The sequence below is a fragment of the Equus quagga genome, chromosome 5 (genome assembly GCF_021613505.1).
Source record: "Equus quagga isolate Etosha38 chromosome 5, UCLA_HA_Equagga_1.0, whole genome shotgun sequence".
Classification (NCBI taxonomy): Eukaryota; Metazoa; Chordata; class Mammalia; order Perissodactyla; family Equidae; genus Equus; species Equus quagga.
This window is the reverse complement of record NC_060271.1, coordinates 37362321-37424196: the sequence shown is the minus strand read 5'-3', so window position 1 is coordinate 37424196 and position 61876 is coordinate 37362321. Positions and strand designations below refer to the sequence as shown.

Below are 61876 nucleotides of genomic sequence, written 5' to 3'. Positions count from 1 at the left end.
CCCCGAGGCCCCGCCCCGCTCCAGGCTCCGCCCCCGCACCACTGCCCCGCCCCCAGGATGCACGCACACCCCCGCGGCTGCCGCCGCCAGCCCCTAGGCAGAATTCGCCACCGCTCCACTTTTACAAACTCGGAGCAGGTGACAGTGCTGGTAAGAGGGACAGCCATGCATGGAGCCATGGTCTGTCCCGCCCCATTCAACCTCTTCCCAAGTATGGCTGCCCCCTAGCCCCCTCCAGTGCCCACAAGAAAACCATAATTCTCCTGCCCCACTTCCGTGCCCAGATCTCGTAGTTTACTGTTCCAAACTCCGTGTCTCATCCAGAGAAGCCCATATTATAAGGTCTTCCATTCCCTTCTTCCCTCCCTCCCACCCTAACACCTCCCACAAAGAAAAAACACTGGCAGAAATCTAGTCCTCTCAACTCCCAGTTTGTAGGGCTCATTTCCACATTTCAAAAATGATTGCTCCTGTTTCTTGAGCATTTGCTAAGTCTCAGCCATTGTGTTAGCCATTTTATATTGAGTTATCTCATTTATTTCCTGACTACAATCCTACCAGGGAAGTACTATTCTTTTCCCCAACTTTACAGATGTGGACGCTGGGGCTCAAGGAAGTGGTCACCGTTCAAAGTCGCAGAAGTAGTACGTAGCAGAGGCAGGCAGGATTTAAACCCGAAGCTAACTCAAGTCCACTGTAGAATGTATTCTCTCGAGCAGCAAAACCTCAGCCTTATTCATTCATTTATTCCACAAATATTTATTGAGATTCTGTCTGTGCTGAGATCCGTGCAGGCACTGAGAATATATAGGGGAACAAAACAGACAAAAAGTCCCTGGGGCCGGACTGGTGGCGTGATGGTTAAGTTCAGTGTGCTGCGCTTCTGCGGCCCGGGGTTTGTGGGTTTGGATCCTGGGCATGGACCTACAGCACTCATCAAAGCCCTGCTGTGGTGGCGACCCACAAACGAAAAATAGAGGAAGACTGGCACAGATGTTAGCTCAGGGCGAATCTTCCTCAAGCAAAATGAGGAGGATTGGCAACAGGTGTTAGCTCAGGGCCAATCTTCCTCACCAAAGGAAAAAAAGAAAGCCCTGCCCTTACAAGCTTACATTCCAGTAGGAGGAGATAGACGATAAACAATATAAAGAAAAGATATATGTTACATGGTGATAAATGCAAAGGAGATTAAAAACAGGGCAGGTGGATATAAAATCTCTTTCTTTATATCCCCAAGGAAACTCATTTACCTCATTCACCTGTGACTCCCATGCCCCTCCACCCACACACAAAGCCCTTTCCCGTGCTAAGGGCAAGGCCTGGCCCATTCTGGGTGGAGCTTGCTTTTTGGTAAACGGGTTTAGGAGTCCTGGATTCTAGGCCGTGGGCGAGTCCCTGCCCTTCTCTGGGCCTTAGTCTCCAAATCAGCATATGGAAGAGTTAGACTAGAAAAGATCCCTAAGGCCCCTTCCAGCTCTGACGCTCTAGGATTCTATGAATAGGGTTAAAGAGAACAGGGACCAACGATTGCTTCCCCAACCTAGCAACTGTTGCTAGACGAGGGCCATCTCCTGGTAGGAGTGGAAACTCCTCCCCGGATCGGGGAGGTCTTTTGGGCATCCCATCATGCATCGCCACTTTGCCTCGCTAGCAGGCACGTTTTGGCCTCTTTGGTCACGACCGTCGCTTTCGATCCAGCCAAAGAGCGCGCCTCGTTCCTATGGCAACCGCGCCTGGCCCACGCGCAGACGGCGGGTGACAAGGGTCAAAACAGATTCTCAAAGTGGAAGCTTTCGACCCATTCAGTCCGCGCCTTCTGTGCGCCAAGCCTTTAAGTGTCACGTGACTCTCCTCCGGCTGGTCCCCTCCTCTTTCCCCTCCCCAGGCCCCGGCGAGCGCTCGTGTGGACCGGAGGCTCCCGGCTCGGCGGACTAACTGGAGCACCGACGCTGCAGCCCCTTAGGCCGGTGCCCTTTCCCGGTAACTCCTTCCCCGCGTGACGCGCGGAGCCGCAGATTCGGCAGGGCCGGGCAGGCTCGGGAATCTCCCGTCGGTTCCTCGCTCCTGGTCCCCGCTGGGCCCGAGGGGAACCGGGAGCCGACAGGGCACGGCCCAGGGCTCTCGCGGGGCAGCGGGGGAGGCAGCTGTCTCTTGAAGGGTTGCGACCTCCGGCGGGAGCTTGAGGCGGGGCCGAGACCTAGAGCGCGTCTCTGGGTGCAGCTGCCGGGTCCAGGGATACTGCCCGAGGGCGGTAGCCTACCTGTTGGGCAGGTTGTTTCCTGCCCTGGGGCCGGCACGGTCGAGCTGTCAGCCAAAGAACTTCACGGCTCCCCGCCCCTTGGGCCCTCTGACTGAAGGCGACTGACACAGTTGAATAAGGCAGTGATTGCACTGCGTGGTAGAAAAAATACTGTTAATAGGTACCACTTACTGACTGTTGGCCCTGTGCTCAGTAAATCCTTTACGCACGTTTAACTCTCGTGGTGATCCTTTCAAGGTGGTATTATTCACCCCCATTTTACGAATAAGGTCACTGAGGCTTAGCAAGTTTAAGTAACTCGCCCAAGGTCGTAAAGTGATGGATCCCAATCTTAGTCTCGTTCCAGAGCCCATGTACTAAACCAGCAGCCTTCCCGATTTTTAGCGCGCTATACGTGTTGTGAGGATGGAATAAGTCATAGGTGCCTTAACGAGGAAGAAATTCATTTGTTTTAGGATTTTATTCAGCATGCATGCAGTCCTGATTGGCCATTAGGTGAGTCAATTTCGTGAGGATTCCCATGCAGCATTTAGACTTCCACTTACCAACATCCACCGCTGTCAACAGCTTTGACTCCCTTAAGTAAGGTGTCACGTTAGACGCTTGAACCTTAAAACTTTCATAATTTATGGGAAGTCTGGATAAATATGGCCCTTGAAAAATCATTGTATGATGTCTCAAAGATTGTAATCCTGGAGTGTAAATGTCTGTGCAATACAGCACTACCTTATCCATTAACCAGCCAGGATTATTTCCAAAGCCAACACTGAATTCAGTCATTACACTCACCAGAGATGAAGCTTTAACATTTGAAGACAGTGCCTGGTCTACACCCTGCCATTAATCCCCCTTCACGTAGAAAACTAAATTTTTTCTTGCCACTTTTTCTCATCTGAGATCTCCATTTATAATGACCATGTTGCTCATGATTAAATTAAAGAGCAGCTTCTCATTTTCTTGTTCAACTGATGAAAAAGAACAGAATTGGAGCTTACCAAGTCATAATCGCACAGTTTTTTGAAAGTGTTTCACTTTCATATTTGTACTTGTTTAACCCGTGAGAACATCACAACTCGCTCGTTTTGTGGTTTTGCACACGGTAAATCTTATGATTTCATGAATTTATTTAGCATGCACTCAGTGAGGTGTTCTTAAGCCACGTATTTTAAATTTAAACTATTGTTGTCAGAATAAGTGAAATAGTGTTTGAGATGTAGTCACCTTGATTTTCCTATGTATGTTTTCCCACATTTGCTTATTATTTCTTCATCTCATTCATTTTCAGTCATTTCTAAAGCTTTTCTAATCCAAGGATTCTGGAGGGTTGCTGTTAATTCTTATTGCTCATCTTTTCATCTATAATAGTTCTTATTTGCGGTATTCGAAAATAGTAGTGAGATTTTGATTTTAAAAAATAGAGTCAAGCAGCTTGACACTTCTTGCAAAGTATCTTTTGTTTGTTTTGTTTTTCATCTATATATCTTCTATCTTTACGTAAAAAGCAAGATTGTCCAGGTTTCTACCACTGAAACTTACTGCCTCTTCAATCATTTCAGCTCTGGAAAGGAAGAGAAATGGAAGTGAAAAAGTTGAGCATTTCCTGGCAGTTCTTGCTAGTTCTGGTTCTGATCCTGCACATTCTCTCTGCGTTGGATTTTGACCCATACAGAGTCCTAGGGGTCAGCCGAACAGCCAGTCAGGCTGATATTAAAAAGGCTTATAAGAAGCTCGCCCGGGAATGGTAGGTGAAACAAAGAAATAGCAGTTTAATATAAGCTAAGCAGTTTTAGAGGGGAATGAAACCTAAAGTATGGTTAGCTTTTGTCTCTGTTTCTGTGTTCCATAAACATATAATATATACGTGTCTAAAATATTTTATTTGGGAGAACTAATGTTCGTGTTATTATATAATTTTTAGTGATGAGACCCCAAGCCTATATTACTATGAAACCCTTTTTTAGGAATTCTTTGACTTAAAGAATTGCCCTAGACACTGTTAGCATATTTAATGTTAAAAAGTAAAGTAGGAGGGAACTTTCATTTTAAAAGTGTGTATGTAGTCAGCAGTGGGTAAGCTACCCATCCCGTGGGGTTATTCATAAAGGAACTCTATGAGATGAGTGTCACTGCCAACGGGAGCACTATCCAATCCTGTTCTCTAATTTATTAATTTTTAAGCTTTCAAAAAAAATTTTAGAGTAAGAACTTTTGCCCTCAATTTAAAGAATATTCGGGAACTGAGTACATTACTTTTAAAAAATTATGCTATAGAAAAATCATAATTTTACCTGTAGATATTGTATGTGGCAGAGAATATACAAGTGTTTGTGAATTAGCAGAGTAGCAATAAATTTAAAACTTGTTTGGACAACATCATCAGTTTTTTCCACGCTTTGGCTGTGCTGAAGAAGTAGAAGTGTTGGATTATATAGCTGGAGGGGAGCTTCACGAGGAGGAAAGGCTGGAATGGACAGAGGTGACTACAAGCTGGGTGAACCAACCATAAGTAATGAGAGAGGGTTTGGATGGGAACCATCAGTGAGCGTCTGCTGCTGCTAGGTTCCAGGTTCTATGCTTTTTATCTCATTTAAACCTTATAATTACCCCATGAGGGAGGATATTGCTGTCTCTGTCTTATGGGTGAAGAAATCTAGGCTCAGAGTTGTTACGTCTGTGTTACCTCTGGGTTCCATACATAGTTTGACCTTCCGCACCAACAGGTTGTTTATTGCTTTTTGTTTTTTCCTCATTTACCTATCTGGGCAGAGGTATGAGTGAGTGGGTTAATGTCTGGGTCAGTAGGAAGGTATGCAGGAGCAAAGCTGACACATGCAAATGACATTGCAGGCTGTGTCATGACTCTGCCTGACACCATTATTCTTCAACAAAAGATGTATCTTAGTTTTAAACTGGTTGCAATAAAGGTAAAAGTTTTAGAATATAATGTTTTGAATCCATAAACTCTTTAGACTGTGTTCATATCACGAGGAATCCAGAACTGGATACTAAAAACACAATCTCTAATTATGCATGGCCTCTTTCCAGGGACTCTCTTTACAGCAAAGTTGCTTTCTGCATCATTTCAAACTCTTGCCTCTTTGTGTTTAAAGCGAATATATAAATCTTCAGTGAATTCATAAGGTAGCAGCATTCTTTTGGACAGGGTATGGCCTTTGACAACATTTTAAAAGCAGAAATGAGAGCTTTAGCATGTGGGACCTGTTAAAATGTACAGCTTTGACTTTTCTGTCTTCCAGAGCTGAAAAGGGTGTTAAGATATTAATTAAATGAGTCATATGCTTCTCTTCCTTAATTAGATTCTCTCTAGGAGTAATTCATCACCATAGAAATATAGAGTATCATCTAGTGAAAGTCTAAAATTTTGCTTTACCTTTGTGTTTTCACTGTACTATTATTTTCTGCTGTTTTGGCCATGGCAATGTTGTATCACTGAAATAGTTTGTTTCATTTCCTAGTGGTTTCGCATATACTGAAAATACGGGTGTTTCCCAGTTTGACTTTTCCGAAGGAGCTCCAGCAGGGGCATGGTTGACTGTTGAATTGGATTTGTAGCCTTTCTCTACCATGTTTTACTACTTTCTAGTGTTTCTTAAACGTCTCATGCGCTTTCCCCTTGCTTGGTGAAACCATTTAAATTTACTTTTTCTCTCAGGAAAGCTATGTTTCTCTCCCAGTGATTAAGTTTTATCAGAGGTGCTTCTCTTTTGTCATTTACGTTAGCAAAATAAACAACTACTCCTACCCCAAGAAAAACAGGTCATAAAATTTGATTTGAAGCAAATGCTTGTAACGTGGTCAGTCACCTGAACAGTAAATCTATTTGTCTAATATTTTGCTGTATTTCTTTTTCTCCCTTTGTTTTTATTCCCTTAGGGGTAGCTAGACAGCCAGTAGATACCAAGTATGGTATTTTCGTCACTTTGAAATTTAAAGGATGTGTATTATATTGTAGTCTGTGAAATGTTTCATGCACACTGGAAATAGCATTGGACAGTACTTTCCTAGAGCTGAATTTATCTTTTTCTAAATGTTTTCAACTTTGTGGTATCTTCCAGCGATTAGGAAAATACTCCTTATAAACTGAATCTGTCTTGTGGTTTCCTCCCTGTCCTTGGGCCTTGGCTTCCTCTGTTTCAGGATCTGTGGTTCTACCCCAGCTGCCCTCACAACTCTCTCTTTGGTTCAGTCTCCTTAGAAGCCCCTTCCTACCTTTCTCCTGTATGTTAAATCTTCATTTGTATGATTGCATAATTTTTTTCTTCTCAGCCTTTAGCCTAAGTTTGAATATTTAAAGCACCTTTTTTTTTTTGTCATCCAGAAGCATGCTTTGGAACCACCATCTTGTTTCCTTAAGTCATACTATTTTCATTATACCCAGCTGAAATTTTTTCCCACTAATATTCATAACAAGGATTAAGTAGTTGAGAGGAGTGATGTTTTAAATTCAGCAGCCAATCATTTGAAGTTTCTTCCTTTTTAGTGAAATCAGAATATGTGGCACAATGCATTCAAACATGTTCCTGCTAGAATAAGTTGGTCAAGTCATAAATTTTTTTATTCTGGTGTACTTGGCGCCGTTTTTAATAGTCATTTGCCTCCCAGTGGATTGTGTCTCTTTCCAGAACCTTTGCTAGAGGAAATTTATTAGAAGTTAGCAGAGGTGATTACATAGAGAATAAGCTCTGTAATAGAGTCTCTTAATAAGATGAACACTGAAAAATCAATCAGTGTAAAACACTGATTTAGATCTTAGGGAGTTCTAAGGAAGTAAAACCCAGCCCCTAATTTCCAGGACTTTAAAATCCCCAAAGCTAAAATTGGTATAAACACAAGCAGATTATAGAATAATATATGACCCCAGGATAGATACAGTTAATTGCCAGCTGTGTATGATGGCAAAAATTAGTTCTAATATTAGTTGCAACCACTTTGCGTAAGTTGTAGACTTTTCTCACATCTTGAAACATGTGTCCTTGAAATCATTACCCATTTGTAGGCAAAAGGCAATCACAGGCCACAGGCAGGATGGGATAACCAGAGTCCTGATGAAAACTGAAATGTTCTGATTTGAACATCAGCAGCAAGCTGCTATTTGGAGCATGGTTGTTACTAAACAAATTCACGGTGCATCCTAAAACCTCTTTCCTCTGTCTCCCTGAGTTGTCAGAAGAAATACTTTCATTGATATCATTCTCACATTGGGATGAAATGCTGCCATCCCGGGAAAAGAAGTCAGTTCACTTGTGCATAAGTGACTCTGCCCTTGAGCCAGCTTTAGCAGCCGCCTTTCCTGGGTGCAGTGCTGCTGTACTGTCTGGTGCTGTGAAATGTGCCCAGCTCAAGTGCTTTTGGAAGTTGCCTGTTTCAGAGTTTGGTTTACTATGTCAATGTGAAGCAAGTGATTGCTTCTGCCATTTATTTTTTAAGTAACTGTCCTAACAAAATGACCTTCGATTTGCCTCTGATGTAGTGAACTGTGTGTACAAGGATGTTAACTGACCATGTGTAGAACATTAAGTCCATTCTCACTGCCTGCCCATTTGTGTTTCAGGCATCCTGACAAAAACAAGGATCCTGGAGCAGAAGACAAGTTCATTCAAATTAGCAAGGCTTACGAGGTATTGTGGCAGACTTTGTGATGCATCCATTAGTTCTGATAAAATATGCCTTAGGTGATCAGTTTTGTGAAGTCCTCTCAGAAAGCAGTGTCTCCTGTGCCCTTGACCCAGTTTCTACATGTTGGTAGAGAGAACATATTTGGCCACATCCAATATGTTGAAACTAGTGCCCGAGCACTTCAGCTCTTGAAAAAAACTGGCCTATTTTAAAGGCTTTAATTGGAGTTGTAGAATTACCCTGAATGTATGTCTGTTTCCTTTTTAGAAACTTACATTACATGCTTGCTTCGGCAGCACATAGACTGGAAACATTAAAAAATCACAGACCAGGTTCCCATGTTTATTACAGTGACACAAGGTTACAAGTACATTTAAACACAAGATTTTCAACAGTTTTCCAGCATGTCAGCTTAAGTAGGTTGGTCCAGAACACGCATAAAGATAGGTCCATGGTTCCTGATTTGTGGCGGGTGATGCTCTTCAACAGGCAGTGCTTAGTTCATAGCATGACACGTCATCCTAAAACAGCTTCTGGAATTCTAGACTTCAGAGTTGTTTCTAAGTAAAACAAAGTCAGCTAACATACAGGACACTGAGCTCAATTCTGTGGCTACTTGTTGGTGTTCATAGCTTTTCATATCTTGATTTGAAGTATTCCAACTTACATGGTATGACCGAGTCAGCTTTCTTGTGGTTGAGCCCTGGTAATCAACATTACGTTTTTTCTTTATTTTACTGGTGTGTGACTGCATTTAGAACATCTAGCTATGCCATATCTTTCCATTTATTTTCTTCTTATGTCTTCCAAGCTGCTTACAGGAAAGCCCTCTGCGTGAACCTTTTTTTCCATTTTACAGATTTCTTATTTTTTTCCCTTTCTTCACAGATTCTTTCCAATGAAGAAAAGAGATCAAATTACGATCACTATGGAGATGCTGGAGAGAAGCAGGGCTACCAGAAGCAGCAGCAGCAGCGAGAGTACCGCTTCCGCCATTTCCACGAGAATTTTTATTTTGATGAGTCTTTTTTTCATTTCCCTTTTAATTCTGAGCGGCGGGACTCAATTGACGAAAAGTATTTATTGCACTTTTCACATTATGTCAATGAAGTGGTTCCAGATAGCTTCAAGAAACCCTACCTCATTAAGATCACCTCAGACTGGTGCTTTAGCTGCATCCATATCGAGCCTGTTTGGAAAGAAGTGGTTCAAGAACTGGAAGGATTGGGTAAGATAATTTTATTCATTGGAAGATGTTTGTATAGGAGATGGTGACTTTTGTGTCTCCTGAATTTTGTGGGATGTTGGGGAGAAGGAACAGTTAATGAGATGTCCCTTCACAAATTCACGGTGACTGCTGTTTTCCAGGGACCCATTTTCAGAGAGGGGACTTGTATAGCCACTTTCATTTTGCATTACTAATTTGCAGCTTTCTGTAGTCTCCTAACATCTAGTTGGGGGCCTAATAGATAGGAGAAGCTTAAAAACTATTAGTGGAACAAAGCAGCCCTCCAGCATCAATTTTAATGCCGGTAGGATTTGCAGATTATTCTGTCAGTATTTGCAGGTATTCTTATGGTGTTTCTCTGCGTACTGGTTTGCCAGGGCTGTCATAACAAAATAGCACAGACTGGATGGCTGCAACAACAGACATTTATTTTCTCATAGTTCTTGGGGTTGACGTTCAAGATCCAGGTTTCGACAGGTCTGCTTTCTTCCGAAGCCTCTCTCCGTGGCTGGCAGATGGCCGCCTTCTCCCCGTGTCCTCACACGGTCGTCTCTCTGTGTGTACTTGTGTCTGTGTCTCACTCTCTCTTTCTGTGTCCTAATCTCTTCCTATAAGGACACCAATCCTATTGGACCAGGACCCACTCTAACGACCCATTTTAATTTAATTACTACTTTAAAGGCCCTCTCTCCAAACTCAGTGGTTGGGGCTGAGGGGCCTGGATTTCTCTGGAGAGAGCATATAACTGAAAACCATCTGTTCATTTCTTCTAAAACAGTAATTTTCCACCTGTTGTTCAGAGGTACTTAGATTTGCCAGAGTGCTTTCCTGAGGTTGAATAAAGTTGTTCTCGGAAGATGAGGGAACAAGTTTAGCACCGTGTCTTCCCTGTGGTGGGCGGTCAGTAGATGCTCACTGCTGGTGCATGGCGAGTGAGTGAGAGGTTGAGATCAGGTGGGAGCCACTGGCTGAACCACTGCTTTATCACAAAGCGTAACTGCATTTTAAGCCAGGCGAGGTGCATGCTGAAGACTGTTGAAACTCTTCAGTCTTAGGAGCTGACGTTAAGACCCAATAGCAGAACACAAGCATGAAACCATTGCATAATTTAGGATGGTAGTGTGTTTACACCAGCGTCAGATCAGAGCCAACGTGCCAGGCAAACATATGTGACGTGAAGCAGCATAGCTCAGTGGCTACCACTGTGACCATAGGCTGCGGGGTCAGAGAGAACGGGCTTCAGATCTCACCTCTGTCGTTTACTATCTTTGCGTCTTTGGACAAATTATTTAACCCAAGTGTTTTCATCTCTATAATGGCTTTAATAGTCTCAAACCAACAGATTGTTACAAAGATTAAATGAGGAAAATGTATGTTAAGTGCCTGATACATAGTAAGTACTTAAGAAATGAACCTTAGAGAATTTCTGATTAATTGGGCTTTCTGCTTTACCAAAGTAAAATTTTTTAAAGCACCTATTTTATAAACTTCTTTTAAAAATCTTTCTTAAATGTATTAGTCTACTTTGTTCAACTCACTGACTATCAAGCACCAACTTTTGACTTATTTTTAGTTAATTCCTGAAAGGAGATTAGCAGTTGGCTGGGCAGGGAACAGAGGAGTAATGTTCCAGGCAGAGGAAAGAGCGCAGGCAGGGAAGCAAAGAGCACCCACAGAAGAGCCAAGAGTGGCGTGTGACTGGGGTGTGGGTGGGAGAGGAGCACACAGGGAGCATGCTGGGAGCCAGGCAGTGAGGAGGCTGAAAGTCCAGGCTGAGGAAGCTAGACCTTATTTATCATTGGCTTTGGAAATCCTGGACTTTAAAAAAAAAAAAAGACCTTTATTCTATTTCATCTACTTTGATAAAGACATCACTAAAGAAATATTCAAAGACTGTGGTTGGATCCTCTTCAGGTGCCTGGTTTTTGGACTTTATTTTATAGTATGTAATAAAGCCAGGAAAAGTATTTAAGTAGAGGAGTGATCTAATCGGAGCTACACTTTTCAAAGCTAGCTTAAAGCTGCATGCAGGACAGATTGAAGAAAGCGAGAATAGAGGTGGGGGGTGGGGGAGCAGTTACCAGCCCTGGCAAGACAGCAACCTTTGGCCTGAACTAGGGTGGTAGGAATAGAGAAGAGAGGACGGGTGTAGGATATTGCAAGGGTGGGATCATAGAGGTCTGGAGGAGCCTGGCTCCTGGAGAGCGTTTGAATGTGAGAAATGAGGAAAAGAGGAGAGAGAAGGTCAAGATTGACTCTGCATTCTGTCTTGAGCTACTGGATGGGCAGGGAATACGGGGAAGAGTTGCATTTGGGGAGAAGTGGTTCTCAACAATAACTACAGCTTGGACATACTGAGTATGCTGACGTGAAAATAACACAAGCATAATAATAATAATAGCCTGTGTTTATTGAGAGTATACCATATGCCAGGCACTGTTGTAAGTATCAACTCACATTAAACAACAACCCTTTGAGGCAGGTGCTGTTGTAATCCATCTTTTACAGATACTTAGCTCACTTTTGGTATCTTGTCAAGGTCCCACAGTTGGTATTTGGCAGAGCTGGGATTCAAACCCAGGTAGTCTGGCTCCACAGTCCACGCGTGGAACATGATGCTGTACGGCCTTTCTGTGCCCTTAAATCTTGGATGATTGAAGATCTTGCCAGTCTTTTGGGTTATTGCGCTATATAATCCTAATAGTCAGGACTCAAAATGACAAGGATAGAAGCAGCCAGATTTAGATCCATAGAAGTGATATTTACTGAATATTTAGTCCGTTCCTCCACTCCACCCCCCAAGTCCCCTGGAAGGCAGGTTTTGACTAAATGTGTTAGATTAGTTTGCTTTATAAACCATTTTCCTCTTTGGAACATTTGGATTCATTGAAGATTCCTAATGGGTTCCACTTGGTTACGGTTGGGAGGCGTTGAGATGTGATCCTTACAGTACCCGTGTCCGTTCCCCGTCCAGGTGAGGCAGCATTATCCTTTAGGACAGTTACTGCAGCAAATGTTTCTATTCTTAGTTGACAGAAGGAGCAGACAATCAAAGATGAGCTGAGAGGTCTGGGGAAGCCTGGACATTATCTCAGAATAACATAAACGCCTGAGTTGCAGTTGAAGGAGAGACAACAGTCCTACCCCAGGAGAAATGCTGCAGCCGTTCAGGTGGAATCTGTGTTCATGCAATTTGGTAATAACTAGCGTGCGAAAGCATCCAGTGTTTATAGACAGCCATGCTGTGGAGGAGGGCCCAGAAACGGTCAGCTGACCTGGAGGAGCTTACTGTTTAGTTGAAGAGAAAATCTGTACCCAGGGAATTCACACCACCCTCACATTTGCACATACAGAATAATACAGAACTGCAGGAGTAAGTAGAGGATGACAAGGAATTCCTTCCATCTTCTCATTTAAAACTTTTTTCTTGATGAACCAGGTACTATATTAGACATTAAAGTGTACATTGTAATAATAGTTTTTAGTGAGCATTTCAGTTGTTTTGCATTATGCTGAATGTTTTATATGGGTTGTCTTTATCCCCAGAGTAACCCAATGAGGGAGAGACTATTGTTATCCCTATTTTACAGATGAAGAAACTGAGGCCAGGAAGGTTCAGGAAATAGTGGAGGTCACACTGTTCATAAACAGCTGTGTTGGGATGTGGGCCCAGGAGTCTCACTCCCGGGTTCACTCTTTTAACCACTGTGCTGCCCTGCTTCAGAAATTAGTAAAACCTGGTCCTTGCACCCAGGAAACTCACATCGGAGATGCCCTGAATCGTACACCGCACCCAGTGCTTGCTGGGAGGTGCAGACAGAGCTCCCAGAGTGTGAGGGAGGGTGAATGTCTTGAAATCAGACATCATTTCAGGGAAACCCAATCTGGATGATCACGCAGCGATGATTCACCATGACTTCTTATTTAAAAGGAAGGAATAATTCCTCTCTTTCGAGGAACTGCTAAGTACAGACCAATTTCATACTCTCTAGGAAAAGGGGCTACCTAGATATTGGGGAAAAAAATTTTTTTTCTGCTTTAGCTCCATGTCCTTGATTTTGCTTTATGTCGCATGGTTTTGCGTCTTAGCAGTTTATTTACTAACAGGTTTGTAGTTAGCCAGGTCTGACAGTTGTGTATTCTTCTACCTGGCTCTGTAGCCTCCCTTAAGGCATATGCAGAAGTTGAAAGAAAAATGAATGTGTGTATGCTCCAGAGAGGAAACAGAATTTCCCTAAAGGATGTGATACACATGTAGGATTGCATAATGAAGGCAAATATAATTTGGCACCTCAAAATAGAGGCATGACACAGAGATGTTTAGTACTGTACAGAAAGAAGACCCTCCTACAAACTCAAAAAGAGAAGAAAATATTAGTATTTTTAATTCCCCAGGCTCTGCAGATTAGCCAGAAACATCCATCCATATAAAAATCAAATAATATTTCTGAAAGAGATCACATATGCTTTGTCTTTCTTTTAAATTTGCTGCTAAAGTTCCTTCGGATTCTGGGCACCTCCCTGTCATCTAGCCAGGCAGGTTATGCTGAATCTGGATAAGGACATGTGAATAATTGTACTTGCTGTTCGCCTAGCTGAGCTTGCTTTATGAACCCTGAGCTTTGGAGTGTAGAGAATTTGAAGGCAGAGGAGGAGGGGTGGAACTGTTGTTCACTGTGACTCAGAGACCCTAAGTCAGCACCAGTCATTGTGGTCATTCCCCAGCTTGAATCTTAGGGAGAAGACAGTGCTGCCAACTTTTCTCACTCTTCCTTCCCAGCTTGGATGGGGGCAGGGCGAGGGTAGACCTGGACTTAATCTGAAGGGGAGAAGTAAAAAGCCTCTAGAGGGGCTGGCGCCGTGGCCGAGTGGTTAAGTTCGCGCACTCCGCTGCAGGCGGCCCAGGGTTTCGTCAGTTCGAATCCTGGGCGTGGACATGGCACCGCTCATCAAACCACGCTGAGGCAGCGTCCCACATGCCACAACTAGAAGGACCCACAACTAAGAATATACAACTATGTACCGGGGGGCTTTGGGGAGAAAAAGGAAAAAAAAAAATCTTTAAAAAAAAAATTAGAAAAAAAAAAGCCTATAGAATTTACGAATGGGATTATAATAGTAAGACTCGAAGTCCTTTGTAGAAATGATCCAGGATAATAGCCTTTTAGATTTGGAAAACATTATGTGTAATGAAGGTGATATATCTAATTCAAAGGACTCAAAGGTAATTTTAAGTAAGAGAAATGAAACCTAATCACTTTTATTCTGTTTTAACTGGAAAAAAGGTATATTATGGGAGCATGGGAAAGGTGGGGAAAGGACAACGTAAAGAGCAAGGGTTTGACGTTGTTTCTCACGCTCTGCACAAGGAAGAGGCAGGGTCTGTTGGAGGATGAAATCCACTCACATGAGGCAGTCTCGGTGTCAGACTTCACCATGGTCTGGATGAAATAATACTTAATAGTAATAGTTGTGGTTAATTAGGCACCTGCTGTATTCCAGGCTCTGGATTAGTTTCTTTTTTATATTATGTCATTTAATCCTCACAACAACGTCTTTCCGTTTCACCCATAAGGAGACTGAAGCTCAGAAAGCTTAAATGACTTGCCTAAGGTTACACAGCTAGTGGGTGGCAGAGCTGATATTTGAATCTGGATCTGTCTGACTTCAAATGCTTTACTTGATTCATTTATTTGTTTAAAAAAAAGTTGAGTGCCTACTAAGTGTCAGGAACTGTTCTAGATCTTAAGGATAGAGCAGTAAACAAAATAACCAGAAATCCCTGCACTCACAGAACTGCCATTCTGGTGAAGGGAGACAAACAAATAAATACAACGTGCTCTCTGTCCTGTGGCAATACAGTGCGGCGGAGCGGGGCGGGCACCGGGGAGTGCAGGGGAGAGGCTGCAGTGCGAAGTTGGGCAGATGAGGAAGGTCTCGCTGAGAAGGCGGCCCGCAAGGGGCGAGCAGGAGCTTCAGGGGCATCTAGGGGAAGAGCACATTGAACAGCAAGGGCACAAGATCTCTTCAGTTTGCCTTTGCTCTCCCAAGACTGCCTGTGCCCCTTGTCCTGATTCCAGGCCCACCAGCCATCTTTCTGATTACTGATTCTGGTCCCTGTGTGTCCCCAAATCTGGTAGCGGGTACCCTGAATGATGCAGTTACTGGAAAGGTGCATATTCCCTGGGATCTGTTAATAAATTGGCATCTGGTCTTGGTGGTAATCCCTGGTAAGGTTGATTAGGGTGAGTTGGCCTCTAAGAAATTGAGCCCTCCAGTCTTCAAAACCTAGGCTAGAAGAGGTCATTGGAGACAGGAAGGAGCCAGGCTTTGCAGTCAGCTGGGCCTGGGTGCACACTAACTGTGAAGCCAGGTAAGTTTTCCTCAGCCTCTCCAACCCCCAGTTTCCTCATCCATGACGCTAACAGTCCTTACCACTCAGGGTGTTTGTGAGTGTGAAAAGTACACTGTATATAAAGCTCTAACTAGAGAGGGCTCAAGACGTGGTCATTCCACCCCTGGGCCTTTGCTGTGTGGCCACTTGACCTCCCTAGGTGGTGTTTCTTCTGACTTTACGTAAGACCAAATCTCTCAGTGTATATGCGCCTGCTATACTCTTGTTCTCTCTTCTGCTCACATCCTTCTTACTATATTCACGCTGTTCCGTAGTTATTTCACTGCCTCTAATGTGATTTACTAATGTACCAGACTTGGCTCTAGAACATCCAGTTTGGATTCTTATTCTGCAATTTTACCAGCTCTGCAAACGGGGATACATTACTTAACCTCTCTGAATCTTTTACGTTAGCTGTAAAATGAGGGGAGTGGACTGTGTGGTGTCTAAGGTTCCTCCTTTCCGTACCTTGAGATTCTTCAAGGGTCACAGTCAGGTGACCTGCAGATAGATTTGTTTGTATACTCAGCAGTTTTAAAGTGTTATGTTTGTGAGCCAGTCCATTTCCTCAGCAATTCCATTTTTGGAGTTTAACTAGGAAATAATCACACAAGGGCACGAAGATGTGTATACAAAGATGTACAAGGAAGCCCATCAAAACGTTCCTTATAATGGTCAAAGGCAAAAGGAACATCAAAGTGCAACAGTAAGGAATCGGTTAAATAGATTGATGGCCCAGTTTCAGTGAGCTCCTGCTGTGTGCCACGTTCTGTGCTGGTGCTCGGGGTACATCAGAGAACTAAACAAAGATCCTGCCTTCATGAGGCTTACCTTCTAGCAGAGGGAGACAGACGAGAAGCAATCGACAGAATAAGGAAAGTGTGTGAGATGTTAGAAGATGGTAACTGCTATGGAAAAAGGGAAGGTGAGCGAGTTGAGGGGGATCCTGAGTGTGGGGAGCACAGTTAAATATGGGAGCCGGGTGGGCTTCATTGAGGAGGACTCGCAGGTGGTGAAGGAGTCAGCAACACAGATGTCAGGGAGATACTCCAGGCAGAGGGAACAGCCAGCACCAAGGCCCTATGGCAGGGGCTGCCAGAGCGTTGAAAGGAGAGCAAGGATGCTGGGGCTGGAGCGAGGTGAGTGTTAGGATTAGGAGAGGAAGGAGATCAGAGCGGGCCAGGGGCCAAATCACAGAGGGTCTTGTCGGCTTTTGTGACGAGTGTGGCTTTTATTCCGAGTGAAACGGGGAGTCTTCAGGGTTTGAGCAGAGGAGTGATGTGATCTGTGCTTATACTTTAGAAGGAACAGTCTGGCTGCTATGCTGGGAACAGGCTGCAGGGGACAAGGAGAAACAGGGGCACCATTTAGGAGGGTACTGCAGCAACCAGGGAAGAGCGATGATGACTCAGGGAGGGAGTATCACGAAAGTAGAGGAAAATGGTGGAATTTCTGGTATATTTTAAAGACAGCACCAGCAAGACCCACTGACAGATTGGATGTGGGATGTGAGAGACGAGAGAAGTTGAACATGACTCAGGATTTTCCGCCTGAGTAATGGGAGGGAGGGTGCTGCGATCAAGCGAAGTGGCAAAGGCCTGAGTGGAGCAAGTCTGAAGGAGGAGATGAGCAGTTCTTTTGGGGAATGTTAAGCTCGAGAAGTCTGTTAGACATGCAGGAGAAAAAGTGTTTTTACTGGCTGTTAGTATTTTATCTCCACTGGGTCCTCCAAATATATTGGTTGAATGAAAGATGAAGAAAAGTTATTCAAATATTATGTGAAAGAAGTATTAGACGATCCTGTTTTATGTATACATGTGTGTATACAGACACACACACATACACTTATTTGTATAAGAAAAAATATGGATAGATACCAAAATATTAACAGTAGTGATATGGGTTATGGCATTTGAGTGATTTTAGCTTAATTTCTTTCTCTTTTTAGAAATCTGTATTTTCTAAAATCTCTCTCTATATAAAAGAGAGACATGCTCTGAAGAGTGAGAAGACTATGACTTCTGTCAATAAATCATAGGTTTTTTTCAACCATTGCTAAGTAGTTGAAGAACCCTTGGATTATTTGCAGATTTTTTCTTTATGAATAGGAACACTGTGAACAGATCGCTCTCTTTTCTTTTGAAGTATTTCCTCGTAATCTACTCCCAAAATTATAAAAAAGATATAAAAATTTGTAGCTCTTCTTAAATATTATGAGATTACTCTGCAGAAAAACTGAACCGATTTACAGTTCCAGCAGTGAAAGGATGCTAGACAGTGCATTAGGAAAGACATCCCCTCCTACTATTTCACACCGAAAATTACTTAGCAGCATTTCTTTAGCTGCCATGGGGGCGTGAAAAGGCTTCATGTAACTCTTCCCTACTCGCAGGTGTGGGAATCGGCGTGGTCCATGCCGGGTACGAGAGACGCCTGGCCCATCACCTGGGAGCGCACAGCACACCCTCCATCCTAGGAATCATAAACGGGAAAATCTCCTTCTTCCATAACGCAGTTGTCCGCGAGAACCTCCGACAGTTTGTAGAGAGTCTTCTTCCGGGGAACTTGGTGGAGAAAGTAAGTACCTGTCGAGGAAAATCTGGGAGAGTGGTTTACAGGGTGCCCAGAACTTCTGACTGCCCTGCGCTCTGTCTGCCGTCATCTCAGACCCGAGTTTCATTGTGAGCAGGGCAAGACACATAGTAATTAATTAATAACTCACACTAAATCATTTAAAGGAAGTCTGTAGGAGACTGAAGTTTGAAACAAATGAAGCACAGATTGAGAGAATTCATCCCTGTTAATAACCACTGTGAAGATTTATACTGTTGTGGGAATCTGAGCCTAAAATGACAGTGAGTCTTATTTTCTAAACAAAAAATGAGATCACAACATAGGATGAAGGATTTCTTTCCAACTCATGGATTTATTCATTTGAAGGTATTTGTCTTATGAAAGTATTCAAATTAAATTACATTTGGTTATATATATAATGATCATATATCTATAGAAAATAGCAGATACCATGAAATCAGCTATTATTTTTGGAACTTTCAAAACTTAGAGTAATGCAACAATATGAATAAATTTCACAAACAAAAGATTGAGCTAAAGAAGCCAGGCACAAAGAATTCATACTAGTTTATGGTTTTTATATTTAAGATGCATCTAATATTTTTCTTTCAGTATCTTAGCTTAGGGATCAGAGGAACTAGAGCTGGATTCTTATTTTGCTTTAAATGATTCATTCCTTTAACAATACTAAGTACAGACATTTCCGTCGTATTTCTCCATGCGCTATTCATATACCTTCTCACAAGGATTATTATCATTATCCACAGAAGAAGCATTTATTGGAGTTAGCTTGAAAGGAAATTGTCAGAGAGCACTGTAGGCTCCTAAAACAATGATAGGTTGTCCTGAGGGTCCTCAAACGTTTATAAACTATCTGTTCTATGTCAGGCACTATGACAGGTGCTGAGGATGCTTTTCAAGGAGCTCCCTGCCTGGTGGGTGATTATTTCCATCCAATATGTTAAGAGCCCATCGTAGGGGCCGGCCCAGTGGCGCAGCGGTTAAGTTCGCACGTTCCGCTTCTCAGGTGGCCCCGGGTTCACTGGTTCGGATCCCGGGTGTGGACATGGCACCGCTTGGCAAACGCCATGCTGTGGTAGGTGTCCCACATATAAAGTAGAGGAAGATGCGCATGGATGTTAGCTCAGGGCCAGTCTTCCTCAGCAAAAAGAGGAGGATTGGCAGTAGTTAGCTCAGGGCTGATCTTCCTCAAAAAAAAAAAAGAGCCCATCGTACATAGAGAGTTGGGAAAGGCTTCCTGGCAGAAATGACCCTGTCCTGAGTCTGCCACGTGAGGGGAGAGAAGTAAGGAATGGGTTCCAGGCAGGCAGAGGTCTGGGACACGCAACAGCCTGCTTTGTATGAAGTGTCATTAGTGAGCAGAGAGGACCAGGTTTAGAGGGGTTGACAGAAATCTCACTGTGAGGGCCTCAGAGCCTTGACACCCCTTTAAGGAACTTGGGCCTTGGCCTGCAGGTGATGGAGCCATTGAAGGAGCAGAGGAGTGAAGTGATCAGATTCAGGTTTTATATAGATCATTCTGGAAGCAGAGTCGAAAAATAAACTATTTTGATAAACTATTTAAATTATGAAAAATTTCTAGATAGAAATTTGATTTATTCATGTTTTTTACTTGTTTTCTCAGGATTAATTTAAGGCATAAATAGTAAGAGTTCGAGTCTGTAAGAGCTGGAACATGTGAAAATATGAAATCAATTTCTCTGTTCCTTTAAATAGTTTTAGTTAAATGATGACAAAAGATTAGTTGTCTGCATTTTTTCTTTTTTATAAAACAATCTTTTACACATATTTGACTTTGTTTAATTATCTCCAGTCTGGATTATAATACAGTTATTGAAAATTAAATATTGAAACTAACACCCTCTTTTCAATTTAAGGTTACAAATAAAAATTATGTCAGATTCCTGTCCGGCTGGCAGCAAGAGAATAAACCACACGTCCTCCTATTTGACCAAATGCCCGTTGTGCCGCTGCTGTACAAGGTACTTCAGAGGCTGGGGTCATGTTTCCTCTTATTTTGGTGGAAAGAACTTGTAACCTGATTGTCCTTTTTGTAAGTAGTAGCTCGTTCTGTGAGAAATGTTTGAAGACCAGAAATTGGCCTTAACCACCATATATTGAGCACCTAGTGATGCCACTAGGGCTTTCCACATACATAATGGCATTTAGTCTTCAGAATACCCAACGATACGGGTATTAGCCCCATTTTCTAGACCAAGATACTGAAGCTTAGAGTGGTTGTATAACCTACCCAAAGTCTCCTACCGCGTACTGAGTATCGATTCCCTTGAAGCCTGTCGTTCTCCACAGCGGCCCTCTGAGTGACGCCTGGTACTGCGCTTCCAGCACACCTCTGGTCGCCACTGTGACGTGAGATGGGAGAGGAGGTATCCCATGTAACCGCTGGCATGGTCACTGCCATCTTGCGTAATTGGGGTACAGGTCATTCCTCAAATGCGCCATGCCTCCCACCCAGTGTAGATGTCAGTAAGATGAATATTTTGCTCTAGCTGTGAAGAAAGAGTTAGTTGTATTTAGCTTTGTTGGTACAGTTTTTGTGCACGGAACACCATAGACTTCCCACAAGGGTCCAAAGGTGTGGCAGCCCCAGCGGGCTGTGTAAGCTAGCGTTCATCTCTATCCGCTGATGTGAACAAGTCACACTTGGTTTGTAGTTTACATGCAGTGCTGTCAGGTTAATTTCTTCCTCTCTATTATGCCCTAACAGTTGACTGCTTTTGCGTACAAAGATTATGTATCGTTTGGATATGTATATGTCGGTTTGAGAGGGGCGGAAGAGATGACGAGACAGTACAACGTCAACGTCTATGCCCCCACCATCCTGGTCTTTAAAGAACACACAAACAAGCCTGCAGATGCCATCCAGGTACGTGAGGGTCACCTTGTTTCAAGATTGCTTTCGGGGCCGGCCCGGTGGCACAGCGGTTAAGTGCTCATGTCCCACTTCTCCGCAGCCCGGGGTTCAGCGGTTTGGATCCTGGGTGCGCACATGGCACCGCTTGGCATGCCCTGCTGTGGTAGGCATCCCACATATATAGTATAGGAAAATGGGCATGGATGTTAGCTCAGGGCCAGGCTTCCTCAGCAAAAAAAGGAGGATTGGCGGTGGTTAGCTCAGGGCTGATCTTCCTGAAAAAAAAAAGATTGCTTTCACATTTTATCTCATATAAATAAACAGCAAAATTGAACAAAGCAGGTAAGGAGGAGAAACTAGTCTTTAATTTCTTCCTGCAGAGGTACAGAATTGTTTTTTAAAGTTTGTTTTTCATCTGATTTGGTCCTATTTTGCTTAAAAAATAATTTTTTAACAGAAAGTAGAATGGTGGCTGCCAGTCCAGAATGGTGGTTGCCGGGGACCGGGGGAGGAAGAAGTAGGGAGTTAGTGTTTAATGGGTACAGCTTCAGTTTGGGAAGATGAAAAGGTTCTAGAGAGGGATGGTGGTAGTGGTTGCAGAATAATGTGAATGTACTTAATGCCACAGAATTATACGCTTGAAAATGGTTAAAATGGTAAATTTTGTGTTATGTATATCTTACCACAGTGATAGAATAATAAATAATAATCTTTTACCTCTAAATTGCCCCTGTTAGAAAATCAATAATCTGGGGCTGGCCCATGGCCAAGTGGTTAAGTTGGCGCGCTCTGCTTCAGTGGCCCAGGGTTTCACCAGTTCAGATCCTGGGCACGGACGTGGCACCACTCATCAAGCCATGCTGAGGCAGCGTCCCACGTACCACAACTAGAAGGACCCACAACTAAAAATACACAACTAATGTACTGGGGGGCTTTGGGAGAAAAAGGAAAAATAAAATCTTTTAAAAAAAAAGAAAAAAAAAGGAAAATCAATAATCTTATTCTAAAATAAATTTTAGGAATAAAATAAATTACAAAAATAAATTTGAGTTATATCTAAAATAATAATAAAAAAGAAAAAAAAGACAACCGTAGGGGCTGGCCCCGTGGCCGAGTGGTTAAGTTCGCGTGCTCCACTGCAGGCAGCCCAGTGTTTCGTTGGTTTGAATCCTGGGCACGGACGTGGCGCTGCTCATCAAACCACGCTGAGGCAGCGTCCCACATGCCACAACTAGAGGGACCCACAACGAAGAATATACAACTATGTACCACGGGGGCTTTGGGGAGAAAAAGGAAAAAAAAATTAAAATCTTTAAAAAAAAAAAAAAAAGACAACCATAAACTAACTTAGAGAACATATAAGGGAATATTTATCTGATCTTAAGATAAGGAAGGGCTGAAAGCATTGGGAAAAATCTTGTTGGAAAATCTTAGTAACTTGATTATAAGTTCTAAAATTTTAAAGTTAAACAGCAAGCTGGGGAAATATTTACAACCAATATAAAAGCAATTAATATCTTTAATTTCTAATGAGCTGCTTTTAATCAAGGAGATCGGGGCCAGCCTGGTGGTGCAGCCATTAAGTGCGCATGTTTCACTTCGGTGGCCCAGGGTTCACTGGTTCAGATCCCAGGTGCAGACATGGCACCACTTGGCAAGCCATGCTGTGGTAGGTGTCCCACATATGAAGTGGAGGAAGATGGTCACAAATGTTAGCTCAGGGCCAGTCTTCCTCAGCAAAAAGAGGAGGATTGGCAGCAGATGTTAGCTCAGGGCTAATCTTCCTCAAAAACAAAAAGGAGATCAACCCACAGCTTCCCAAGAGAGACCACTTCATGGGTCCAGAGTTTTGGGGGATGAAGATGTTTTGGAACTAGATACAGGTGATGGTTACACAACACTGTGAATGTACTAAATGCCCCTGAATTGCACACTTCAAATGGTTAATTTTGGGCCAGCCCCAGTGGCTTAGTCGTTAAGTTCAGCATGTTCTGCTTTGGCGGCCCAGGTTCAGATCCCAGGCACAGACCTACACCACTTGTCTGTTGGCAGCCATGCTGTGGTGGCAGCCCACATAAAAAAGAAAAAAAGAGGAAGATTGGCAATGGGTGTTAGCTCAGGGCAAATCTTCCTCAGGAAAAAAAAAGGTTAATTTTGTATTATATGAATTTCACCTTAATAAAGAAAATTTTTTAATAAAACTTCCCAAGAAAAATGGGCTAAGAATATGAATGAGATTCTGAGAAGAGATTTAATAATCACTTTTTAAAAATTGATGTTCAAAAAAGAAATTGGATCTCATTATATAATCAAAGAAAGGCAAATTTATTTCTTCTCCCATCAAATTGTTAAAGATTTTCAAAATAAAAATACTCAGTAGTATTGAGAATGTAGAGAAACAAGCACCCTTTTTTTTGCCTTGCTGGAGGAAGCTTCAGAAGTTTCCAGGTTTTCAGGAAAGCAGTTGGGTGATAATGTATCAATTGCCTACATTCATTCAGCAAAAGAGTACTCCTGAGTCCTTGTTCTGTGCCCAACGCTACTCTCCGTGCTGGGGAAACCAGCAGAACTCCCTGTCCCATGTTCTGGTGGAAGTGACAGACCATCAGTATAACATACTTTATTATATGTAGTCTGTTATATGGTCATAAGTGCCAAGGAGAAAAGGCAGGAAAGGAATGTGGAGTATTGGGGGGAGAAGGTTCCCATTTTTAAGGCAGACTGGCCAAGAAGGGCCTCATTAAGATGATACTTGAGTGTAGGCCTGGGGGAAATGAGGTTCCCCTTTAGGAATCTATCCTAAGGGAACAGGAACTCAGACGAGGAATTACATACGGAGACATTAAGTATATCCATAACAGCGAAAATGGGGAGGAAATACAAATATCCAACAGTAGATAATTACTGGAATATCCCAAACAGGGACTGTTATATACCCATTTAAAATGGCAATTCAAGGGTACTTAATGATGGGGATGATTTTCATAGCATAATGTTAAAGAACAAACAGGGTGCAAAGTTGAGGTCCCTCAACATATATCAGGTCTCAACTCTATCTGTGGTCGTCTCAGACCTGAGTTTCACTTTGAGCCGGGCAAAACACATAGTAACTAATTTCTCCAACTTAATCATTTAAATGAAGTCTGTAGGAGACTGAAAATTGAAACAGACAAAGCACAGAGACTGAAAGATCTCAGCACATATCAACTGTATATACAGTTTAAACATTCATCTCAATTTCGTAACATGTGATCTGTGGGTGTGCATACAGGTGCATAGGAAAAAACTGGAAGTAAATACATGAAAACGTTAGTAGTTATCTCTTGATGGTAGAATTATATGTTATTTTAATATTTAAGTTTTCAAAAGCCCCTATAATAAACATGTGTTATTGTATTTTTTAATGTTTTTTTTTTAAACAATCATCAAGGACCCTTTGATTTACCTTCTTTGAAAGGAGGCTAGAATGAGAACAAGAAATTCTATAAAATCCTTTATTTCATTCACTCAGAAACCTTTCATTTCCTGCCTGCTACGTAGTAAATACAGAGCCAGCTCTGACATCCAGAGGTAGTCTTTGTCCTCAAGCAACTCAAAGTCAGGAGAGGAGAGAGACCTAAAGGCAGTTTCCATCCATCTTCATGGATGCCTCACTTAGGTGTATCGTAAACTCAGTGCCAGGTGAACATGGAGGGTCCCTGAGACTGGGGACAGGAGAACGATGTCGTGTGTGGCAGACCGGATGGGAAAGTAGGTAGTAGGGAAAGAAGGGCTTGTTTAGGGACAAGATAATAAATTCAGTTATGGGTATTTTGACTTAGAGCTGCCTATGGGGCATCGAAGGGGAGACGTCCATCAGGCATGGGGTCTAGGCATCTGGATCTCAGGAAAGGCAGGTGAGCTGGGGACAGAGATTGGTGGGTCATCAGTGACCGGTTAGAGGTTGAAGTCTTGACTGTGGGAGATTCCCAGGCCTGGTCTGTAAAGTAAGGAGAGAGGGGGCCATGGACACACTCTGGGCAACCACCAGCAAAAGAGGGGGTACCTCGTGGCGACTGAGAAGGACTGAGAGAGAGTCAGGAAGAGAACAAGTGCCCAGTTGGAGAGAGAAGATCGTCTCAATCCAAGGTTAATCTATGGAGATTTCTTAAATTGCTTTTTAGTAATAGCTTATACTCTTGAGAATTGTTATTTATGTATCCCCTGGAGAAAATTGTAAGTCAAACACATTTACAAAATTACTGGTACAGTGGATGCTTTACCAGTTTGCTCTTTATGGATATAAATGTGTGCTTATAAACCGGGTCCTCCCAACAGCAAGTGGCTGAGTGTAACACAGTGGCACCGGTTGTTTCGTGTAGTTCTAGTTCCCTCGTTTTCATTTGCTGTATAGTGTCTATGCCACATTATAGTGTGTTTACTCCGTCTTCCGTTGATGGACATTTCGGGGCTTTAGGAGCAGTACCGCATGGACGTCGTGTGTATCCCAGTGCACCCATGCACACGCTTCTGTGGGACAGCGGTTTTCAGAATGTGGCTCACCGACCCCTGAGGGGGGTCCCAAAGGCCCTGTAAGGGAGTCTGTGAGATCAAAACTGTCTTCATGATATGAAGACGTAATTTGTCCTTTTTCTTTGTATTGACGCTTGCACTGATGGTGCACAAGCAATAGTGGGCAGAGCCACCTGTGCACAGCGGAGTGCACAGCCAAGGCCTGGGCAGCCGGCTGCTGGTGGGCGTGTGTTCTTTGCTCCTAAGCCCTTGCCGTAGAAACAACCAGAAACAGCACTCATGCCACTCAATAGCCTTCATGAAGCAGTAAGAAGGGTAAATTGAATCAGTCAATAAACTGCCCCTGAGTTCACCTCTTCTTGGTATTTTTAATCTCCTGTGTGACGGAATGGGAGGTGTGCATAAAGCACTTCAGCCGCTTGCCCAGGTACAAAGATTGTCTAGAGGACAAGCATTTGTGTGGTTGCTTAACTCGAGTTTTGAACTAGCCACTTTTTTAAGACAGAACATCATTTTTACTTGAAAGAATAACTGACAGACAACAGGGGCTGGCCGGTGGCCGAGTGGTTAAGTTTGCACACTCTGCTTCAGCAGCCTGGGGTTCATGGGTATGTATCCTGGGTGCAGGCATACACACTGCTCATCAAGCCATGCTGTGGCAGTGTCCCATATACGAAATAGAGGAAGATTGGTAACAGATGTTAGCTCAGGGCCAATCTTCCTCACCAAAAAAAAAAAAAAAAAAAAGAATAACTGACAGACTACTACGGTTATTCAGACTTGGGTATTTGGCAGACATGTTCTCAAAAATGAGTGAAGTGAGCAGTTTAAGGGAAACAACTGACAATGTTTGCTGCCGGTGGTAAAATTTAAGCTTCTGAGAAAATGACAATTTTGAAAAATTTGTATTGGCCACCATGACCTTGACAGCATCTCAAAACTTTCTGATGAGATTGGTGCATCCATACGATTTTTTTGATGTGTTTAATAAAATTCCTCAGCATTTGGAAGATCAGTGAACCAATATTTTCCAAATGACTGATGCACGATATTACAAAATCACACGTGAGTAAAAGACCCATTCTCAGTGCAAGGTGGTCAGTGAATCTTCATTTAACACAGTATTAGAAGTTCATTGGATTTGCATGGCAGCTGACCTTTAAGACATTGCCATTTATCAAGTTTTGGTGTAGTGGCAAAGAAGAATATCCTCAGTTATCTGAAAAAGCTGTTAAAATAAACCTCCCTTTTCCAATTATATATCTGCATAAGGCTGGATTTTTCACCCGAAACAATCTATCACTACAGGTTGCGTGTAGAAGCAGATATTAGAATCCTCCTGTCTCTTCCGTGAAGGCAGACGTTAAAGAGATTTGGAAAAATGTAAAGCAGTGCTTCTCTTCTCACTAAACATTTTTGGTTTTAGAAAATATTATTTTTCATTTAAAAATGTTATTTGTGTTAACTTGTATGGGTTTGCTGTTATTTTTAAATGAATTAAGTATATTTTAAGTTTCTCTTTTAATTTATAATGTATCTAATAAATATCAGTAGATAAAAATCACATAAACAAAAGCTCTTTGGGGTCCCCAATAATTCTGAAAAGTGTAAAGGTGTTCTGAGACCAAAAAATTTGAGATCTGTTGCTCTAGGTACATCTGGTTGCAACACTGCTGGGCCCTGGAATATGCAGATCTCCAACTTTGCTAGATGATGTGTTTTCCAAGGTGATGGTGCCGATTTGCATTTCCCCCAGTCACGTGTGAGCGGTCTGTTGCTCCACCTCCTTGCCAACACTAGGCCAATTTAATTTTTCTGAGTTGACGGAATATGTAATGGTATCTTGTGATTTTGCTTTGCGTTTCCCTTATTTACAACAAAGCTGAGTGCCTTCTCATTTGTCTCTGGGCCTTTTGGATTTCCCCTTTTGTGACATGCCTGTCAAGTCTTTTACTCTTTTTTTCTACTGGATTATCTGCCTTTTTGTTAGTGATTTGTAGAAGTTTATTTGTGTGTTATAGCCTTTTTCCCCTCCTCTTTTATCGTTGATATGTGTGGCAAACATCTTCACCCATTCTGTAACTTGTCTTTTCATTCTTTCTGTGGTCCCTCCCTTTACATTATTTACTGAAGTGCGATGCACACGTAGAAAGGTGCACAAAGCAGAAGTGTAGAGCTCAGTGAATTATCACGGAGCGAGGACATTCACGTTAGCAGCACTTGGGTCAGGAGATAAAATATTGTCAGCACCCCAGAAGGTGCCCTCTTCCTCCTCCTTCCCAAGGGTCAGCGCGGTCCTGTTTTCCAACAGCAGCGATTAGTTTTGCCTGGTTTTGAATTTTATGCACATGGAGTCATGCAGCGTATACCTCTTGCGTCTGGCTCCTGTCAGCTTGTTTGTGAGGTTCACGTGTGTCATCTGTGGAGCCTGGTATGAATATGCCACAGCGTATCTGTCCGCTCTACTGTTGACAGACATTTGGGTCTTCCCAGTTTGTGGTTATTTGACTAATGATGCTATGAATATATTCTTGTATTTGGTGACTTTTTGATGAACATAAGTTCTTACTTTTAATATATTCACTTGCATCAATATTTCCTCTTATGATTGGTTCTTTTTCTTTACTATTTAAGACATCTTTCCATACGCCACGATAGGGAAGATTTTCTTCTCATGGAACTTCTAAAAGCTGTATAGTTTTGCCTTTTCTATTTAAGTATAAACCATCTGGAAATGGTCTTGATACCCGGTAGACAACCCTTCTCACTTTGTTTTTTGGGTTTTGGTGGGGAAGGAGTCTCTTCAGAAGCATCTTAGCTCCTCTTGGTCTTTTGTACTTTTTGTTTACATTTTCAGTTCTGTCTGTCAAGTTCCATCAGAACAAACCAAAAAACCCCTGTTGGAGTTTTACTGGGTTTGTGTTGATTCTTTAAATTAGTTTGAGGAGAAGAGACATCTTGACAAAATGGAGCCTTCCAACCCATGAACATCGTATCTGTTTCGTTTAGGTCTTCTGTACTGTATCTCCATAAGGTTTTATACTCTTCTCCATAAATACCGTATTTCTTTCCAGCATATTTCTAGGTACTGCATAGTTTCATACTTTTTTAAAGGGCATCTTTTTTTTACTACTTTTTCTGTTGGCTGGTATTAAGTAATATAATTGTTTTTTAAATACTGACTTTGTATCCAGCAACCTTGCTAATCTCTCTTATTGATTTTAATAATTCATCTCTGTCACCTTTTGGATTTAGTAAGTATGCAATCATGTCATCTGAGATTAATGTCAATTTTGCTGCTGCTTTTTCCAGCCCTGTTTCATTTCTTTTTCTTACCTTACTGCCGACCTCTGGTGCGACATAGAATAGAAATGTAGTGATGGGGGCATCCTTGTTCTCGATCTCCATTTCCCCTACAAGGATGATGTTTGCAGAAAGCTTTTTGTAGATATCCTTTATCAGATGATGGAAGTTCCCTTCTATTCATGAATGGTATTGATTTTTATCAAATACTTTTTCCATGTATATTGAGATTATCCTGTTTTTTTTCTTCTTTAATCTTCTGTAATGTGCTAAATCATATTAATTTAGTTTCTAATGTTAAACGTAACTTGCATTCATTAAATAAACCCAACAGGATCCTGATTTATATTATGCTTTCAGTACGTGGGATTCAGTTTGCTAACATTTTGTTTAGGACTTTTGTTCATTTCTGTTCAGAAATGAGATTGACTTCTGACTTCTCTCTTCTGATGGCCACCTGGGGCTTTGCATCATGAAATGAGTTGGGGTATGTTCTCCCTTGTTCTACTCTCAGAAAGACTTTATATAATATTGGATTGTCTTCCTTGATAGTTTGGTTGAAAACATCTATAAAACCATCTGGGCCTTCACTTGTGTTTAAGGAAAGATTTTTGACTACTGATTCACCTTCTTTAATGGTTATAGAACTATTTAAGTTTTCTCTTTTTTTCCCTCTGGATATTGCTGTATTTTTCTAGAAATTTCTCTATTTCATCTGAATTTTCAGATTTGTGTGTGTGTGTGTGTGAGGAAGACTGGCCCTGAGCTAACATCTGTTTGCTGATCCTCTTCTTTTTGTTTGAGGAAGATTGTCACTGAGATAACATCTGTGCCAATCTTCCTCTGTTTTATGTGGGATGCTGCCACAGTGTGGCTTGACGAGCGGTGCTAGGTCTGTGCCCAGGATCTGAACCTGCAAACCATGGGTTGCCATGTGGAGCATGTGAACTTAACCACTGCACCACTGGGCCAGCCCCTAAATTTTCAGATTTAAACAGCTTTTTCTGTTTTTTAACTTCTGCAGCATAGGTAACGATTCCTCCTTGTCATCCTTGGTAATAGTTATCCGTGCCTTCTCTCTCGTCATGATTGGTTTTACCAGAGGTTTATCAACTTTATTTAGCTCTTCTAAAGAACCAATTTTGGTTTTGTTAATTCTTGTTGTTATATGTTTGTTTTGTTTCATTGATTTCTATTTTTATCTCTATTATTTCCTTTCTACTTTCATATTTTTGCTGTTTCTTTTTAACTTCTTGATATAAATGTCTAGTTCATTAGTTTCTTTTCTATTACATGCATTTTAACAGTACCCTCCCAGTACTACTTTTTCTGCATCCCAAAGTATTTCCAAACATAAAGAGATTTTCTGGTTTACCTTATGTATTGATTTCTAGGTTAACTGTGGTCAGAGAACCTGCTATATATAATTTAAATCCTTCAAAATGTATGAAAGTTGGTAATAACAGAGGTCATCATGCAGTTTTGTAGTCTGCCTTTTATACTGAGTAACACTGTTACTTTGGAGTTTATTTTTAATTGTTCAGTTTGCTACGAATCTTGAATGGAAGTAAATTTGCCTAAAATTCAAAATGATTAACTTTTTAAATCTGCCAGCATAAACAGTATCCGAAAGTTTTCCAGTGGAAAGATCACTCGATTTTCCTTTTGACCGAGACAGCTGCATCGTTGCTTTCAGCCCTGCATTGTTGAAATGGATAACTGCGTGTTTTATTTGCTCAAACAGGTCTGTCTGATTTGGTTGTATTGGTTTAGCCAGGCTCAGCCACATTTTTATTAAGTGTGTAAGTAAAGCCCATTTGCAGTGAGAAAACTGAATAAAAATCAACCCTTCCTTGGTTTTTCTGCAGGCCCGAGGTCTGAAGAAACAGGTCATTGACGACTTCATCACCCAGAACAAGTATCTGTTGGCAACCAGGCTCACCAGCCAGAAGTTGTTCCAAGAGCTCTGCCCTGTGAAGCGGTCTCACCGACAGAGGAAGTAAGGACTCAAGGCTTTGCCTCTGCTTGTCACCGCAACAGAGGGGCGTGTGGATTTTACTAGAGGGCAGTTACCGTCTACCTGTGACAGTCAGAAGTTAGTCTTCACTTAACAATATTGACTAACAACTGTGATAGTGGTAGGGTGTGCTAGTCTAGGACCAAATTATTGGATGTGCCAACCTGGCCTAGGGGTGAGAGACAGTCTCCCTAAGAGGTAACACTTCAGCTGAGACCTGAAGGATGAGTAGACGTCAGTCAGCTGTCAGGCAGAGACTAAGGCACTTTAAAGAAGCATGGAATATGAGAGAGTTACTGTTCCTACTAGAGTATTCCACACAGGGTGAGTCTTTGCTGGCCTTGGAGAGGGTCTTGGAGTGGAGTCAGGATAATGACTATACAGGAGGGAAGTGTTGGGTACTAGGGAAATGTTAAAATAGTTAGCTGGGGATGAGAAGGCTGAGGCATACTTATTCATACAGAGTGTCTAAAAAGTTTGGAAATACAGGGAAAATATTTATTATACCTCTTTCAGATTAACGAATCAGTGGCTTTAAATTCAGGGCTGTTTCATCTGTGAAAGCTGTCTGGATATGAAAGGAAAACATGTTGATCATATTATTTGAAAATATAACTAAAATATTGTTTAAAATAAGAAAATTCCCGTTTCCAGACTTTTCAGATTCCTTTACAGACTTGAGAGAAGAAGGACTTTAATTGAACATAAAGAAGAGTATCTAGACTTTAAGGATTGTTAGTTACACAGCCTTTAAAAAATACCCCAAATCCACTCGCTTCTCACCTTCTTTACCACTGCCCCCCAGAAGAGGCCCCCGTCATCTCATCGAGACCACCGTGTTAGCCTTCCAGCCAGGTCTCCACACGTCAGCCAGGGATCTTCCCAAAACTGAATTGGATCAAGTCCCACTCCAGCTCGGGGTCTTTGCACTTGCAGTGCTGTCTCCCTCGAATGCTCTGACCCCATTTCCTCTTATGGCACACTTCATTCAGGTCTCTGCTCAAACATCACCTTCGCAGGTGACATTTCCCTGACCAGCCTGTCTAACGGAGTGTGACTCCCAACCCAGCCTGGACTCTCCCTCTGCCCTTCTCTTCTTTGTTTTTTTTCCATAACACTTGCCACTGTTTATCACGATGTATCTATTTATTTGTTGTCTGTGTTACGTGGCATATAGTACGTGCTCAGTAAATACTTGGGCGGCTGAATGAATGATTAGCTCACTTTCCACTGGGACCATTGCACAGGAAGCCCTTCAGAATGAGGCTCAGCAGCCTCGGGCCTGCGACAGCATCGGCCAGCCCTGCCTGCGGTGGAGGAACTTGAGCAGATGGCTTCTGAAGGGCCCCCTGCATCGAGGCTTCAGTGACCGTTGCCTTAAAAGAAATTCCTAAACTTTGTAAAGTTTGGTTTGGGGAAAACCTCACCAGTGTGGAAAAGAAGCAGGTCATTAATGGCCTCGAAATCTTCTCTCATTAGAAACTTGCAGGGTACAGTTTCCTTAATAAAATGTGTTCGCCTCTGTAAGATGAGCACAACCTCTTCTTCACCTTCCCCTGCCGTCACAGCTTCCAGCTACGGCCTTGGGGACTGGTTATGAAGTCTTGTCTCTGGTTGTTGTGCAGGTACTGTGTGGTTTTACTGACCGCCGAAGCTAGCAAGTTAAGCAGACCCTTTGAGGCCTTCCTGTCCTTTGCCCTGGCAAACACACAGGACACAGTGAGATTCGTGCACGTCTACAGCAATCGGCAGCAGGAGTTTGCCAACACCCTACTACCGGACAGTGACACCTTTAAAGGGAAGTCAGCGGTGAGTCCTGGATTCTCTCTGACCCCAAGCACTTCACGAGCACATGGCACTTGATTCTGTTTCCTCCTTCCTCAGGAGTTTTGAATACAGATCCCAGGAAATACAGAAATCTCTGAGCCTGTTTTGAAAGCCTACCCTTAAAACAGTCTTTTGCCCTGGTGATTTCACCTCCTAGGTTTTTAGCCTTGGACCTTCACAGAAAGCATCTTTCCTGTGAGTACAGATTAAAGTGCGTCAGTCCCTGTCAGCAGCTCTTCCCCATGGCAGGTCTAGTCTTGCAGGACCCAGTTTGTGCAATCTTCCTTAGGCTGCCAGGAATATGCTTTCAGAATTCCTCCCTCCTGTGCTTCAGCCTACCTCGTCTCTCCTTCCTCTCCCTCCTTTGTCATCACTCGACAGAAGCACGAAATTCTTCTCTTTTTCATTATTTTGGTAATCATGGAAAATCTTTTTAAAAAACAAAGATTTCCTTCAGTATAATATTAAGCCAAAGGTTATAAAACAAAGTCTGTTGAGAAGAAAGAGCTTTAACTTCTAACAAAAGCTTTGGAAAGTTGCCATAAAAATAATTTCTTTTGAAGGAAAAATTTAAATCCCTTGCAGATATTTTATACTCGTGCGTATCTGTGTTTGAGCTTATTGCTGGCTTCACTAGACTCTTTTTTCCATCCTCCCTGAAAAAAAATCGGAACAACAATAACTGACCATTCTTTTGAGACTTCTAATGGTTTTCTCTCTGTCTCGCAGGTGGCTATCTTAGAGAGGCGCAACACGGCAGGAAGGGTGGTATATAAAACCCTGGAGGATCCCTGGACGGGCAGTGAGAGCGATAAATTCATCCTTTTGGGTTGTCTCGACCAACTGCGGAAAGACCCAGCTCTGCTGTCCTCGGAAGCTGTGCTCCCCGACTTGACCGATGAACTTGCCCCTGTAAGCATGTGGCCCGGGAGAGTGGGCTCCGGGCACGGCTCCTGAGCTCCCAGGGCCCACGCGGAGGTTCGGCAACAGCACCGAGTTGGGGGCAGGGACTTCCCCCTAGGACTCAGGGATTCAGTCCTGACCATCGTCCATTTTCTCTCAATAGATTTTTCTCCTTCGGTGGCTATACTCTGCTTCTGACTACATCTCAGACTGCTGGGATAGCATATTTCACAACAACTGGTAGGAATATTGCTGGATTGAATTTCTTTTCCTCCATTAATACCAGGACCACTGTTCTGCTTTTGAAAAGACTCTGTTCTTTGATTTCAGTGTGCACTCAGTGTAGGCAAGTGCAAGAATGTTTACACATTTTCAACAGCTGTTCCCTTTTTCCTCTCTTTCAGTAACTTCACATTTTTTATATTTGCTGAGTGACCCTTTCCCACTAGTTGGGAAAGAAAGGATCACCCTGGCTGCCCTTGCAGATAGCAGGGCCTGGGGCTGTCCTCTGCACCGGGGTACCCCTGGTGCCACTCCTTGGCCTGACACACGTGGGCTCCAGCATATAGATGTAAAACGGATGCGTGACTTAACCAGAGGAGGAGGGCTGTCCCGCTCCCACCCCAAGAAGCCTGTGAGCTCCTGAGGGGCAGACCACTCCTCGTTCATGTCTGTGACTCCTGTCCCCCCGCACAGTGCCTCTGATGGCTGTTTGTAGGTGAATAAAATTAGAGCGCCGATCCTAGAGAAAATCTTGAAAAGTCAACTTTTTCTCCCTACTCCGTCGCTCTGGGTTACATCTGAATTATTCTGGCCAGAAAAAAATTATTAAAATAAAGGAAATAATTCCATAGACTTTTTAGTCAGTGAAATTGCCCGCAACATCAGTATGTTCTTCCATGTTCACAACTGAAGTTTTTGTTACCCCTCTGTTTCCTTCTGCAGAATTTATTAAGCACAGCCTGTTATACTGAGAAACAAAATCCAACCTTTAGCGTAAGCTGTGAATTAGAACAGTAAGGAAAAAAGAATCTCTGCTTTCCCCACCTCCACGACTCCCCCCAAAAAACCCTCTATTTGCGTGAAATTAGAAAGTGTTTATTGATATGAAGGCATTTTGGTTTGGGGTTGTTTAGGGGGTTCTTTTGGGTTTTGTGGTTTTTTTGAGCCAGAGAGAAGAAACCTGAAACCATTAATGGACACATCACAGCAACCCAGCTAGAGCTGAGCCGAGTTTGTTAACTTTGTTTTAGGCGGGAAATGATGCCCCTGCTGTCGCTGGTCTTCTCTGCCCTCTTCATCCTCTTTGGCACCGTCATCGTTCAGGCTTTCAGGTAAAGGCGTCCGTGCTTCCCAGTGCGATTTCGGAAGGGCGAGCCCCAAGCCTCCAGGGTTGTTGGTACGCTTTTTTAGTAAAACTCCTTTTTTCTTACTTTAGTGACTCAAACGATGAGCGAGAGTCAAACCCCCCAGATAAAGAGGAAGCCCATGAGAAGGCCGGGAAGACTGAGCCAAGCTTCTCCAAAGAAAACAGCAGGTTTCTCTCACAAAACACCAACCCCCCCCCCTCCCACCATCAGCAGCAGCCTGGCAGATGTGTGGTCTGAGGAAGCGGCGTCTGCGTATGGAGTAAACCTAAGAACGCCGCTCCCTCCCCTTCGTGTGAGACGTGGATACAGGGAAAGGTCGCTGCCGATCAGTGGCTGCTGAGGAGGCCCTCAGGCATTTAGACACAGGACTAGTCATCTTCCACTCAGTACCTTCGGTTTCTCAATCCCAGATTTAATAATGAGGGCAGGCAGCAAAGAAGCAGGTCAAAGAGACGCTAGATGAGCCGGAAGCAGAGAATGGTGCGTCACCATAACTGTGTTGACGACCTTCGTCCCCTCCTGAAGCCGCTTCTGCGCCGACTGAACGGCAGCATCTGAAAGGCTCTTTATAGGCCCGGGATTACCTGGTCGGGGTCATCCCCATCCTGCCAGCGTGTCAGGCTTAAGACTATTAAATAACATGTCTAGTCTTGTTAGGACGTAGCATTTTCTTCTGCTTGTTCCTTTTAAAAGTAATGGCGTTCCCCTGTCCTGATAACATCTTAATTCCTCAATATTTCTCTACAGCAAGATTCCTAAAAAAGGCTTTGTGGAGGTAACAGAACTCACAGATGTGACATACACCAGTAACTTGGTACGCCTGAGGCCAGGCCACATGAACGTGGTCCTCATCCTGTCAAATTCCACCAAGACCAGCCTACTGCAGAAATTCGCTTTGGAGGTCTACACGTTCACTGGGTAAGCTTGTGTGTGTGTGTGTGTGTGTGTGTGTGTGTGTGAAAGAACATGCACATTTAGGTAAAGAGGGCACTAGAGGGAAATTCTGTCCTGTCCTCTTTGACCTTGAGGGACTTTATTTGTGCAGCAAGCTGTTGGCTGTGACCTTTCCAATCTGGAAATCTAAGCCATTGTGCGGGGACCTGTTCTCCCCTTGATTTCATGTTCTGTTGGTTCTGAACAGAAGAGCTTGCCTCAGTCACCTTCCCTGAGCCCTTTCAGGACACTGACCATTCTCTAGCTTTTGTGTATTTTCCTGAAACCAGACTCTGAGGGTGACGTACGTGACACCCAGCAAGGGATGGGGAAACGGATGAGTGGCATGTTGCAGCTGCCGTAGGAGCCCCCCAGCTCCCACAGAAATCCTGCATTTCTTCTGTAGTCGGGCCCCATCCAACACAAAGCCTTTTCCTGTTATTTGAAGTTTGACTGAGGTATTTATGTTCCCTGCAATTAAATGTTCGGAAATGCCCTCAATCCTCATTCTGTTCTTCCTACAGGAGCAGCTGCCTACACTTCTCCTTCCTGAGTCTAGATAAACACAGAGAGTGGCTAGAATACTTATTAGAGTTTGCTCAAGATGCAGCCCCGATTCCAAACCAGTATGATAAACATTTCATGGAGCGCGACTACACTGGGTATGTCCTGGCTCTGAACGGCCACAAGAAATACTTCTGCCTCTTCAAGCCCCAGAAAACGGTCGAAGAGGAGGAAGCCATGGGGTCCTGCAGTGATCTTGACTCTTCCCTCCATCCGGGTGAATCTCGAGGAAAGTCTTCCAGTGGCCTTGGATCCAGGCCCATCAAAGGAAAATTGAGCAAGCTGTCCTTGTGGATGGAGCGCCTGTTGGAAGGCTCCTTACAGAGGTTTTATATCCCGTCATGGCCTGAGCTAGACTGAGAGGACTTCAAAAAGAGACGTGAACTCTTCAGAGTGTTTAACAGGCCCCTGTGAACAGGTATTTTCAGGACTCAAACTATCACAATGAACAGAGTATAGATTTTAGATTATTCTTCTAGAACAATGGCTAGAAGAATCTTTCCTTTGTCCTCTTCTAACCTAGGAGTGAAAAGCACCACAAGTTGAATTCCCTAGGTCAAAATATCTTCCTTTGGGTTTTTTCCCTCATTTGAATGCCGCACTATTTAAAACAGACTGCTCCTTCCCTCTTCCTTTGTTGTCCCCGTCACGTGCACATGCCACCCTCCCCTGTCCAGCCTCTGTGCTGTGGGAGAAGCACAGAGCTCAACGCTGCAGCAGGACCCGGACGGACCCTCAGGAGCCTGGCGTGCTGGTCGGGTCTGTTCCTTGCCCTCTCTGCCCGCCTCCTGGCCCCCGCTGTGCCTCTGCCACGGTGCATGCTGTAACAGTGGAACAACCCACAGCAGCTTCTAGGCCCTGCATCCTGAAAGAGGCCTAGTTCCAGGCAATCTTACATTTTGTGGTTTTCCTGGTAGTAAGTGGCTAAAAGTCTATTTTGGGGGTATCCCCCTACAGCAGTCTGTCAGCCACAGTTTTAAAAGAATACGGATGATTAGGGGTTCTGCACATGAGTTTGGTTTTCTTCCCAAGACAAGGGAAGGGAGGGCTGGGCTGTGACTGAAGTGACCCCTTTGTGAGTGTCTTATTATAGCAGCCTCCACAGCACTAGCTAGAGCCGGGGAGGGGTCCACACGGCAAGGAGGACTGTGATGGCTTTGAGCCCTTCACGTGTACGTTTTCAGATGCCTTTCTGCCTCTGTCGATTTTAGGGGATGGATATTAGGAGCCATAACTCGTAGTCTTGTTCTCTGAACGTAGAGATAAGCTGCTATAAGCCAGTAGATGTTAAACTGAAGACACATTATTCACCTGCCGTGAGTCAGGCGCGAGGAACCTCTTCCCTCCAGGGGTGTCTCTTTAGTAATATCAGACATGTCTGTGTATGAAGGAACCGAGCATTCCTCAGCAACTGTATTTTGAACACCGTCACCCTAAGAGTGCTGTGTCTTCAAGTCCTCTTTGTGACAAGTCAACCAAGACTTGTTCTAGATTCCCGTTTTGCAAAAGGCTTACTTTGAGCTTCTGGCCTATGTTTGATGGTTCATCTTAATTGTTTTCACTCTTACCTTACAACTGCTTCACCAGTAACAGGCTCAGACCTATCATCAGCACCCCAGCTTGCTGAGCTCCGCTGCGCGACGGGCTCCAGGCTGAATCACACCAGCCACTTAGTGAGCTTACCTTTTCTTTTTAAGGCAAAGCCACCAAAGGAGTCTGGACAGCCTCAAAGAGTGGTCTGTTCAAATGTGAGAGCAGATTGCCCTTTTGTAAAGTAAAGGGTCAAAATCAGCGATGGGGCAAAATAAGTTAGTATTTTCTTTAATTATAATAGCTTTAAATTAAACCATTTGGATCCTGAATAATTCAAATGTCGAGCTACAGTAGCAAGTAGTAAATTATTTGGGTCCAGGAATTCCTATAGTTTTAATGGGATCTATAGCTTTATTAAAAAAAAATAAATCACTGCCAGGCTTCATTTTTCCGCATGATCCTCTAAAAACGGATGCTCACTCTGTTGCCATCTCTCATGGCACCCGGCCCAGGCAGAAGTGACCAAGGGATTCGTTTGGCCCCTTGATGGCACCAGTCCTGAAAAGTCTCTGCTGCGTCTTTTATGGCCAGGTTGCTCGTACTTGGGTTCAGTGGTAGGTTTTCATTTTTAAATTCTGATACTAATGGAATTCCTGACCTTAATTTCTGAAAACCAAAAACTCCCCAGAGTTGTTCATTTAAAAAATTTCTATCATTAAAATAAAAAGCACCTTCAGAGAGCTGCGCCTCCCATCTGTACTAGGACAGGAAAGTGATAATAGGATTGGAAACATTCCTGGCAAATATCTCAGTCCAAAAATTGTACAGATCTGTTTATGGTTTGGTAGGTACGTCCCCCAAGAGGATGCTAGTGAGGTTTTATTTTAAATTGAACTTTACCCTTGACCACCAGGCCTTCCCTCCAGAATGTTGTTTGCATGAATTTGTTTACTTTTGTGTCAAATGGATGAGCCGTTGTCATGCTCAGCCAATGCCACCATTTCCCTTTCTGATTTCCCTTTCTGATATGTGTCATCACTCAGACCCAATGCCACCATTTCCCTTTCTGATTCCCCTTTCTGATATGTGTCATCACTCAGACCCAATTTGGGTTTCAAGTTACCGTCCTAGTCTTTGAATATCTTTAAACTGACAACATTGATGTTTTTAAAGGTAGATTTTTCTCATTGATACAGACTATGCATCATGTTTAGCAGATGGGATGAAAACTGGCCTAAAACAAGTCTCTGTAGAATACACGCCCATTTAAAAAATATTTTTTTATTGCCCAGATGTCTGTTGCACAGTTGGTCTGACATAGAGGTCGTCAGCTCCTACTAAGCAATTTCAGTGAGCAGGACTGCCCCAACTTCAGTAGGCTCCACGGTCTCACTGCCATCACTTCACCATGAAAATTTGGTTGTAGTTTTCAAATAATAGGTTTATTTCCTCCTCATTCAGTATATAAATGTTTTCCTGATATAAAAAGAAATGGGACCTGATTATGTTTTAAGTGATTTGCTTTATTTGAGAAAAGGGATTAGAAGCAAACATTCAGACTTTTTTTTTTAAAGTAAAATTCTTTAAAAGCTGATGCACAGCTCTTTACAGATGAAACGTTGCTCACATCCAAATACCTGACATCGTCCCTTGAAAACAAACGCAGCGTGGCAGCTGCTGAGTCTGTCTGATTTGTCAAGGAGGATAATTATGCTTTTGAGACAGATCTGAAAAGAAGGTGAATATTTTGCACTTTTGATACTCTTAGGAACAAATAACTTATTTGGCAAATGGTGTCTTTTTATGTTGTTTTGTTTGTTTTGTATCGGGATCAGGCACTGAAGCTGATGTCATTTTTGTTTGAAGAATATCACAGACTGGAAGCAGAAATAAACTGTTTTAATGTCTGATGATTACGCGCAGCTCTCCCATTACGAGATGATGATTCGATCATGGCCACGTCAACAAAATTGAGTTTGCATGTAACTCGGCACATGCTTAAGGTCACGTGTTAACTGCCGATTTCGGGAACCGTCAGAGAGGGTGCGCCGGCCTGGAGAGGGGGTAATGCAGAACTGAGGCTTGCAGGGAGGGGGCTAAGAAGTGTCATCGGCCCTTGGGAGGCCAGCTGATGTCGTCTGGTTTAGAAGACATTTCATGCACCCTCCTGGGCGTTTGAGTGGGAAGTTTATTTATTAGGATCCACCTGTTACTTTCTTTCATACTCTTTGTTTATGTTCAGGAACATAAAATCAAGATGCAGCCCTAAGCTTCTGAGAAGAGGAGCTATATTTTAAAGGAAGATACTAGAGAAATATGGAATGTTTATGTAGTATTATTTCATAGGGTTTTTTAAATTTCATTCCACCAATTTTTGGGTAATCTTGAAGTAAATTCTCCATCCTTTATTTTTTCCCCTTTATCCTCCACCATCTTTCATTTAAGGAAAAAACCAAAGCAGCCCAAGTACTGCTTGTTTCTGTTTCTTTTTTAAGTCAGTTCAGACTCCTTAGAGATGAGCTGTTAGGATTAGAGTTCTACCAAACACCCTGATTTCACAGCCGCCAGTGACACTTTTAGCAGAAAGTTTTATTGGCATAAACTCTTTAGTACTCAGACTGCTTGCTCATAAATTCTTCCTGAGAATTTGTCGTTGGCGCACTCTGTTGTTTTATCTTGAAGAGCACAAGATTCAGACAGTTGTCACTTTGGGGAGCACACACAGCATCTCAAACAGCAGGTTAGCAGCCAGGAGGGCCGTGTTTCCTACAAGGAGGTAAACCCGGTGTGAACAGAGCCCCTCAGGACTCCTCAGCCTTCTCCCTTTGTGCCTCCTTCTCCAGGGGCCCTCCTTCCCTGCTCCTCTGGGCCACCCACCACCCCGGGGACGTGCTTTCCTGGCATTCTGCTCCATCAAGCATCATTTGGAAATAGTCCTTTACAATTCAGAAGGTTCTTTACTCTGAGAACAGATTTCCCCCAAAGGAAAACCTATCATAATGGTGTGTATTGTAGCCTCTAAGGCTAATAGGCCTAACTCCAAGCTTTTCTCACGTAAAGTCATTGGGATGGCGTCTGCTGACTCTCTCTCCTAAACCAGCTAACTCCCCACTTTATTAATATTAATATGATTTATCCTTTGAGAATTCACTTGTCAATGAAATGTCAACAGAGGATGGAACCGTGTCACCCTGTCACTAAATGCAGGCTGGTTTCTTTCTCTCTTGCTGACTGGTGGGCAAGCTAACGATACTTAGCTGCCTCCCAGGGGTTTTGTTAGGGTTAATGAGCTCGTGTCTGTAAGGTGTGCGATAATAGGTTTATTTTCTTCGCTGTAGGACATACCCAGCAGGTTCCCAGGTTATACAAAACCACCCACCATCTTCCACTTATTAACTAGATTCACATAATGTAAACTAGCAGCTGCCTATGGATCCCGGTTTTCTTGCCCACTCACCAGAAGGATCGTATGGCGGGGAAACTTCCACAAGATCACAGCCCACCACGTTCAGGCCTTGACAACCGCGGATGATCTCCAGAGCCTGCCCAAGGTCAAGCCAAGGGGGTAAGCATTGATAATGAAAAGCAACCACAGAGGCTTCCTGGATTTCTCCCAACATGCCCACCTTCTGGCTTGGAACTGTTGCTTTCCTCAGTAAACATTTATTGCCAGACACACTGGTGGACACCACAGAGACACAAATGACCAATGCACAGTCCCTGCTCCCAAGGGCTCCACAGTGTGACTACAGAGATGAGCAAACCAAACATTTCAATATCATGCATTCAGGGCTTCAAGAAAAGCAAGCATAGAGCCAGTCCTGATGGCCTAGTGGTTAAAGTTCGGCACTGTCACCACTTCGGTGGCCTGGGTTCAGTTCCCAGGCACAGAACCACACCACTTGTCTGTCAGTTGCCATGCTGTGGTGGTGTCCCTCATAGAGGAACTAGAAGGACCTACAACTAGAGTGTACAACTATGTACTGGGGCTTTGGGGAGAAAAAAAAGACGAGGAGGACTGGCAACAGATGTTAGCTCAGGGTGAATCTTTCCCAGCAAAAAAAAAAGAGAAAAGAAAAGCACACGTATCAGCCCAAAGAGGCAGGGGAAGGCTTCTCCGAAGTGGAAACAGAAGAACTTGACCCAGCAGATGCACATGGGAAGGGCGGCCGTGACAGAGCAAAGACACGTGCAGAGGCACCAAGATGGAGGAAGTACCAGCAGTTAGACGTGGCTAGAAGACAGGATAGGTGAGGGGAATGGTGGAAGAGAGCGGCTTTGTCTGAAAGGGTTTCCATTCTGCAGGTGAAAAGGCCAGATGGATAATAAGCTGAGGAATAAGGATTGTGTTTTAGAAAATTCCCTGATGGGAACTGAGGGTGGCTCTGAAGAGGTGGTTATGACCATCCTCCTTTCTTAGAGGATGTAAGATGATCGATTAGGGGCCGGCCCATGGTCGAGCAGTTAAGTTCACGCGCTCCGCTTCGGGGCCCAGGGTTTCGCCAGTTCGAATCCTGGGCGCGGACATGGCACCGCTCATCAAGCCATGCTGAGGTGGCGTCCCACATGCCACAACTAGAAGGACCCACAACTAAAATGCACAACTATGTACCGGGGCGGGGGGGGGGGGGGGCTTTGTGAGAAAAAGGAAAAATAAAATCTTTGGGGAAAAAAAAAAGATGATCGATTAGGTTTAAGCAGTCTTCATTCATTTCTTCACAAATATCTTTGAGAACCAACTGTCTGTCTGTCGGTCACAGTCTAGGCTCCAAGGATAGTGACCAAAACAAGACCCTGCCCTCTTGCAGCTTCCCTTCTAGCAACAGCCACACTGCAGCTCTGCCTCCCTGTGCTTACGCTCAGCGGGCCTCGGGGAGCTTTACTTGGGTGTTTCTAAAACTCCCCGACTACCTTGGTAGGTGGTTAATCCCATTGTGCGCACTTTTAAAACTTAACCCCGAAAGGTTAAGTTTAGTGTTCTTAAGAGGGGGTACTACAATATTGTCCCCATGAATCAACTACAGGTGGACCAGAGGCAGAAAGACCAAATAAAGGAGTATTGTATCCCAGGTAAGCAATGAGGGCCCTTGCCAAAACCAGTCACTCCTCAAGAAGTGCGTATGCTCCTACGGTCAGCCCTGAGAACAGTGAAGGCGCCGGTGCTCTGCTTTTAAAATCCTCCCCTGATTCCTGAAGACAGTACAAGTCCCAGGAAAGTGGGGAGTTAAGTATCCTCACCCCCAGGAGTTGTCACTGGTGGAGCACCCTTACCTGACTAGGGGTGAGACCAGCAATTTCGGGTGTCCCTGTGCCCGGGGCATAGGCGGGATCCAAGCTGTCAATATCGAAGCTAATGTACATGGGTTTGCCTCCCATCTGCTGCCTCACTTCCCCCATCAGAGGAACCAGCGACTTCATCCAGCAGTCTTCTGCCAGGACCACCCGGAAACCCTGAGGAGGGAGGAATGAAGGGAGGTCGACGCTTCTGCATGGCAGCACTTCCTGGGCACTTCCCATGTGCCTACCCCAGGCTAAGCTCTTACGTGCACGTCACATTGGACCCTCAATCCCCAGGAGGAGGGAACTATCATCCCCATGTTAACAGGCAAGGAAGGGAGGGACGATGACAGGTAAAGAAACGGAGTAAGTAAAAGCTGACCCGTGACGATGCGATCAGAGAGAAGCTTGGCTAAAGCAAGAGTGAGAGTCAGGACAGCTCCTGCCAGCAGTCCCCCAAACAGCTCTGTCCAGAAGACTGGCCTTGGCACTCTAAAACAGGGCACTTGAGTCTTTCCTTTTGGGGTCCTGTCGTATGTTATTACCCAGGAGCCACTCTGGCTAGTGGGCATGAGGATGAGGACTAAGAAGGTGGCCACTCGCCTTGGGCTAGGACTTCCTCAGCTCTTTTCCAAGCCAGCACCAGTGAGGGCTTGGATGGTTTCTGCTGGTTTCCCCAGCCCAGCGATAAGAATCCTCCGCTGCCTCATGAACTAACAGCTTCCCTCCTCTCTGCTCCCTGTGACCCTCTTGATGCAAATTCAGCCTTTCAGCCCCACTTTCTGAACTTGATTAGCAAAGCCCCTGTTGAATCCATAGCCGCCACTGAGTGAGCAATGGAGAGGAGGGCACTTTGGGGGTCAGGGACGGAGGGAGGGCATTCAGTCTGTCACCTTGCTCCGGCTGTAAGTGTAGGGATCCAAGGTCATGGAAGAGCCCCGGATGCCGATCTGCACCACACGCTTACAATCCAGGAGTCCTTCGTCCATGCACCGGCGGAAGGGTGTCCCGTGATAAAGCTTCTCTCCTAGGGCCTTGTCAGCCGTGTCCGTGTGAGCGTCCACATGGAGCAGCCCCACAGGGCCATGCCTGATGACAACAGGGCAGCTCAGAGGCCAGGGCTCCCTGTGGGCCTGAGCACAGCTGCCCTCCAAGCCACCAAAACTTGATGACAATTCATAGCCACAGAGGGCACACTTGGCTTCAATTACTAGCCTTGCAACTGGTTTCTGTCTTCAAACCACTTAGCATCTCAGAAGAAGAATAAACTCAGAGAAGTCAGGCAGAAAAGAGACCTGTGCTTTAGCTTGCATTCACTACTAGTCACCCAGAATTTTCTTCACTCAGAGATGGAGAGGGCTGGGAGGATGAGAAGAAAGGGTGGTGGCTCAGGTGAGCTCGACTGAAGGGTGAACTAATCAGAGCCACGGTTTCTCCAGCTGCGGCACCCAGAAGCAGCTTCCACCCAGCTCTCTCTCCATTATCTCCATCAACGCTGCCAGGCACCCAAATAAACACACAGTACAAATCAGTGCTGGCAAACACAGCTTGGAGAAGAGACTTGTACCCACCCCCCCGAACCAGGATGCTACCGCCATGTCCCTCCCACATATGGATTCTAGAGCTGCCAAGGCCCTCCTGTCTCTTTCTCAGACTGATTAACCAAAGCCAGTGAATCCCTGGTAGACTTCCACTGCTGGAAAATCTGTCTCCTCACTCTCTGGGAAAGGGGCCCTCTCAGGAAAAACCAGGGCCTCCACTCAGCAAGCAACAGCATCGTGCCTGGCAGTATCTGCATCTGGCCTTTGAAGGAAAACAGAAACTGAAGTGAACTGGGGGTGTCTATTTCCCTAGGGCTCATCTTCCAAAAACAGAGGCAAATGCTGAGCGCGCATACCAGAGCAGATCTAAGGCAAGGGGGGTGGCCAGAAGTGTTAATAATAAACGGTCCTGGCTTCCAGCTGGTGACTGACAGACACACCTGGAGCTCGACCTTAATTTGGATCCACAGAAGCAACTCAGTCGGGAATTTCCCATCACCCCCCATAACCTAAGCCAGTGAGGTCACCTGATGCCCTCCAGCAGCAAACAACTCATTCCTACCTCCTGAACATTGAAACCTTGCTTGGGCCTAGCCACTTGGCACTTACTTTTTTGCCATCGCTTGCAATATAGGATATGTGATTGTGTGATCTCCACCTGCAAAGAGGAAAAAGAAGAAAACATCTGCAATGTGGGTAAGATTAGAGGACCGTGTATCACACAGAACAATCTTCAATTTGCCCAATTCTGCCACCCTTTCGAATAGAGTGAAGAACAATAATCCTAGCTAAAATAAGATCTTATTCAATAGTGAGAAAATGGCCCCTGGATGTTTGAGATTACACTGTCACTGAAAAGTGGGAATTAAACAAATTGAGGCTTACAGGTAAAATGTCCAGAACAGCGCTGTCCAATAGAACTTTCTGCAATGATGGACACGTTCTGTATCTGCACTGGCCAACAAGGTGGCCACTAGCCACATGTAGCCATTGAAATATGGCTCATGCAACTAAAGAACTGAATTTTTTTATTTTAATTAATTTTAATTTAAATAGCCACATGGAGCTAGTGGCTACCACATTAGACAACGGAGGCCTAGAAAGTATTACTATTGATAATTAACGACAATAGCTAACATTTATTAAAACTTAAAACATGCCAGGCACGATGCTGGGCACTTTATATGCACTTTTGTTGTCTGACCCTCACCCCAATATAACAAGGCGAGTGTTGGTGTTATTATTCCCATTTTACAGATGAAGAAATGAAGCATAAACAGCTAGTGAGAGGTGGAGCTGAGATTTCAAACCATGCCATCCAGAAACCACACGCCTCGCCACTATGCTCTGCAGGCGAGGCCCTCCGATTTGGCAAAAATAAATTTGGATATTGAGAAAAAGGTGTGTGTCATTTTAACTATTTGTGAACCAGATGGGGAAGAAATGCTATAGCGACAGTGGGGCAGGGTGGGGGAGGATAAGGGGCCAGCTGCCCTATGGATGGATACAGACCTTGAGGAGCAGGAAAAGACCCCTGTGCAGCTCTCTTCTCAAAGAAAGTCATTAAAACAATGTCCTCGAAATAGTTAAAAAGCCACAATTGAGCCCCTGTTGGCAGCCTTCCCCAGGGTGGGATCCAGAGCTGGGACAAAGGTGAGGGCAGTAGAGGCGCTTGTCGGAATGCAAAGATTAAGGGGTGCCAAAAAACTCAGCAATCAAGATAAACACTGTGTTGATGTAATATTTTTAAAAATCAAAATCAATGCAAAAAAAATTCCATGATAAATTTTAAAGAAAGACAGGATCAGTAACTATGTTGTTCTGAGCCATACTGGAGCCTGACGCAAAAGGGGAAAGTCAGTAATACTCGTTGATTTCTTTGGCACCCCTTAAATTTTGCACCGAGGCCAATGCCTCACTTGCCTCAGCCTAGTCCATCCCTGTCAATCATACTGGTCCAAAAATTTAAATATCCTCTCCCCAGGGGTTAAAATACATGAATTAAAAATGTTCTCTTGGGGCGGGCCCTGTGGCTGAGTGGTTAAGTTTGCACACTCAGTTTCAGCAGCCCAGCATTTGCTGGTTTGGATCCCGGGCACAGACCTACACACCACTCATCAAGCCATGCTGTGGCAGCATCCCCCATAGAAGAACTAGAATGACCTACAACTAGGATGTACAACTATGTACTGGGGCTTTGGGGAGGAAAAAATAAAGTGGAAGGTTGGCAACAGATGTTAGCTCAGAGTCAATCTTCCTCACCAAAAAGCATTAAAAACAAAAGTTCTCTTGAGGCCAGCCCAGGGGCATAGTGGTTAAGTTTGGGCACCCTGCTTCAGCATCATGGGGTTCATGGGTTCAGATCCCAGGCACAGACCTACACACCAGGATCAAGCTATGCTGTGGTGGCATCCCACATACAAAATAGAGGAACATTGGCACAGATGTTAGCTCAGGGCCAATCTTCCTCACCAAAAAAAAAAAAAATGTTCTCTTTCCTACTGTCTCCACATTCACAATGGCTTGTCCTGGAGAAGTAGTTGTACTCAAGTCCATGATAAATAAACTCTGAGCACATAGAACGACACTTGTCCTTGCAGATGCCATTACCCAAGGTCAGAGGAATACAGCCAGCGGCTATAATTCTCTGATAGGCCTCTTGAATTAGGCGGCAGCTGTCCTGAAGGTTGTAAAGATTGACATTCACATCTCCTAGGTCTGCAACCATGAGGGACTGGAAGGGGAGGGCCCCCGTGCTCGGGTTGGCTGTTCGAAGCAACACTGATTCCTCCCGGATCCGTCGGGGTCCAAATCTGGAGGAGGAAGAATCATCCTGTGAGCCAATCATAAAGATTTAGAGGCCCTGCCTAGACTGGGGCTGCTCATCTTCTGCACTGTTGACATTTGGGGCTGGATGACTATTGTAGGGGCCATCCTGTGCATTGTAGGATGTTTAGCAGCATCCCAGGTCTGTACCCACTAGATGCCAGTAGCACCCCTCCCCCAAGTCGTGATAACTAAAAATGCCTCCAGACACTGCTAAATGTCCCCTGGGGGCAGAACCCTCCCCCCACCCCCCTTTCTTGAGAACCACTGATCCGGGCTACATATTGAAGAGATTAAAGGCACAGACTTAGGAGCCCATCTATCACCAATTTACTAATGGCATTAAATAATTTCTTAACCTCCCTGAGCCTCAGTTTCCTAAACTGTAAAAGAATAATAATGATGGGGCCAGCCGGGCGGTGCAGCAGTTAAGTTCGCACCTTCCGCTTTGGTGGCCCAGGGTTCGCCAGTTTGGATCCCAGGTGCGGACCTACGCACCGCTTGTCAAGCCATGCTGCGGGAGGCATCCCACATATAAAGCAGAGGAAGATGGGCATGCATCTTAGCTCAGGGCCAGTTTTCCTCAGCAAAAAAGAGGAGGATTGGTGGCAGATTTAGCTCAGGGCTAATCTTCCTCAAATTAATAACAATAATAATAATAATGATATTTATCTTAGCCTATTGTAAGAATTAAATGAGGTCATCTATGCAAAGTGCCTTGCACTTAGTAGACATTTAATAAATGGTGACATTTATAATTCAGACCAGTAGTCAGATGCACTGTTGCTGAGCTGAATGAAAATAGCTGATGCTCAATAATTAAGAAAATGGATTTTACTTCCTCTGACTTCATCTCAGGAAAATTGGCTTAATTTGAGCCATTCTTGAGTCAGGTGACATCTGGAGGTTTTGAGAAGGGGCAGCCAGCTCTTCTGTTCTCAGAGGTAATGTCCCCTGACACTGTAAGCTGGGGGGTGCTCACAGCCCCACCCCAGCAAGGCCCAGGGATAGGCCTGGAGAAGGCTCAGTGCCCTAGACCCCTTCCTGTACCAGTGGATGACACGTGCATTGAGCTCCCAGGGTTGCCTGATGAGTGACCAGGGAAACCGACTGTCTCTCAAACCATTAGGGGCACCTTGGAGCAAGGCACCAGCTTCCAAACTGACCCTGGGCGAGCCGCAATGCCTCTCCCTGTGTTTTGTGTGCACAGTGGCCGCCAGGCTGTCCAGACGCGTGTCTTCCAGTCCTTTGAGCCTTACCTCGCTCCGGGCCGGTTGGAGGTCCCAATGTCCAGGGGCACCCCGACGAAGGCAGCGTCCAGCCCCTCGGGGGAGGCCTGCACGGGCAGCCGCATCATGGAGCAGACGCCCACCGGCCGGGCCACGAACTCAGAGCTAGGGGGCTGGTTCCGGGGGCCATCGGAGGTCCGGCGGCTGGGGCTGTGGCCAGGGTCGCAGAGTGCCGTGGCAGGACGCACGCCGTGCCCCAAGTGGCCCGAGAGCAGCCCCCGCACGCCACCACCGGCCCCCAGACCCCAGGCGCAGCCGGCCCCCAGCAGCCGCAGCATGCCACCGGCCCTTCTGCCCTTTGGCACGTGTGCCAGCCCCCGAGCCGCCGGGCTCAAAGGGCAGGGGCAGATTGAGATGGGGAGGGGCCCAGGCTAGGCTGCTCTGTCCACACGCCCCTTTCTGGACTTCGGCCTCTGGCTCCTTTGGTAAAGAGAGCCACGCCAGGGGCTCCCATTCATGCCCACGTGCACTGTCCCGGGTAGGTCTGCGCCCCCAAAACCAGACCCTTGGCAGCTTCTTCTTCCATTCAGAGTAATATTTTCAAAACTTGAAAGATTTGAAGGAAAAATACCTTTCTCTAAGCGAGAGAAATTGGAAAAGCATTTTTAAAAAACAATGTATTAAGAAATGTCTGAGGGCTGGCCCCATGGCCCAGTGATTAAGTTCTCTCGCTCCACTTTGGCAGCCCAGGGTTTCGCCAGTTCGGATCCTGGGCGCAGACATGGCACTGCTCATCAGGCCATGTTGAGGCAGCGTCCCACGTGCCACAACTAGAAGGACCCACAACGAAAATATACCAACTATGTACTGGGGGCATTTGGAGAGAAAAAGCAAAGAAAAAGATTGGCAACAGTTGTTGGCTCAGGTGCCAATCTTTTAAAAAAAAAGAAAGAAAGAAAGAAAAATAAATGTCTGGGTAGAATTCTCAGGAAGCAGAGTCTTTCTAAATAACGTTTTGTTTTGGTTTTTGAGGAAGATTAGCCCTGTGCTAACTGCTGCCATTCCTCCTCTTTTTGCCAAGAAAGACTGGCCCTGAGCCAACACCCAAGCCCATCTTCCTCCACACTATACGCCGACCACAGCATGGCTTTTGCCAAGCAGTGCCATGTCTACACCCGGGATCCGAACTGAGGAAGCCTGGGCCACCAAGAAGTGGAACGTGTGAACTCAACAGCTGTGCCACCGGGCCGGCCCCTAAATAAAGTTTTTTAAAAAGGACTTAGAGGCAAGCCCACCAGCCTGCAGTCCTTTTTTCCCTTTGTTTTTTCTTTCATTTTTCTTCCCCTCCCCCGAGGAAAATTTGCCCTGAGCTAACATCTGTGCCAGTCTTCCTCTATTTTGTATGTGGGTCACCACCAGAGCATGGCAGCAGTGGAGTAGTGTAGGTCCGCGCCCAGGAACCCGGCTGCCCAAGCAGAGGGTGCAGAACTTAACCACTAGCCGTCTTTTTATTTCTAAGAGGAGAAAAAGATACACAGAGAAAAAAAGAAGGGATTTGTAATGAAGTTATGTAAGCCATTTGGTGGTGGTATATATTTTTTAATATTTAGAAGTTGAGATTGAATGGAAAAGGTCCGAGTTTGCATTAAATAATAACCTTTTCAGGAAAGTCACACGTTAAACCCCACACCGGCCCAGCCTCCACTCTGCAGGCCCAGGGACAAGTTTCATAATGGTCAATCCAGGTATTCGGTGTTGGAAGAGGCTGCAAAGCAGCTCCCCGCCATTTTCCAGAATAAAGACAACCTCTCTGCCCAGATGCCACCACTATTTCTTTCATATCGCTTGTCCTGAATGTATCATTTTCTTACTGCTGGTTTTTCTTTCATTCTTCTCACAAATATTTGAGTACCTACTTGTGTGGCAGGCACTATGTGACAATGATTCCAACCTCTCTCCATCTTTTGCTACTGCTGAACACTCCTTTCCTTTGCACTTTCCTCAGGTGGCCTCTTTGACCAAGGACAGCACCCCTGCTGTCCTTCCACCTTTCTGATGGCTCTCTCTCTTTCAATACCAAGGTGACAATTTTCACCTATAGGCGGTAATTCACAATGCCAAATCCCGCCCTTGACTCCAGTCACCTATTTGCTGACTTCCCACCTGGATGTTCTGACAGTGCCTCAGGTGGGCTGCAAGGTCAGCCAGTGACTTTCCACCTCCGTCTCTGGAACCTGCTCTCTGCCCTGTCCTTTGGTAAATCTTGATGGTTTCTTGCATGCAAGCCCTCCCCTCGTTTTGTCTGCTCCTACTCTGGTTCAGGCCTTCCCACCTGTAGCTTTCCAGTTGGTCTCACCACTGCTTGTATCACTGAGTCTTTCCTGCCAGATAACGCTTCCTGAAGCCAGTCCACTTGCTAATCGCATTTCCCATTATGCGTCTTCCCGTACTTCTCCCTCCAGCCATTGTTGACATTACACAGCCCCACTCTCTTGCCTCCTTCCTTTGCCCAGGCCGTATCCTCTGCCTGGAATGCTCTCTCCCCAGCTCCCAGCTCCACATGCCCAATGTTCAGCGGAAGCCCGAGCTCAAACCGCTCTCTCTGAAACGCTCTTAAAAGCTTAACAATTTTCTACCTGGGATTATTAGTACGAGACCTAGAATCAGAAAAGAGTTAAATCCTGTCTCCACCGTCAGTGTATCTCAACCACTCATGGCAGAAGAGAGAGCTCCTCCCCATTCCCCACGGGTCCGGGTATATAGCTCAGAGTAGCCCCCCATTAAGCACAATGTTTCTTTCAAGTTTCATGTTTGATCTTGCAATTTGTGCAAAGTTTTCATTTGATTTCATAATACACGTTTATTTTAGCATAAAAATATATATTATTTGTCAGTTAAATTTTCCCCCCAAATTTTCAGGTAAAGCTGTCAGTCCAATTATGCATCATTTAACCCAGCCCACCCCATGTACACCCCTGAGGCACCCCAGTTAGGAAAGTGTGGACTTAGCGTGTCAACCTGAGCAACTTACCGTTTTGAACCTATTTCCTGCTCTGTCGAATGGGATGATAATTCTTACTGGTTGTTCTTATGAGGATTAAATGAGGTCCACTGTGAAAGAGCATTGTAAACCACACATTGATAAATAATAGGTAGTGTTATCATTGTACATTTATTTCCTCTACCGCAGAGTTTCCTAACCAGTAGTCATTGCACACTGGTGTACTGCAATTGGGTGACAGGTGGGGTGCAATATAAAGATCCCATGGTCCTTGGGTCCACCAGTTAGGCCAGTCACCTCTGGGGGCATGCAGCCGGTGAGGAGCTCCTCAGAGGATGATCCAAGCAGAGAAGGGTCTGACATCCTGCCCTGTGATCCCCACAAGTAGGCAGCAGGATCAGCGGTATTTGCCGTTTGCCACGTGTCACCACCTGGGCATCAACCTCAGAGGCCGGCTGCACAGCGCACTGCTGCAATCACAGACGAGGGCCCAGGGCCCTGCTAGAGGAGCTGGGTTCCAGGAGCCCAAGGAGGATGAGCAGCAACCCATGGTGCAGCTGGTCACGAATGGAGAGGCCAGGAGACTGGTTGGGGGAGCCTGGCCAGAGCAGCTCCAGCCAGCTGACCCAAATCTGTCTTCACATAGCGTCAGACATTTCTGTACACTTTTGGCTGATGCCCAAGCAGTGTCCTAGCTAACTTCAGGGTGACTGCTTCAACCATGCTTATGGGCAGGGTGATACTAAAAATATTTAACACCTGAGATGGCACAGACATTGACCAATCAGATCAGATGTCAGCTAGCGATAAACAGTGAATACCAGTATAGATCAAATGGACATCAACCCCGAAGGCACGTGCTTTAAATCAGAGCTCTGTCCTTATTTTAAAATGCTTAACATCAAAGAGTTTGATTGGATTCAAAATCCATTAATGTTATCACAAGAAATTTCAATTGTACAATTGTTAATGAAAGAAAATAAGACATTTCTTAAAATATTGTAACTTTCGTAAAGTTTTTAATGTTAAAATGTCCTTTTAAACTTTTATTACCTACTTGCGTTTCTAATTGTTCACGGCGATCAAGAACTTGAAGAGATCCTTCTTGAAAAGTCCTCGTCATTATTGCATATAGCCCTTTCAAGCATAAACACTCCCAGAAGAAAACTAAAATTTTGAGAACACTTTATTTGGCAATTTTACATAAGCTCAATATTTAATTCTGTCTCTAATACTTTCATTTTATTTTTTCAAATCATAATTATCCAATTTATAGAAAATGTAATTATTTGTTTTAGCCAAATCCCATGCAGATGCCCCTAAATCCACCCCCCACCAAGTTTACCTCTGGTAGGACACACAAATTGTATAATTTTCTATGTGTGCCATGACAGGAAAAAGGTTCAGAAGCACCGTTCTAATAACCATACGTTCCAGTATCTGCTTCGTCCTTTTGGCTGGCTTCTAAGGGGGGGGGGGGGGGGGTGCCTCGTAAAAAACAAGTGATACAATAAACATTTGATAAGCGAGTCAATGTTTGAACAGATCTTCTGGAAGCTGTGGAGAGCAGCTCTCGGGTGATTACTATTTCAGCCAAAAAACTGTGACAGCCAAAGCGGATGAAGTAAACACCGTGTATGTTTCAGCGGTCTGCTTGGATTCCCTTTGGCCTGGAGAATGATGCAAGGACTCCTCAGGAGTCAACACTTTGAACTTGTCTGTGCTTGTGGAGGCTCAGAAATGATCCTGCAGCAACTCCAGCCTCCCCGAGACGCCCATCTAGGGGCTTTCTGTGACACCCCACTCCCCTTGTTACCTCATCAACGGTCACCTTTACCTTCCTTGTCCTCTAAAGAAAAATACAGATATTTTTGAGATGTTCAGAATACTTTTATCAAAGTTTGTCAAAATCTACACTCTTCTATTTATTTTTCCTAAAAAGTGACACATTCAACAATGCCTCAGGGAATACTTCACACATTTGCGTGGAGTTACCTCCAATTATAGCATAATTTTTGAATATAGAAAATAATATGTACCATTTGAACACGAGATTGGTCGTTCAGTCTCTCTATTCAGCTTGCTGAATGGCCATCTGGAGCCTGAATCATCCGACCACTTTTATCCACACACCAAGTAATTGGCCCCGTCTGTCTCTCTCTAGTCCAAAATGACCCTTCTAGGGCAAAAGGGAGGGGAGAGCAGGAATTTGTCTAAGGAAAGTCCTAAGCAGTGAAGTTGGGAGTATCACTGTTATGCAGTTTCAAAGTCAAGCCAGGAGAGGGCACAGAAAACTTCTGCTTGATCATCTAACAAAGAAAAGGAGAATTCAGGAAATGGACAGAGCTCTCCTTCAATCCACTCAACCAGGTGACACACAATTTAGGTCAGTTAGTCAGTCTGATTTCATCCTGAGACTGCAACAATTTTATTATACAACAGACTATCTTAATGTAATCTTTGCATCATTTAATTTTCTTGAAGAAAATGCTCAGATTTTTTTCAAGCCCCAGCCAGACTCCTATGCATTTCTTTTAGTTGGCATTTCTCTCTGCCTCTCTAAGGAAGGCAGCTGCTTCTGAAAAGCCCCTCTTCGTCTGCAAAGCGAGGACTGTTAAAAGGTCACCTTCCCTGACTTCCTGGTGATGATGTCAGCTCAAAGTACGTCATCACCCTGGTCCTTAGAGAGAAAGGTATGAGACAAATGCAAGCGCTGATTATTAATTATAATCTACATACTTTGGGTAAATAGATCTGACTCAGGTTATTAGACTGACCACTCAATAATTAATGACTACAGGGACTGTAGCTTAAAACCAAGTTCTAAAGTGACACAAAGCTCTGGGATACATGGGAAAATACTGTTTAGACAAATCCATCTGAGCCAACTCACGCTGGGCAATTCAAGCCAGGAGAACATCATTTTCTGATTACAAAAGTAATATACGTGCATTGTACAAAAGGAGAATCCACCGCAGTCTACCCTACCCAATCAAGCTTATATTTCAATGTATATAAGGCTTTTGAAAAAATCAAAACTGGGTTTAGTCTATAAAAAGTGGTTGGCAACTTCCTTTTTTCACCTTAAAATGCCTTGGAAATCTTCAAGATAAGATTTTTTTTAAAAAAACTTTTATTTAGGTGTAATTTATATATCACAAAATTCACCTATTTTTAAGTGTACAATTCAATGATTTTTTATAAACTTGTATAACCCAGTTTTAGAACATTGCCATCAGCCCCAAAAGTTCCCTCATGCCTGTAAATAAGCTTTTTTAAAGGGTACATTTTTGTGGATAATTACAATCATGAATAAGAAGTCCCAGAAATTTCCATCTTGCCTAGCTTTCTTTTGCTGCTGGCAGGCAAGAAGAAAATCGCAAAAGCCTACCAACAAATGTTGGAAGAAAACACCAGAAGCAGATGGACAGCTGTTTGCTCAAAATAGTTTATTCATTCGCCAGCTTTTACTGAGTGTCAGCCAAGCACCAGGCTATTGGTTAAGTCTGTAGGGATGTAAAGACAAGAAAATAGCTGTCTTCACCTGGAATCAATTGGATGTGAGTTCAACAGTATGCAACCTAACTTAAGAGTTTCAATATTCAATGGTTTTGGGTGGTAAGTGTTCCAGATGGGTGTGACATTTGGACCTCCATTTGCAGAAGCCAAGACAGAGAAACAAGGACCAGATTTACTTCCCCACCTAAAACAACCAAAAGAGGGACAAAAAATATGAAACAATGGTTTTCAATACACTGAGAAAAGTACAACAAAGGAGGTGAGGCTTAGTATTGCCCCACTTCACTGCCTCGAGTTCCCAGGCTACAGTGCAGGGAAGGAAAACTGAGGCAGAGTTCAGGGGAGTCCCAGAGTGAAGGAGTCAGAGCTGAGAATCTAGGGAGACCAAGACAGCTCGAGGTCATAGGGCAGAGCACCAGAGGAGAGAGCTGTACAGAGAGAGTTTTCTAGTATTCGCCAAAGTCCTGCTTAACACATATGTGTAAGAAAACTACCCAAGGCTGGGGAAAGAACCACTTCAAAGGGTTAGAGAGAAAGGTGTTTGATGCACACACAGGCTGGGAATAGTGCCTATTCCCACTAGCCAGATTAATTACAGGGCATTGGGAAGAGCATTCATGTAGGTCTCAGGGGGATTAATCGGCCCTAGAATTAGCACTGGTTAGATGGTCTGGTCCCATCTAACAAATCTTAAAAGCAAGACCCAAAAGAATTGAACTATTTCCAAGTAACTTAACTGTACCCCAGAACAAAGCTCAAGAATTACAGGAATACAAGAATATCCAGCACTTCACAAGGTAAAATTCCTAATACCTGGCATCCAGTCAAAACTTACCAGACATACAGGGACTGGCCCGGTGGCACAGCGGTTAAGTTTGCACGTTCCGCTTCAGCAGCCCGGGGTTTGCAGGTTTGGATCCCAGGTGCGGACCTATGCACCACTTGTCAAGTCATCCTGTGGCAGGCATCCCACATATAAAGCAGAAGAAGATGGGCATGGATGTTAGCTCAAGGCCAGTCTTCCTCAGCAAAAAAAAAGAGGGCTGGCAGCAGATGTTACCTCAGGGCTAATCTTCCTAAAAAAAAAAAAAAAGGAAAAAAAAATTACCAGACATACAGAGACAGGAAACTGTGACCCACAATGAGTAGACAAATCAGTCAATAAAAATTGACCCAGAAATGACACAGATGTCATTAGCATCTGTGTTAGCAGCAAGCAACTGCTGAATTAGCAACAAGCAAAGACATTAAAACTGTTATTATAACTGCATTCCATATATTCAAAATATTAAGTAGAGTCATGGGAGATACAAAAAAGATTACAATTGAACTTTTAGAAATGAAAACTACAATTCTGGGGGAATAATTATCTCCTTTATCTTGGATATGACCACTTTATATATGCAATATAAAGCTGCAAAAATGCTTTCTCGCCCCCTTTTCTTTTTTTCTTTTTTTAAAGATTTTATTTTTCCTTTTGTTCCCCAAAGCCCCCCGGCACATAGCTGTATATTTTTAGTTGTGGGTCCTTCCAGTTGTGGCATGTGGGAGGCCGCCCCAGCATGGCCCAATGAGTGGTGCCATGTCCATGCCCAGGATCCAAACCAGCAAAATCCTGGGCCACCACAGCGGAGCGCGCGAACTTCATCACTCAGCCACGGGACCGGCCCCCCTCCCTCTCCCTTTTCTAACAAGCACGTTATGCTAGTAATTTATATTGAGTGTGCAATCAGCCAAAATCACTGCTTTTTGTTGTTCACTCAGGAACTCAGGTCTCCCTTACCTGGGGCATTGAATGCTTGAATTCAACTACAGATTCTATATTTCATCTTGTTAGTTTTGATCCAACATTCTAAGCTGTCTAGATCTCTCTGAATCTTGTTCCTGACAGCTGACTTAGTGCTATCTCCTGACTCTGGTCAACTGAGCACTTGACATGCCTGCTCTCTTTGACTTCCAAGTTGCCAGTAAAGATGCTGAATGAGGCAGAGTACATTAGCACCATCTGGAGAGGTTTCCTCCAGGTAAACACTGGCACCTTACTCATCATGCTTTGGGAAGATCTCAATCCTGAGATTAAAATCACACTGGACAGAATTAATGGTAGATGAAATATTGTCCCCCAAGATTAGTAAATTTGAAAACATAGCAATAGAAGTTATCTAAAATTGATGAAAGAAAAAAGAGTTTTTAAAAAAGGACAGAGCATCACTGAGCTGTAGGACAACTTCAAGCAGCCTGATATATGCGTACTTGCAGACCTTAAAGGAGAGGGGTAGGTAGAAAAGCACTGGAAGAAAGACAGGCCAACATTTTTCCAAATTTAATGAAAATCAAAAACTCGCAGATCCAAGCAGCTCAATGAATCCCAAGCACAAGAAACACTAAGAAAATCACAGTACCATACCCTAGTCACAGAGTCTACTTAGGACGTTCAAATCTTTCATAAATGATAATATACTGATAGTCATTAATTTTTACATATATGAAACCTCATCAATTCTATAAGTCATTGTGCTGAGTTTCTGGATATCTAATTTCTCTTTTATCATTAAAAATGTCTTCTTGTAAATAGAGCATAAATCGGCTAGCCTTCGCTGCTTAGTCTCTGCGTTCAGAATTGCAGGTGTGTCACCATTTGATGAAGCTTTTTTTTTTCTTTTTCTCCCCAAAGCCCCCAGTACATAGTTGTATATTCTTTGTTGTGGGTCCCTCTAGTTGTGGGATGTGGGATGCTGCCTCAGCGTGGTTTAGATGAGCAGTGCCATGTCCGCGCCCAGGATTCCAACGAACCAAACACTGGGCTGCCTGCAGCGGAGCGCGCGAACTTAACCACTCGGCCACAGAGTCAGCCCCTGATGAAGCTTTTAAAAGAATTAAAGGATGGGATGCTTGGCGAGTCAGTGGGAGTCAACTCTGATCTATAGGTCCTCCAAGTGAAGTATACCCTTCAACATCAGGGGAAATTTCACCTCATTTGTTTAGTTAAAGCCTTTTAAAACAACAAAAAAGGTTGATAACTTTAAGTTCATTATTTCAAATACTGTAGATTCTCAGATGATCAAACTAACAAAATAACCAAAATGAATCCTGAATAGAAATTCTGTGTGGACTATCTGCGCTATTCGTCATTTCCATCTTAAGACTGTCCCTTCATATGTAACTGAAAGTTCACAGATGTTAAGAAATTGTTGTTTTGGCACAAAATCAGATGTGGAAAAGAGGGAACTGTGCCCTTAACTAGGAATAGCAATCACCTAGGGCTACTGCTATTCGAAGTATACATCAGGCCCACGGCATCATCTGCACCTGGAGCTTGGTAGACATGCAGACCCTCAGGCCGTGCTCCAAAGATTCATAATATGCATTTCAACAAGGTCCTCAGGTGTTTGCTATACACCGGTTGCTACACATTCAAGCTTGAGCAGCACTGTTCTCTGGCAAATAATTTCTCTGATATTTCCTTATGCATGGAAAAGCAAAAGTTGCTCACCTTATTTCACAAACTGATAGACTAAGTGAAACCCAGTCCATCTATGAGTTAGGTACACACGAAACATCAAACTTTCTAACAAAGAGCGAGCCACATACACGTCCCAGGCACACAACAAGCATTCGCGGATTGAAAATGTTGAACAGCAGACTACCACTGTTATTGGAAATCCCAAACACGAGGCCTTTTTAAAGAAATGTCAAATATATAAACAACAAACAAAAGTATTTGACTCTTTTCACCTCTGGGAATATCTTCCTTTTTTTTAACCGAAATCTGTTTTCTTTCAGTCTGCAACTATTCAAGTAACAATCTTTTCAGGAAATAAGCATAGTACACAGAGTCCCTATTGCCCATTTCCCTTCTTTGGTCAAACAAGCCTAAGCGTTGACTCGACTCGCAAGGAAGCTGCAGGAAGCCACGCCTGGGACCACTCCTGGGCACTCGTTTCTTGGCCCGCCACTGCCTCAGTCACATCCCTGCCCGAACTCGAGTCTGAGCCAGTCTCTCGAGCAGAGCCGGGCTCCTCAGTGGACCGGGCCTAAGCTGCGCGGCCCTGCGGCATCCCAGCCGCCGGGTCAGCGCCGGAGGGGCCGGAGCCCGCCCGCCCGCCCGCGCACGCCGGGACGCCCAGGGTCGAGCCTCAAAGGCGCAAGGGCTGGGGGGCCGCCATCCAGGCTTCCGCCACAGAGAAGGTGGCAGCCGCGAAAAAGCCCTCGCAGACCCCCGCACGTCCAAGACCACGGGCCGGCCGTCGCTCCCGGGACGATCCCAGGCAGCGGGAGTCCGGCGGGGCAGGGTCGCCTAGCAACCAGGAGCCCAGCGCGCGGACTCCAGGCATTGGCCGGTGTGCGTCACGTGAGAAGGCGCCGCTGCCCACTGGGAGATTCCGCTGCAGGCATGTGACGCGGCGAAGGCGCGTTTCCGCAAAACCCTGGGAGGGCGCTCTGGGGGACGAGGTCGTGGGGATGGCGTCTTGGGGATGAGGGCGCGGGAGCGTTCCCTCGGGTTCCGTGCCGGCCTCGCGCGAAGCGCCTGGTCCTGGCTGGCGAGAGCGAGAAGAGATGAAACGGGCAGTTGAGGCCTTTCCGCGCCGGCTGTAGCGAAGCGATAAGACGGTGCTAAGTTGCGCTCATGTGGCTAGTTTGGTGGTGCAGGAGCATTTCCTGAGAATAAGACTCGTCAGATGCTGAAATCTGCCTCCTGTGGAAACAAAGTTTTGACCAACCGGTTCAACAGCAGCAACTGTTGGGATGGCAGGAAGTTCCGTGACAAATAAGAAGTGAAGATTAGGGATATTAAGGATGTTGAGTTAGTATATTCAGCGCTGCCTAGAAGAGAGGTACTGCGTCTGGGGCGAGAGGAGGGGTCTTTTGGGGGGAGATATGGGGACCGTCTTGCTGAAGTAGTTATTGGAGGGGTAGAACTGCCATTGTGGATTTCAAGAGCTAGTTCAGTTTCTCATAAGTAACGAGGCAGTGCCTAGTTAGCCACACGTCAGTTCATGAAATCTAGGTCCCCGTGTGCAGACCAGGATGTATGGGGACCCCGCCACAGTACTGTGATGCCTGGCCAAAAGAAGGTCGAATATGAAAGGGATTTGAGGAGATAATTGGGACGGCCCTGCTCTTTTTAAAAACTGCCAAGGAGGTTGATTGCATGCCGTCCTTTCATTCTAATAAATTTCCTGCCAGCAAGCAGAGAAGTTTCAAGTACCATGTCTACTCTGGAACACTGGCACATAGCTTATAGCCATCCTTGATTCCTCTTTCTTCCACAGTCCATATCCAATGCATCAGCAAGTCCTGTTGGCTCTACCTTCAAAATGAATTCAGACTCTGACCGTTTCTCACTACTTCCACAGCTACCACCCTGGTCACAACCCCTAAGATCTCTCACCTGGGTTATTGCAATAGCCTTCTAATTAGTCCGCTCTTGCCTTCCTCTACAAGCCAGCCAAAGTGATCTTTTAACACACGTGTCACTTCTCTGCTCAACACCCTCCAGTGGCTTCCTATTTCAGTCAGTAAAAGCTAAAAGCCAAGGTCCTACAAGCGCTTACCGCATAATCTGGTCCCATGGGTTCCTATCTGCTCTCCTTATTCGTTGATCTCCAGAAGTGCTATTCTTCATGCTGTTTCATGAACAGGGCAAGTATGCTTTCACATTTAGGTCTTTGCACTTGCTATTACCTGTGCTGAGTGTTCTCCCTGGATGTTCGCATAATTTACTATCACTCCATTCATCTGCTCAGATGTCACCTTATAAGACAGCCTTGCCTGACCACTTGTGTAAAGCAGCAAGCACTGCGTGCCCCAGTTCCACCCCCCTCCCCAAAACTCCTCTCACTCCTTCCTATCTGCTGCTTCCTTTTTTTTTTCTTTATAGCACTTATCACTGCTGGCACATTTTATATGTTCTTTGTCTGTTACCTCTACTAGAACGTAGCTCCACGTGGATAGGCACTTGGTTGTGTTCCCTGCTGTACCACTAGTACCTAGAACAATGTCTGGCAGGCAGTAGAAGTTACTAGTTGTCGAAGAAATGAATAAGTGGTCTATGCTCAATGTGGTTCTGTTGCTGATTATGCTGAGTGGACCAAAGTTGCTCCAAGTGGCTAAAAGACTTCAACATATCCACAATACTGTAATGATTCAGACATTGGTAGAGCCCACTCTCAGAATGCTTTGTACCCACTTTGTATCTTTTTTTTTTTTTTGAGGAAGATTAGCCCTGAGCTAAGATCCGCCACCAATCCTCCTCCTTTTGCTGAGGAAGACTGGCCCTGAGCTAACATCCGTGCCCATCTTCCTCTACTTTATATGTGGGACGCCTGCCACAGCATGACTCGATAAGCGGGCATACGTTCGCAGCCAGGATCCAGGCCACTGAACCCTGGGCCACAGAAGCGGAGTGCACAAACTTAACTGCTGTGTCACCAGGCGGCCTCCCCACTTTGTATCTTAACACATGGCTCTATACTATTAACCGTGACACCTGAGATTCCTCCACAGCTGTGATGTGGTGTTCCAAGAAGAA

At 44.4% G+C, this 61876-nt stretch overlaps 2 protein-coding genes across 3 annotated transcripts; one reads left to right on the top strand and one right to left on the bottom strand.

The window, feature by feature from the left end:
* The first annotated feature begins 1748 nt into the window (after positions 1-1748).
* Positions 1749-40155, top strand: DNAJC16 (DnaJ heat shock protein family (Hsp40) member C16). 2 transcript variants are annotated; one of them, XM_046662587.1, is made up of 16 exons: positions 1749-1980; positions 2716-2755; positions 3817-4001; positions 7833-7899; positions 8786-9125; positions 17912-18096; positions 19992-20096; positions 20843-21001; positions 30673-30803; positions 32447-32630; positions 33378-33560; positions 33715-33791; positions 34805-34885; positions 34990-35088; positions 35669-35839; positions 36379-40155. In XM_046662587.1, exons 3-16 carry the CDS (start codon positions 3835-3837, stop codon positions 36776-36778), a joined length of 2349 nt encoding a protein of 782 aa, XP_046518543.1. In that variant the 5' UTR covers positions 1749-1980; positions 2716-2755; positions 3817-3834; the 3' UTR covers positions 36779-40155. The 2 variants fall into 2 exon arrangements, with proteins under 2 accessions (XP_046518543.1, XP_046518542.1); XM_046662586.1 differs by lacking the exon at positions 2716-2755 and having other exon boundaries at positions 1750-1980.
* Positions 40156-40306: 151 nt separating this feature from the next.
* AGMAT (agmatinase) lies at positions 40307-49198 on the bottom strand. Its single transcript, XM_046662588.1, has 7 exons — positions 48855-49198; positions 47380-47582; positions 45379-45427; positions 44122-44317; positions 43223-43402; positions 41409-41493; positions 40307-40717 (listed from the first exon to the last, which is right to left on the bottom strand). The coding sequence occupies exons 1-7, from the start codon at positions 49160-49162 to the stop codon at positions 40644-40646; spliced, it is 1095 nt and encodes a 364-aa protein (XP_046518544.1). The 5' UTR covers positions 49163-49198; the 3' UTR covers positions 40307-40643.
* Positions 49199-61876: the final 12678 nt, after the last annotated feature.

Coding starts and splice junctions, on each gene's coding strand:
- DNAJC16 (XM_046662587.1), top strand. CDS start 3,835: ATGGAAGTGAAAAAGTTGAGCATTTCCTGGCAGTTCTTGCTAGTTCTG. Junction 9,126..17,911: donor TCAAGAACTGGAAGGATTGG/GTAAGATAATTT, acceptor CCCTACTCGCAG/GTGTGGGAATCGGCGTGGTC. Junction 33,792..34,804: donor AGCATATTTCACAACAACTG/GTAGGAATATTG, acceptor ACTTTGTTTTAG/GCGGGAAATGATGCCCCTGC.
- AGMAT (XM_046662588.1), bottom strand. CDS start 49,162: ATGCTGCGGCTGCTGGGGGCCGGCTGCGCCTGGGGTCTGGGGGCCGGT. Junction 44,318..45,378: donor TTGCAAGCGATGGCAAAAAA/GTAAGTGCCAAG, acceptor TGTTGTCATCAG/GCATGGCCCTGTGGGGCTGC. Junction 43,403..44,121: donor ACACTTACAGCCGGAGCAAG/GTGACAGACTGA, acceptor CTCCCTCCTCAG/GGTTTCCGGGTGGTCCTGGC.